Genomic DNA, 69,012 nt, shown 5'->3' with positions numbered 1-69,012 from the left:
AACCAGAAACCATTTTCAAAAAATGCAGAGAATATAATAACTTCAATCGTCCACACCTTTATTGTTATTTTCTATATCAATCTTGTCCAAGGAAAGTGTCGGCAAGGAAAAAGACTTATGTTGTTGTTGCTGTCATAAGCATAGCCATCTGACTCCAATTTGTATAATTAGAATGAAAACAAAAAGAGATATCAACCAACGTGAACGTACATCATCATCATCTGGTCTATTCGTACCGAGCACTATAATCCGTGCTTATTTGAACATAAGATTTTAAAAGATTTGTAAAAAAAAAAAATGATAAAATAATTTATGAGTTGATATTACGGTACTTTTTTAATAAAATTATGATTTATTTTTTAAATTGATATTACATAAAATGAAGACGCAAACATATTAAATCCTTGTTTACATCTTGTCTTCTCTTAAATAAAAAAGCTTGCCATTTATTTGTTTTAAAAAAAAATTCAACATATATGTCCTTTTACGTTAGTTTTAAGGAAAGTATTTTGAGATATTTTTAATAAATAAATAAATTTGGAATTTAAAAAACTATTACATATGGAATATATAGTTGGTTGATTTAAACAGCTAACAACTTTTCCATAATTATTTTTATATTTGTTTTAAATATTATATTAAAATGTATCATGTGCTAAGTACGAAATATAATTTGATATATATATATATATATTGTAATTAAAAGTATTAAATTATTGATTATAATTAATTAGACTAATTAAACGTTTGACGGTTGGGACACCTAGCTACTTGTCATATATATATATGGTAGAAAGCATAAGGAATGGCTAAGCACATCTCATCTTTCCAATGGATTTTGTGTTAGACCAAGCAAAACTGCTACCTTTGGCCATCATCCTGTTTCATCATCTCAACTCCCTGGTGCAATATGAAGCAGCGTCCACTTGGGGTTATAACACCGATCACCATGCTCTGATGGAGTTCAAAAACGGGGTGGCGGCAACTGGAGACCATTTGGCAACCGTACTGAGCTCGTGGAACGACACAATTCACTTCTGTGATTGGCAAGGTATCACATGCAACCAGAACAGTCGGCGTCATCAGCAGCGGGTGACTGCATTGAGCCTACCATCACAGAGGTTGACAGGATCCTTATCGCCTTATTTAGGAAACCTCAGCTACCTCCAAGAACTCAACCTTGGAAACAACTTTTTACAAGGAGAGATCCCGCAGGAACTTGGTAAGCTTAACCTACTGAGAATCTTAAATGTCACCGATAACCATTTTGGTGGTCAGATTCCTTCCAACATATCCAACTGCAAGGCGCTCACGCACCTGGATCTGGGCAACAACGAGCTCCAAGGGGAAATACCAATGGAAATCACTAGTTTGTCAAAGCTAAAAACACTGCACCTCCTTGTCAATAATCTGACTGGTCCAATCCCACAATCCATAGGAAATCTTTCCTCCCTCACCACTCTGACCATGGGAAGAAATACTCTGAGTGGGAGTCTTCCTGCTGGGATAGGTATGATTCCGCAGTTACAATTTCTTCAAATTGCCGAAAACCAACTCCATGGTGTGATCCCTCCATCCATCTACAACCTCTCCTCTCTTACTTTCATAGCCCTTGCAACAAACAAACTACAAGGAAGCCTACCCCCAGACATGGGGCAATTACTTCCAAATCTCAGCACGCTCTACCTAGGAGACAACCAGATTACTGGATCAATCCCGGCATCAATAACAAACTTGTCAAGCCTGGCTAATCTTGACTTGGCCTATAATAACTTTACCGGGCCGGTGCCTACTGACCTGGGCAGGTTGAGCAACCTCGTATGGTTTAACTTGGAAGGTAATCAGCTGGGCTTCAGAGACAGATATGGCTTGGATTTCATCACCTCCTTGAGCAATTGTACCAGCCTAGAAACTCTTGATATATACAATAATAATTTTGAAAGCCAGCTGCCTATTTCAGTGGCCAATCTCTCCACACGGCTATCCATGTTAATCCTTGCCGGAAACAAGATTCATGGTCACATACATGAAGGTATAACAAATCTGGTTAGTCTCACAGTGCTGCGCTTGGAGAATAATGATCTCCAAGGTCCGCTTCCCATCACTATTGGTAGGCTTGAAAATTTGCAGCTTTTGAGTGCCTCCAGCAACAAACTTTCAGGCCAAATTCCATCCTCTATTGGCAACCTGACTCAATTAATTGATCTGCGCCTGGCTGACAACTTATTGCAGGGTGGGATTCCCTCCACCCTTGGTAATTGTAAAATTTTGCAATTATTTGACCTATCAGAAAACATGCTAAACGGCACAATACCTCCACAAGTGATTGGCATTCCTTCTCTTGAAATCTTCTTTGGTGTGTCAGGAAATTCAATTACAGGTTCCTTGCCCGCGGAGGTTGGTAAGTTGCAGCATTTAAGAGAGATTGACCTCTCTGAAAACAGAATTTCAGGTGAAATTCCTGGAGCATTAGGTGATTGCCAAAGCCTGGAATATCTACACATGCAAGGAAACATATTTCAGGGAGTCATTCCTATCTCGCTCAATAACCTGAAAGCTATTCAATACCTTGATCTCTCCAGGAATAAATTATCAGGACGAATTCCAGAATATTTAGGGAAACTCCATTCTCTAGCTTACCTGAACCTATCCTCCAATAATTTGGAAGGTTTAGTGCCACAAAGTGGAGTGTTCGAAATTGCCAGTGCCATATCAATCCAAGGGAACACCAACCTTTGCGGTGGTGCCGGATTCCTGCGACTACCTGCATGTCCCAATGAAATTTCAATAAACAAGAGAAGCAAAAAGGTCAAAAATGGGTAATTGTCCTTGTTGTATGTGTATCATCAGGTGTTACTCTTCTATCTTGCTTGGGTGTAATGTTTTATTGTAGGAAAAGGTCCACAGAAAGGCCTCCCTCTCCCACAGTGGCCAGTTTATTGGTTGAATCCTACATGACAGTTTCATATAAAGAGCTCTTTGATGCAACTGATGGTTTTTCTGTAGCAAATATAGTAGGTGAAGGAAGCTATGGTACAGTTTATAAAGGAATTTTAGGAAACAGAGGAACAATGATTGCTGTGAAGGTGCTCAATCTTCAGCAGCAGCAAGGTGCTGCTATCAGTTTCCTGAGAGAGTGTGAGGCTCTCCGACACATCCGACATCGCAATCTGATAAAGATTTTGACCACTTGCTCAAGTATTGATCTCAATGGTCAAGAATTCCAAGCTTTGATTTATGAGTTTATGAGTAATGGAAGTTTAGAAGAGTGGTTACATCCAGATATCACTAGGTTGCAAGATCGGAAAGTCCTACAAATTATTGACAGACTAAACATAAGCATTGATGTAGCTACAGCCTTGGACTATCTTCATCATCAATGCCAGGCACCTATAGTTCATTGTGATCTCAAGCCAAGCAACATACTTCTTGATGATGACATGACTGCCCATGTAAGTGATTTTGGCTTAGCGAAGATTCTTCTCAGCAATGTACAAGAAGCAACAGAAACAATTGGAGTAAAAGGATCTATTGGATATGTTCCTCCAGGTAATTGGTACACCCCCATCTTAATTAATTTTCAATCAAACTCTCAATTCTCAAGGCAACGTCTATAACCTGATACATATCTTAATTATCAGCTTATATATATATATATATATACAGGTGCGGTTTTATGAATAGTATATCTTGTCAACTATTAACATTCAAGTAATCTCGAAGCTCATTATTACATAAACCTGGTTTGTTTATTAGTCATGCTCCACAAGTAGAAACCATGCAGAGACTACATAATTGTATGTTTGATGGATTAGCCATTACTCGCTCATCCATGATAGAAGATTAGATGTAAAGCTAACTCTTATCGAACTATCTAAGATGGTATATACAAATTGCAGAGTACGGAATGGGCAGTGGAGTATCAATTAAAGGTGATGTCTACAGCTATGGAATACTACTGTTAGAGATTTTTACAGGGAAGCGACCAACTGAAAATATGTTCACTGATGGCTTCACACTCCACAGTATGGCTGAGAAGGCATATCCAGATCAAGTGCTAGAAATCATTGATCCACAACTTCTTACACAGGGTGAGAAACCAAGTAACAGCAGAATGCAGGAATGCTTAGCATCTGTCATTGGGATCAGTCTATCATGCACTAAAGAATCACCAGGGGAACGGATGGAGATAAAATATGTTGCAAGAAATATGCAAGCTATAAGGGAAGGTTTCTTGAAGGGGATGGATTAATTCTGAGTAAATAATATATCCAGACAAGTTTGATATAGAAGCAAGTTGCTGAATCATCTGTCTGTTATTGAAATGTGCTGCAAAATACATATGTAAATCTTGAATTGTCATTTTTGTAATCGGGAATTTCAGCATTATATGTATTGTCAACAATTACTTCATTATGGAATGAATCATGAAGGCAGATAGGTTAATAGAATCATATCATATAGACTCTCATGCATGATTATGGAAAAACATGAAATCCCAAGTTCCCAGAATAAGCCGAGGGAGATAGCCGAGCACACCTGATCTGTTGCATTGAGTGAGGATCTGATTGAGAGGGAATTCGATAGGTTGCCTGCTGTTGTCGTAGTCGAGCACCTCGTCATGGGCGAGAGAAGGGGAGTGATGGACGATGGAGTTGATCCACTCCTCTTTGTCCTAATTATCTGAGCTGGTGATGAAGTCTCCTGCCTTGCCTAGTGGGTGGATACTGGATAGCTCGCAAGCGAACTGGCTGCTGAAAACGTTTTCCTATCCTTTTCACCGATTGGGATTACGCCCCGCGGACCAGAGGTCATGACTTTCAAATCCTTAGTCATGCCGTACTTCAGCACAAACCAGCACCAGAGCCAGAGCCAGAGCCAGAGCCGGAGCCAGCCCCAACTTTTGATGTGCCTGCTCCACTTGTTTGGTAAGCCACACGGACCACGGTCCTTTTGACTCGACCTTTTATAATAATAAATTTATAATAATAACTAGGTGAAAGAAATTCATTGCTTTGCATAGGATTTAATAATTTTTAGGATTTTGAATTGGATATAGAAATAAAAAATTCAATAAAAAATTATGATTAAATAACTCTTTATAATAGAAATGTTAGCATATTTGATTTTGAAAAGTCTCATGGATATTTATGGTATAAATAAATAAGTTAATATTTTTTTTTATAAATAGATGACAAGCGCCCATCATTTAAGGGTAAGTCAGGGACATGCACTTGTGTGGAGCATCGCTCAATGCCACCACGTGCTCTCATCTTACTAGGATATAGGATTCAATTTCAAGTCCTCCCTGAAACGAATGGCCTACGTATGGGACTTGGTACCAATTGACCCAAAGGTCGTTGATTAAATAAGTTAATGTTTATATAGATAAAAGATATACATATATCAAATACCTGTACTAATTCAAATCAAATAAAAAATTTAAGGTTTAATACCCAAGTTAGTCCCTCTAAAATTCGAAATCGGCCCTTTTAGTCCCTCTATTACAATTTCAGCCCTTTTAGTCTTTTTATTTGTTTGATTTTGTAAATATTAGTCTTGAGACCAATGGCAGTTAGTTCTACTGTTTTGTTGTGCTAACTTGGCTTTTTTTATAATAAAAAAATATTAAAAAAATATTAAAAAATTATTAAAAAATTATTTAAAAAAAAAGTTAAAATCATAAACGAATGCGGATCAAAATAACATTTCCTTATCTTCTTTCTTCCGAACACCATCCTCCATCTCCATTGCCAGCGAAACCCTCGACGAGAAGGAAGAGCCCGTTAAAAGCAATCATCAAGAGAGAGAGAGAGAGAGAGAGAGAGAGAGACCCTGGTTGCCGAAGCCCTCGACCAGAAGGAAGATCCCATTAAAAGCAATCATCAAGAGCAAGTTTGTTGTTTTTGTATCTTGTGTTAACTTTTCAATTTCTTATTTAATAAACAACTACCTTGTAGCTCTTTTGAGGAAAAAAACGAGCAAGAGAGAGAGAGAGATACGAGTCTCATTCTTTTATTCTCTCCACCTATGCTATATTTTACCTAGATTTGTTGTATTTTGGTTGTATTTAATACAATAATGTCGAAATCCAATGAAGCTTGGATGTAATTTATATAACATTGCTATATTTTGTTCAGATTTTGTTGTTATTATTTGGTTGTATTTGGTTAAATATCAATGAAATTCATGGATATTTTTTGCTGGATATATTATGTAACAAGAGCAAGTTTTTTTTTAAAATAATTTTTTAATAATTTTTTATTATAAAAAAAAGCCAAGTCAGCACAACAAAACGGTAGAACTAACTGTCATTGGTCTCAGGAATAATATTTACAAAATCAAACAAATAAAAGGACTAAAAAGGCTGAAATTGTAATAGAGGGACTAAAAGGGCTGATTTCAAATTTTAGAGGGACTAACTTGGATATTAAACCAAAATTTAAAATATATTTATTTTAATCACATATAGCCAAATCTATATCGTTAAGATAAACAAACTTCATAATATTTGGATATATTCCCAGAGTGCCTAAGAGTACAGATATCGAGACAATCTAAAAAATTTAAATTTCAAGATCAGCCGAGAGCACAGATCTAGATGATCTAAAATATTAAAATCTCAAAATCAGCCAAGAGCACATATCTTGAGGCGATCTAAAATACACAAATTTCAATATCATCCGAAAACATAGATCTCGAGGCGATCTAAAATATCTAAATCCTAAGATTAGTCAAGAGCACCAATCTCGAGGCGATCTAAAATATTCAATTTCTAAGATCAGCCATGAGAACAAATCTCGAGGTGACCTAAAATATTAAAATACCAGAATTAGCCAAGAGTACAGATCTCGGGGCGATCTAAAATACATAAATCTCAAGATCAGTCAAGAGCACAGATCTCGAGTTTATCTAAAATACATAAATCTCAAGATCAAAAGCACAAATCTCAAACTGATCTAAAATATTTAAATGCGAAGATCAGCCAATAGCACATATCTCAAAATGATATAAAATATTCAAATCCCAAGATCAGCCGAGAGCACAGACAAAGAGGTGATCCAAAATATTCAAATCCCAATATTAGTCGAGAGCACAAATCTCGAGGCAATCTAAAATATTCAAATCCCAAGATTATCCGAGAGCATAGATCTCGAGCCGATTTAAAATATTTAAAGCTCAAGATCAGCTGAGAGCATAAATCTCGAGTCGATCTAAAATATTCAAATCTCAAGATCAACCCAGAGCACAGATCTCAATGCAATCTAAAATATTCAAATTCGAGTACTCCTTAAAGGACGTGAACCCCATCATCCTATAAGCTTTCTAATTATTAATAACAGTAAGTAAAAATTTGAAATATAAATTTATTTAATTGTGTTTAAAAAAATATACAAAGGAATAAACTAAGTGATGTTAAGCGTAGTTTTTATTTATTTTATTTTTTATAATCACTTACATCAAAATCTATTCTAACAAAAGCCAAAGCGATAATTAGTGTGAAATTTGAATCAGATAATACCAACGTCTTACAATTCTAGCTTTCACTACTTGATTCTAATGCTGAAATTTACTTTAGACACATTCTTAATTGACATATAAAGTAGTGCAAAATTTAGTTATTATGCTTTTAAATTTTAAAAAATAAATTTTAAAAATATTTGGGAAAACACTCACTTGATTTTTCACTATTTGTAAATTTATCTAAATAAGAACATATCAAACATTTGTGATATTTGTAACAAAAAGAACACAACCAAATAACAAATGAATGGACAATTAAGGCACAAATAAATAAGTGAAATTAAATTTTTTAATTATTAATAACATTTTAATATAAACAAGAAATTAATCAACAATTTGCCTTTTTCCTGAAAATTTTTATTTTATAATTAACAAATGTAACAAATATTATATTATGTGTTGCATATCATATAATTTTAAAAAAATATTTCATAATTCTAAAATAATATTTAAAAATATTTTTGTTAACCTAACATGTACTCGAAGGACTCAATGACAGAATCATTTACCTAAGACTCAAGCTTAGAAGAGTTTTATATTTGGATTGATTTCAATAATTATTCTTCAAATAATAAACAAACTGTTGGTATATTTTATCCAAAAAAAAATAAAAATATATTTTTAATAATTATAATTAGTTTGAAATATCTAATGAAACATTTAATGCAAACAAATATATGTAATTTAAAAATCTCCCACAATTAATATCACATTTAATACAAACAAAACAAACCCATAAATGCAATATAAAAAATTCTTTAAAAAAGTAAAAAAATCTTCTTTGAAACCCTCTCCAATCAGATTATACAACTACTTTAAATATATGAATAAATAAAACAACTATTATAAGCATTAATTTTGTATAATAACTGTCCTCACCATGGGAAAAAATAAAAACTGTTATTTTGCATAAATATTTTTTCAAGTGAGACAAATAAACACCTTTTCTCCACTTACATCCACCCAAATCATAGATCATGTGTTAGGTTATGAATTTATTGAATATCTATAATATGTTACTATATTTTGTAGGTATCCATTATCGGTAACTTATATTAATATTTATACACTTATCTATTATGATAATAAGGTAACTTATGATCCAAATGAGTCTCATTGAAGGAATAATAAGATAAATTTCAAATTTTGATATAATTGTGATTTTATTATTTATTTAAGTAACAAAAACAGAAGATGTGCAAGAAATGTTTTATTGCAAGTTGAAAATTCTAGACTTGCATTAAAAGAGAGAATTGAAACATTGCAATAATATTCGACAAAATACTAAACTAAAAAAAACCAAAAGTTGCATTTTTTTCTTTTGAACAAATTAAACAAAGAATTACTACAAATTAATTTCCAATCAAAAAACAAAAACAGTTATGAATCCCTCTCCACACATACCTTTCAATATTCTTCTCCTCTGCTTCTAAAACAAAAACCGAAAACCAAGAAACTCTAAGCTTGACTTAAAATTCAAGAAAATATATTTAAATGAAAATAAAAAAAGATAATTGATATTTAAGCTCTTCTTCTCTCTAATCTAATACTTGTCAACAGAAATAGAACAAACAAAATTTAATGGGAAAAAATAAAACAAATAAATCAAAAGAATTGAAAGAAAGTGGTACCTTTCTTGAGCTCTTCTCTCTAATCTCATACCCCTTGTGAAAAAAGCCACAAACTTTTAATCAAAAAATCAAGAAAAATAATACCTTTCTTGATCTCACCTTCTCCCTAATCTTATATCTTTTATGAAATGATTTTTTCATGGTAAATACACACACAAAAAAAAATTAGTTATCTGTGGATGAATTCTGCCGAGGTACTTTGCCCTGGAGAGCCTAAACATGTGGGATCTCCGACCAAGGAGATGATTCTAGCTTCAATGTGTTGACCGAGGAACAATGAAATCTCTTAAGACCTTTGAACCTAGGTATTTTGAAAGCTTTGATCAAAAGCAAGGCCGGGTTCCAGAAGGACGAATGTTGTTTGATGTGGACATTGTACATCTATGCTTGTTTGAGGTGGAAGAGATGCTTGAATGGTTATCATATAATATAACAATATAATGTATGATTACACTACCTAAATAATAAGACAATGATAATCAAAAAGATGTGGAGGCCGCGACATCAAAGCAAAACCCAATTGCAAAGTCACATTTGCCTCCCCTTAATAATATTTAATGATAATTATTATAACAATAGTGACAGTGACAAAAACCTATATATTTTTCTAATGAGAGGGAAAGAGAAGTTATAGAGTTATTGCTTGATAATACAATAATAATAATAATAATAATAATAATAATAATAATAATAATAATAATAATAAGATAAAAATTAAAGAGTGGAAGAGGTGTAAGTGTACATGCTTGATGAATATGTGATTGATGTGGACATATGACTATAAAATATAACTATAGTTCTTTCAACATTACTTTAAATTGATGACGATGATGATGGTGATGGTGATGGTAATGATGATGATGATGATGATGATGATGAACATGACTTTTAACAAACTACGCACTATTTTTGACCAACTCTTCTTTTGTATTTCCTTTTAATATGAACCTCTTATTTTTTTATCAAGTCGGTGGTTTTTATTTTTATTTTTGAATAAAAAAACTTGCTATGTAATCTCGGCATGAGAATCTCATTCATGATTTTTAATGGGATAAGTAGTTTTACCATTTATGTTCTAATTTGTGTTTCAATGTAGGTGGGATGATTATTTCACTTGAAGCATGATGGATCGTTATCAAGATTCTAGGACAACATTGGGCATGAATTTTTCATTTGTTTTTAATCTTACTTTTTCTAAAAAAATTGATTTCAAATTTATGTTGTTAACACAATGATTATGTCAATAAATAAATTTATTTTCCCTTAAGTAAGATGGCATCGATATAAAATGAAGAGTCTTGGATTTCTACCATTGTGCTAAATTAGAATTGAATGAATTTGAAACTTGGTAAAATAACAATTTGTTTGAATTACATTGAATTTATCCACCAATAGCAATGCCTTGATATCATTCACGTATATATATATATATATGTACATTTATATTTTTGTTTATACTTATCTCTTAGGACGGGGTCAGTCTAGATGTCGATCTGGTGGTCAATCGAAATCGTGTCATGATGGCCGTTCCACATCAGGCTGGGGTCAATCCACCCCGAATATTCATCAAAGATCCGGTGACAACTCTGCATGAATACCAAATACTGTGACGGATTTGGGAATACCTTGTATACATCCAAGCATTCAACCAACATCACATGACTCCTCATCATCAATACGCCTTCAGCCAGCTACAGCATGGCGCAGCCTCCCCAATTCCACATGGAGACTTCGCCCATGCATCCGGGGACTCATTGCACACTTCCATTATCGGGAGTAGTCCTCGGATGCATGGGCGTAAGTCTCCATGTGGAATGGGGAGGCCGCGCATCGGTATAGCGTGAAGGTTGCGTTATTGGTGATGAGGGAGTCATTGTTGTTGTTGGTTGAATGCTTGGATGTATACAAGGAGGCATTCCCAAATCCATCACAGTATTTGGTATTCATGCAGAGTTGTCACCGGATCTTTGCACTTAAAACAAGGACACCTAATATTTTCTTCATTCTTATATGAGTCATCTTGATTAATTGCGAACTGGATAAATTCATCCACCCCGGTAATAAATTCATCAATTAATCCTTTTTGGCCAGGTAGATTTTGATTATACATCCACTGTCTTGACAACATTTTTGTCCTACAACCACTATTTTTAATTAAGTATTAGGCACCATTTGTTAATTCCCATACTATGTATATTAATACATATGTTCATAAATAATTTTAAAAGCATGTAAAACAGTAGACAATATATACATGCATGAATAAATATTAAATATAATAAGAGATCATTTTGTTTATTTATTTTTATCATGTAGTAATCTAAAGAGCTTACATGTCAAAATGAATCTCACCATACACATTTACTGTTCATATTTATTCATGCATTTAGTAATCAAAATGACTACATCAACATCTACAATTAACATGCATTAATCAAAAACAAGCAAAAAGGAATAAAGATGTTTTTACAAATCATCTACGTGCATAACATGATCAACTCTAATAATTATATTCCTCGATAGATAACACTAACAATCAACACAAAATGAGAAATAAAACATCAAAAGCATACCAAAAAGTCAACTTGGTGCGTAAGATTTCTCTTTGTTTGTTGAAGTCACGCTGATTAGCAACCTTTATTAGGGATCACCAAGATTAAATGAACAAAGTAATCATAAACCTATTAAAAATAGATGAATGATCCATGTAAGAAAATAATAGCAATAAAATTAAGTGAGCGAAGTTTATTTCTACATAAACAATATAGATTCGGTTATTCTATTTGTCCATTTAATAGCATGCCCATAAACAATCCTAAGCTAAAGAAGACCAAGCGGCATTGTACGTAATTGTGGAACTTTTTAAACGCCATATCTTTTTCGCTTTGCTTTGTCTATCAATTTTTATCCGAGATTCCAAACCAAAACACCCAAAATAAATTTCCTTCTATTTAATAATCACTAATAAACATTCAAAATATTTACCATGGAAAATAAACAACTAAAATTATTGTATATATTAGTTTAGTAATAAAAATTATGATAAATAGTATTACCTAAGCATTAATAAATATTATGATAATAAAAAAATGAAAATAAAAGGACTATTGAATTTCAATCTTAAGATAAAAAAAATTTAAAAACAAAAACAAAAACCAAATCAGCTATACTATTATTTTAATAAACATATTTTTTTTCAAGAACCCTCAACCTTGAGAAGAAAATCAAATTTTTTACTTTTCACTTAAGAAAGAAATAAACTTATGCCCATAAGAGAAAAATAAACTAATGCCTAGTACTGGATGGGTGAAACAAGGACCGATAAAAAACAATTGTCCAAGGTCACAAGTGTAACAATAAATACAGAGCCAAAAGTACCATTTCAAAACAAGCACATATAAATTATTGTTCATCCTTATCCAAAAATACAAGCAAACAACAACAACATGCTTATAAAAGTTACCTTAATATGGAAACCCAATACATAACCAAGCAAACATCCAAGGGGAATTCCGATCAAATAGTAGCAAGTTATATGAACATAAGCAACCACACCCTGCAAGCCCGCACCGACAGCAACACCTATAAATATGCAAAGATTTAGGAGTGAGGTGAACAAGCTCTAAAATTCCATTCCTTTTTTTGTTTTGTAAGTTTATAGATTAAATAAAATTTGCTTGATTCTATCTGAAAAGATTTCTTGATAATGCTAACCTTTCAAAAGGCAAAGAATTGAAGTTTTGCTTTTGAAAGAAACATTGGTGCAAGCTAGGAGGCTAAGAAAGCTCAAGGTAGTAGTTAATAATTGATATAAATTCAATTCATAAGAAACAACAACTATTTAAAAGATCAGAAGAATCTAAGTGAGAGGAGATACAAGCATAACAAACAACAACTCATTAGCTAAAAACTAGAAGCCTTTCTTCCTCATTAGATTATATAAATTATCATTAGATTTACCTTAAATGAATAAAAAAGAAAGACCATCAAGATCTATGAACTTAAAGGGTGGTGAAAAATGGTATAAGAATCTTAAGAAAGAGCTTCACATTTGTCATCTAAAACAATAAGTTTAGTCTTGAAGTATGTTTAAGGAGAAGGAGATAAGGGAAACTATTTAACTAGTTTTAAGATGGCTAAAGTGTACTCATATAAAATAATATACAACTTGAGCTATGATGCAGCCATATAAAGAGTATTCTCTATGTTTTTCTGACAGCTATATTTTAATACTTAATATCCGGCCAGAAATCACTTTAAAGAATTTTAAAAAAACAATAGTGAATAATAACGAACATGTAACTTTAGTATCTATTCTAGGAAAGCAGTAGGTACAAGCATGACAATAAAGACAGCTGAAAAACATTTTAACTTATGTAACAAAAGCACATCATAGAAAATTAATATATTGATTTTAATAACAAGTGTTATGATCTTCTCCACATAATAACAACAGAAATCTTTATCTAACATGAGGAACAATGTGACCCTTCGATGATGCATAGTTTTAATCAGTACCATAGTCATTTTGCTTGCGAGTCTTGCAGGAAATCAGGTATATATATATATAGTTATACGTTTGTTCTAATATATATCTCTTTGGGTTATATGTATATATATATATATATATTCTTATTTTTTATGTTTATAATGTTTTCAGACTCTCATTTGACCTTATTGAGACATGGCTTGAAAGTCATCAAGAAGCAATGACTTTGAAAAAGATCGTGTGCTTATGTTTAAAGAACTAGCTCTATTCCAAGACTACCATGGCTTGCCCTTTTTAAGAATGTAAGTATTATCAATCATCCGGATAATTAATGAGTGTTGTATATTATATATGATTGGTTGCAATATAGAAATGTAGCTTCAAGTTTCAACTCAAGGCAACATTAGAAAAGAAAAAGCGAGCAAAATAACATACTAAATGCGAGAGATCTACGGTCCTCATCGCTGCATGGAGATCGGCCCTCGGCTCCCGAGTCACTCTTCTTCGGTGACCTATCCTCAAAAATACAAGCAAACAACAACCAATGTCATCAAAGAAACTCCCAATCAAACCATATTGCGTAGCATATTATTCCTTAGTTTGTAAATAACTAAGTGTCCTATTAGCATATAAAAGAACAAAGGCTAGCGACCTCATTTTCAGTGAACTTCTGCTACACCTTGACCGTATGCCAAACATACGTGTCTTTTAATTAGGTGTATATTGCTGGTTGCATGTAGCCATCCTTTTTACTGAGTTAAACATTACTAAACCTCATCGAAAATATATAATTCTATTTAGTATTTATAAATATAGGATAAAAGTCTCAGGTTTCCATACCCAGTAATCTATCATGCTACACCTTGATCGTATGCCATCTTTCTTGTCCTGCTTTTTCTTTGAACAAGGGATTTGTGAATGGCTTCTATGCAGGGAAAACAAAACCAATATCAATTCGGGAAAAATTGTCTGATATTAGTTCTACTCCAAAGGTAACCATCAAAATAAGCTAGTTTACATGTACGCATGTCAGTGAAAAAGAAAATATGCAGATTTTGGAAAGAAATTCCATAAACTAGTATTTCAGTTCTTTGTAGCCAGTCAACAGCATAAAAATGAAGATAAATTGGTTATATTTAATCCAACATCTTGCCAGTTTAATAGTGCAGTGCTGACAGCTTCACATTGTCATTGACTGCTTAGATACCATAGCCTAATACATATTCATTAATGTCAAGTGCACATGACTAAACATGATGGATAACAACCTACCATAGATTGTGTATGTCTTCAGTATCACAGTACTTAAGATGAAAAATGGAGATAAGCCCAAGGTTAGCAAAAAGCAGGATACTTGTAACAATTAAAACCTCCTAAACAACTGAATCATGAGATTTGGTATAATCCTTGACAACCCTGCATCCAGAACAAGCAAACAACAGAAGTAAAATGCTCTCACCGGTACAAGCTTCAGGAGTTTTGCATGGAAAACAGAAACATTCTGATCTATTACCTTAGTAATACTTGGAACTTGATGAACCTATTCAACAGATTTCTTCAGAATCATCGTATGAGCATCCTTTACTTAAGCGACCTTCCTACAATGGACTTATCAACTCTTTCAAATAGCTCAAATCAAACGAAAATACTTGAATTAAACAAAAAGAAAATACCTCAAATTTAGGGTTCCAAAAGCGACGAAGAAGAGATGAAACGATCGGGAAAAGGAGAAGTAATCAAAAGGCGAAAAAGCTAAAAGTGAAGACCAAGAAGAGATCGCAAAAAGGATAAGAACGACGATGAAGGAGAAGAAGGAGAAAGAAAGAGAAGAAGACCGAGTGATAGAAAGAGAAGAATGAGAAAGAAGGGAAAAGTAAATTTATTATTAACTTATGTCTATAACATCAGTTATATTTTAGATAATGTTAATAAAGTAGTTTTACTAGAGATAATGCTCTTTTTTAATTAAAACATTGCAAATAGGTATATCAAAATGTGCAAAACATTAACAATATTGATAAAAATAAATAAATAAAAATGTAAATATAATTTATGTTTTAAAAAACAATTTCTAAAAATTATCATTATATATAGAAAATGAGTTAAAAATTAAAAATATATTATACTAGTGCATCTTCAAGAAGATTAATTATTCATATATATATATAATATCATTTTCATTCATCAAAGCACATATGTAAACTAAGTCAACATAGATTATAACAATTAATTAAAAATCATGAGGTAATTTTCTAATTATATATTTTCCTCTTATACCCAAATCAAAAACAAATGAAGGAAAATCATCATCTAATTAATTTAATTTTTCACATTCTCCATGAATTTCTTGTTATATATTTAACTCATTAAAAAAATTTATTAAGCCAAATATTTCACTAAAATTAAAATATATTATAACAATAATAAATATTTCAATGTTTATTAGAAAGATATATAGATATATATAGCAATAATTTCAAATTTTTTATTAATATATTTTTGTTATTTATATTTAGTCAGTATTAAGTTAATCACAATATTTATGCATGTACACCACAAATATAATTTTTTATTAAAAAAATAAAAATTAGTAGCAATGAATTTGATCAAAAGTATATCCAAAAACCGTACTAATAACCATAACAAATATTCTTATTTATCGACGGTTTTAGCACGGATTAGAGCGATTCGCCAAATTCCGTGCCAACTAATCTAATTATTGTTTGACATATAGATGAAAATTGGGATTTTATACCTTTTCAATCCATATTAATTTTATATTTTTATTATTTATATTTAGTTGGTATTGAGTTAACCATAATATTTGTGCATGTATGACGACAAATAAAATTTCTTATGAAAAAATTTAAAAATGTCAAAAATGAGATTTGACAACCTATATCCAAAATCGTCCCGAATAACCGTGACAAAATAAAATTATTTTGTCACGGTTTTATCCGCATCGTGCATGCCAAATACCGTGCCAAATATTATAGCGCAGTATTTGCGTTTTGAGAAAAACCAGCAAATTCCATGCAAAACGAATAAGTTTCCTAATTATTTTATAAAAATTGATTATAATTGGAATTATATCATCAATAATTTGAGATTCTTTGCATGGTGGATAGGTTGTAATATAGATAAGACGAGCGGTGTAAATAGTTATTAGTTTTTAATGTTTTTACTTGATAAAATATTCACTAGTTTATTTGGATTATGTTCACTTTAACTACATTGAGATGTTTTCATATGCATCCATGCTAATTTTATATTTCTGATGTTTATAATTATTTGCTATTGAGTTAATCACAATATTTGTGCATGTACACCACAAATATAATTTTTTATTAAAAAAATAAAAATTGTAGCAATGAATTTCGACTAAAGTATATCAAAAGCCGTGACAAATATTCTTATTTATCACGGGTTTTTTAGCACGGATTAGGGGCGATACCATGCCAAATTCCAGTGCCAACTAAAAATCTAATTATTGTTTGACATATAGATGAAAAATTTGGGATTTTATACCTTTCAATCCATAGTTAATTTTATATTTTTATTATTTATATTTAGTTGGTATTGAGTTAATTATAATATTTGTGCATGTATGAGCGACAAATATAATTTCTTATGAAAAATTTAAAAAAATGTCAAAATGAATTTGACAACCTATATCCAAAACCGTCCCAATAACCAGTGACAAATAAAATTATTTGTCACGGTATCGGGTATGCCGTGACAAATACCGTGCCAAATAATTGGCACGGTTTTGAGAAAACCGCGCTAAATTCCGTGCCAAAGGAATAAGTTTCTAATTATTTTATAAAAAATTGATTATAATTGGAATTATATCATCAATAATTTGAGATTCTTTGCATGGGGGAAGGTTGTAATATAGATAAGACAAGCGGGTGTAAATAGTTATTAGTTTTTAATGTTTTACTTGATAAGATATTCATTAGTTTATTTTGGATTATGTTCACTTTAACTACATTGAGATGTTTTTATATGCATCCATGCTAATTTTATATTTTTGATGTTTATATTTATTTTGCGATTGAGTTAATAACAATATTTGAGCATGTACACCACAAATATAATTTTTTTATTAAAAAAATAAAAATTATAGCAATGTATTTCTCAAAGTATATCCAAAACCGTGCCAATAACCGTGACAAATATTTTTATTTGTCACGGTTTTTGGCACGGATTCGAGCAGGCTGTGCCAAATTCTATGCCAAATAAAAATTCTAATTATTATTTTTTAAATAATTTATTAAGTTTTAATAAAAATATAATCATATTATCAATCATTTGAGATTATCTATATGGTGGAGGGTAGGGATGTCAACGGGCGGGGATCCACTGGGGGACACATTCCCCAGCCCCGGCCCCGATTGTCCACTCCCATCCCCGACCCCTGCCCCGAACCCGAATACCAGGAATACTTTTTCCCCATACCAGTCCCCGCGAGGATATTTCGGTTACGCGGATTCCCCGGCTCCGATTAATAAATTAAAATATCACATTTTTACATTTTTAATCTTTTTTCTAAAAGTTTTACAAATGAACCCAAAGATCTTTAAAATTTCTTTTTTTATTTTTTTATATGCATATATATTTTTTTGTTTAATAATATGATTAGGATATAAATTTATTTGCACTTATTAATTATTTCAAATGAGAAAAATATCCCTTAAATATAATGAGTGCTAAAATTTAATTTCTAAAAATAAAAAATTTATTTAAAAAGTGAATAAATCAAACATATATTAAATATTAAAGATAAACAAAATCACAAATATTCATAAGGGAGAAATGAAAAAAAAGACTATATCTTTCTTTTATTTTGTTTGGTTTATTTGATTTTTATAAAATTTAAATTATTGGTTTTCAAAAAAAATACTTAGTTATTTGGATTGATCACTTATCCGATCCATTGGGTTGGGGAGAGATGGAAAGTGAGTGTATATCTTTTTAGGACAATTTAAAAATGTTATTTGAATATAAAAATATTATTTTTAAATTAGAATTATTATTGTTAATTATTAAAAGCAGGGAATTATTTTTAAATTATTTTTATTAATATTTTTGAATATTATTATTATTAGGAGTGACAATAATTTTTAAATAATACTTTTGTTTTAATGGAAGTAGTAATCCCGGCATCGGGGTTACTAAATCCCGACTATAACCACAATGCCGGGTTATTAACCCCTCCCACTATAGTTTTTATTTCTTATTTAAATTATTATATTAAAATTAATAAAATAATTAAATAATAATGGGAGATAGTAACACCGTCATCGGGGTTACTAAGCCCGATGCCGGGTTATCAACCCCTCCCACTATATTTTTTTATTTCTTATTCTTTAAATTATTATATTAAAGTTAATAAAAATAATTAAATAATACTGAAAAGTGACAATTATTTTTAAATTATTTTTATTAATATTTTTTAGTTGTCATTTTTTTTATTTGACAATCCCTAATTCAATTAAAATTTATAATTAATTAATATAATGAGATCATGGATGGATGGTTGGACTGATCTATTCAATTGCTTAATGTTAATATATCAAATTTATTATTTTCAATTGTATATATATTTAATATAAATAAGTTTTCAACTTAAAAATAATAGATAAAAAGCTTTTTTAAATTAGTGGAACTCACCGTCTCAATTTTAATCTCTAACTTTTATTTAGTTAATAAATTATTTACAAAATTTAGAAAGATTAAAAAAATGCAATATAATTAATATAAGTTTACGACTTTAGTTAATTTTTATACTAATGTCCATTTAATTATTAATAATTTGCTAATTAAATAAATATGTGGCCTTTTACTTTTTGTTCAAGTTTTATTTAGATATTTCATATTTATAACATATAACATATATATTAATATATATATATAATATTTAAATTAAATATTTACTATTTTAGGGTTGGGGCGGAGCGAGGAGGATATTCCCCGACCCAGACTGGGAATTTTTCTCCGGACCAGGCCCCGATCCCCAAAAAAATTCCCCGACCCTGGACCTTGACGGGGCGGGGAATTTGTCACAAACATTGGCATGGAAACAAAGACCATGACAAACTTTGTCACGGTTTTTTTCCCGTGCCAATTATTGTCACAATTTTTTTCCGTGAAAATTTTGTCACGGTTTTTATTTCCGTGCCAATTTCCGTTACAAATTTGGCACAGTTTTAATTCTGTGCCAATTTCCGTGACAAATTTGGCACAGTTTTAATTCCGTGACAAAATTACTGTGCCAAATTCCTGTTTTTCTTATAGTGTCGTAGTGTTGGCTGAACTCGCGTGAAAGGAACTCCCCTCCTCTGTCGAATCTCAAGATCTTGAGTTTTCTCCCAGATTCTTATTCAACCATTGATCTGAAAAACCTAGAATTTTTTTCAAAAACCTCTCCCTTTGACCTAGGGAAAGAAAACCCATGCCATATGTGTATAATCATCCACCAATAAAAGAAAGAACCTATTGCCTCTTATAGATTCGATGTGTATTGGTCTACAAATGTCCATGTGGACACGTTGCAATGGTTCACTAGCTTTTTCGAGATCTTCCAGGCATCATAGGGTGAATGCGCTTCCGGCTTGTTTTACGAAAAACTCATTCATCATGCGAATCTAGTTCTCCAATCACTGGAAGCCTTGTCACCATTTCTTTTGACTTCAACAGCTTCAAGCTTTGGTGGCTCAAATGCCCGAGTCATTGATACCACATCATAGCATCATTGCACTTTCCTGCAGCCACGTTGGCCAGCCATGCATCCATGAGTCTCAAAGGAAATATGTTATTGACTGTTATCTTTACATTGACCACTCGTCCCTCGCCCAGAGCTTCATTCAACTATAGAGCATGCACAACCTTCAAGCACCACATCGTACCCACAAGAAAGTAGTTGAACCACACTATGGAGGTTGTGGGTGAGTCCAAGGACGTCATCGAACATTATGTAAGAGTCCTAACATCACTGACTTTAATGGCAATCATTCCTTGACCCATCACTGAGATCTCTTTGTCATCTCCTAATCTCACACTATGCTTCTAAGACTCATCTAGGGTCTCAAACATCTCTTTCACTCTGGTGATGTGGTTGGAGCAACCACTATCAATTATCCACATCATGTTTACATCATGCTTCTCACTGTCACTGTGTAATATAAATGAGCTTGCACTCATCTCTCCTCCACTATGAGCCAAGAAGATGTTGCTAGTCTCCTTCTCCTTCTCCTCAACCACTAAAAAACACCTTTATCTGCATGTTTCTCCTTGAACCAACAATTGGCTTTGATGTGCCCATATTTTTTGTACAAGTAACACTGAATGCCACTTCTAAACTGCCACTCTCGCCTGTTTAAAGCTTCTATTCTACTCTCCTGCCTCTGCTTCTCCCATGACCAAAGCCTCTAAATGAACCTTTCCCTCAACCTCTCAATGGCGCTCGATCACCCTCCTTAGCTGCAGAAGATTCTCCTTTCACTAGAAGGACTTTCTCCTCAACTCAATCGACTTAGTCGATCAATCTTGCTTTATGAGCTTGAAGGGATCTAGTAAGAACATCCAAGGTTAGCTTAGTAATGTCCTTTTGACTCTTCTATCGCCGTCACTACATAATTAAACTTGGCCATCATGCTCGTAGATAGTGTCTCCAAGCCTCTTCATTTGGTTCACCATCTCTCCAACATGAGTGATGAAGCCTTCGACACTCTTATTGTTCTTGATCTTGAGATTTTCAAACCCTGGATGCAGCAATTATAGCTTTACTGCTGTCAACTTAGGGTTTGCTTGATACTGTCGTTTTAAACGATCCCACGCATCTTTCGTTGTCTCAGCTACCTCTATTCACAATTTGACCAAGTATTCATTTTATAGCTTGAGCTTGACTCGATACATAATTTGAGCTGATCGAACTCGCTCGATTAAGCTCGAAAATGTTGAAAATGATCATAAACATTATGCTCGAGCTCCAATATTTTTTTCCTTGATTTTCATCAAAAATAGAAAATCTATTTTTTTCATCCATTCTAAAATGACCACATTCTAAAATTTTTTAAAGACAACAAACACAATTCATTCTTGACCAAATACATGAACTAAAATAATAACATTCTTTTTAATTTTTCAAAGATAAACAAATACATTCATATTTGACCAAATGCAACATCAACTAAAACAACAACATTTCAAAATATTGTGAAAAAAAAAACAAATAGAACTCATACGTAAACAAAATACAACAAATAGAACAATTATAAAACAAGTAAGTCCATAGTTAATAAGTCCAAGTAAAACAAATTAAAAATAAACAAGTGCTAATACAACTCATTGACAACAAACAAATAAGTCCATAGATAATAAGAAAATAATCAATCCACCATCAACATCCACCATCTCAAGAATATATTTTCTTGAATGTGAGGGTTTGGCCCAATGTTTCCATCAACCCTATACAAAGTTACAAATGAGTAATTAGAAAACAAATCATTTTAACCATTGATGATAAAAAAAATTAAGGATGAACAAACTTAAATGTTACTTACATGCAAACATAATTCTTCATACCATTTTAAACTTGAGCTTCAAGGTATTTCAAGTGAAATCTCAATTGGTTTCTTCTCTTTCTAATATATACAAAGTGAAAAAAGAATAGTCAAAAATTACATTAAAGCAAGAAAAACCATGAAAAATAAAAACTTATATTAAAGCAAGAACAATTATAAACTCACTTTGTTTCTCTTTTTCACTCCATGAAGATTTCGACACCAATCTATTCCACAAAGTAATGCTTGCACTATACCGAGAGTCAATGAAACACGATAAGTGTCAATCACTCTACCTCCTGCACTAAATGTAACGTCTGAAGCCACTGTAGTGATAGGAATAGCAAGTATGTCACGAGCCATTCTAGACAAGATGCGATATTTTAAAGTACTTCCCTTCCACCATTCTAAAGCATTAAATTGATTAGGATCTCCTTCAAAAATAGAACAACCTTCAGCTAAGTATGCATCCAAATCTAACTATTGTGGCGAGGCTTTTTCAATAGATTTCACATAACTCGAAAATTCAAACCAAGCTAATGAGCCTTTGCCATTATTTCCTACATCATCATTATTATGCATTAAAGTTTCACCACTATGCTCATTGCCATGTTGATATTCATGAACATATTCTTCATAAATCTCATGTAGAGCTTCTCGAACTTTTGCAATATTTTCTCTTCCTTCTTTATCGGAATACATCCTTGAAAAAGTGAAATCAACAACCCTCATTTTGCATCTTGGATCCAAGACGGCGGCCACGGACATGAGCAAATTGCATTCCCCTCAATATTTATCAAATTTAGCCTTCATTGAGAAACAAGTTGGAAGTTGGATAATCACTACCGGAAATAATTTTTGTGATGGCATTGAACACTTCTAAAATCTCACATATTTTCAACACCTTTTTCCCAATCTTCAGGGCATGGGCAATATTGATAAAGGATTTCCTGATCTTTGAACATTGGAAAAACATCTTTAAATTTCATTGCAACTGATAGTATTTCAAATGTTGAATTGCAACGTGTCTTGCAATCAAGAATAAGTTTTTCTCTCCGACAATTGTAGTTGATGCACATTATCAGAAAATGACTTCAATCTTGCTTCACATTGATTAATAAACTTCACACTTTCATGAATATCTTCAATTATTCCTTTAATTTCAGAAATGCCATCTTGTACCATGAGATTAAGAATGTGTGCACAACAACGAACATGAAATAACTTTCCTCCACAAAGCAACCTTTTAGCTCTTCAAAATGTGTCTTTAAGAATCCTAATTGCCACATCATTGCTTGAAGCATTATCAACAGAGATAGTAAAAATCTTGTTCTCAATTCCCCACTCTTTCAAACACTTAAAGATATAATCGGCAATCTCAACACCAGGACGAGGAGGTGGAAGACGAACAAAATTGATAATACGCTTTTGCAATCTCTAATTGCGATCAATAAAATGAGGTGTTAAGACCATATACTCAATCTTTTGATTGCTAGACTTCTATAAATCTGTTGTCAAGCTTATCTTGCTAAAATTCTTGAGCAATGTTTTCAATTTTTTTTTTGGCTTCATAAACTTGCATACAATCTTTCTTGATAGTAACCCGTGACATTTTTTCCCATTCAGGCATTCCACATCTTTGCATCATATTAAAACTTTCATCTTCCATTACTGAAAAAGGATGCTCATGCATCAATATCCAATGTGCAGCTGCTTCTCTTATTTTTGCCATGTCAAACTTGCCATTTATGAGAGCTAGTTGCATTTCAACATCGTCATTAGCTCCTTGTACAGGCTGGAAAGAAATCCTTTGCTGTTGATTTTGATAAATTTTTCTCTTCATGCAAGTTGACAAGTGCCTTTTAAATTGAGTTGTACTCTTGCTAGCATTTATAGCCAACTTCCTCTTGCAATGAATGTATTCTCCTTTTTTAGAACCATCAGGAAGATCAATTTCTTTAAACTCCAACCATACACTTGAAATCTTGGCCCTTTTTTCTCATGACCTTCCTCCTCACCAAGATCAACAACATCACAATCATTTTCAGTTTGGATTCGTGCTTTTATTCGCATTCCCGTCATCATCAACATCAAAACGTTTGCTCATTGAAAAATCACCTTCCAAAACAACCCGACTAGTTGATGAATTCGTTCCAGGCTGAAATGGTGTAGATGAGAAATTTGGTGTGCTTGATGACATATTGCCTATCACAATAAAGAACCAAATAAATAAATAAATCAACCTTTTTGTATTAAACATGTAATAGTAAAATAAGCATGGTTAAGATGTACAACCTTTTTGTGCAAATCTCCTATTGTTTTAGGCAAGCTCAACAACCTTTTTGCAAATCTCCACTTGTTTGTGCACATGAAAGCACTACCACAAAGGATGAAAGCACTACCTTAAATTTTTTTTAAAAAAACAAGCAAACGGTTTGAACCAAATAAATGCAAAATAAATAATAAACTAGTGATGACATTAAACAAAAAATACCTTGTTAATTTGTAGCCATTTGTTCATGCACATGAAAGCACCACCAAAAAGAATAAAAGCACTACCTTAAATTTTTTTTTTTTTTTAAAAAAAAGCAAATGGTTTGAATCAAATTAATGCAAAATAAATTAATAAATCATGAACTAGGATGACATAAAACAAATAAATGCAAAATAAATCAATAAATAGAAAGAATAATAAAGTTTGTTAGTTTGATTATTAAGATATATATACATACACACACAAAAGCCATTTATTGAGTTGCACGAAGCATGTTAAAATTGAATCATTGTTTTCAATAATAGGCATACTCTTCATGTTTTCAATCAAACACATGAACTTTATATTTTTCAAGCAACCCATGCAACAAAAACTTTAACTACAAAAATTTTCAGTGGAACATAATTAAGACTTTTTTCTAATAAAATAATTAATAATTAAGACTTTTGGGGTTTATTTTTAGCATAAAAAGACTACTTTGGACACATAAATTGGTATGATTGAGAAACAACTTATATGTTCAAAAAACAAATGAAAAATCAAGTTTTATTAACTATAGTTAAGGTGCACACATTCACATTTAAAATAAACTTCATTGTCATTGGTTTTTGCTTCAAGGAGACAGTATCAAAGTGCAACACTGTAAGCCATATATTGATGAGATTAAATTTCTGCCCCAAATTTAAAAAATAAAAATAGAATGAAAAGATTGAAAGAAGACAGTGAAGCATAGTGGAATCCCACAAATCCATTGGAATGGGATGAGATGAGGGTGTGGCAGCATCCAAGCAGAATGAACTGGTGATGAAGAAAGTGAGATGAAGATCACAAGGGAACAAAAGATCTCACCTTTGATGTCACCGACAAACTCAGAGAGAACTGGAGACAAAGAAAGAGAGACAAAAAGAGAGCGTGAGAGGAAAGAGAAAGGAACTAAAAAGTCATCGTCGCACGCTCCTTACTTGGCACCTCACCGGTGATGGCATTTATCGAGTCATCCACTAGGATCAGAGATTCAGAGAAGGTGACCCAACTGGGTTGATGGATTGGGGATGAATCAGGCGATTAGGGTTAGCTTTTTTGTGAAAGGGGCGGCTCAGTTCTATTTCTCAATAGTGAGAATGAGAGAATTTTTTTGGTTAAAAGATATTAATATTTTAACTTTAAAAAGATATAATGGTAATTATATAATAAATATTAGATTATATTATATATATGTGTGTGTGTGTGTGTGTGTGTGTGTTACTACTCGATTAGGCTCGCGAGCACTCTAGCCAAGTATCTAGATACTTGAACTCGACTCACTAGACTACTCTAGCTACTAGAGCTCGAGCTCTGCTCGATCATGACCTAGCCAAGTTCGAGATTTCACCTAGTTAAGCCCGAGTAGCTTGCGAGTAGAGGTGTATCATTTACACCCCTACTTCGAATCTCTCTTCTTGTGCTCCTTCATCCTTGCCTCATCCTCTCCTTATGGGATTCCCTTCTCAACCAAGTCCCAAAGGTCTTGAGAATGAAACAATGTTCTCATCATGATGATCCAAGGTCCGTAATCTTCACCATCGAACATCGGCAAGAGGGGTTGTCCGTTTCCAGCCATGCCTATAGCTTTAGACTTCAAGACAAGAGGTGCAACACGAACACACGAGAGTGGAACAAGACACAAGCTCTGATACCACTGTTCTAAATATTTATAGTGTGTTCTATATGTGTGAGAGTGGGAGTTGAGTGGGTATGTTAAGCTTTAGAATGAAGAACACGAGTTCTAAAGCTATTTCATCATACTTCACTAACTTAGCATTCATAACAAAAAGCATTACATATGCTCAAACAGTGAAGAACGATGAATATAGACATAACTTTCTAGTATAATACTCCATCATCGTACCCATTACTCTTTTACTTCCAATGTGACTTCAGCCTTTAACTATTAATGCATGGTGGTGATACCATGTACAAAAAAACCCTTCTGTAGATCCGCTAAGAATTCTCTGGATTTGGAGACCATGCTTCACGTGACCACAGTACCCATGCACATAAGTCAGCCTTCAGTCTATTATCCAACACAAACCTCTTTATGGTCAAGCATGGCACAAAAGATGAAAAAAATTCTATATCATTGGTTGACAGTGGATGCTCAAATCATATGACAGGTGCAAGGGACTTGTTCAAGGGGTTGGATGAAACTCACAATCAAATAGTGAAGTTAGGGGACAATAAGGAAATGAAGGTGAAGGCACTGTTGCATTTAAGACCTCGCATGGAGAAGTAAAACTATTGTTCAATGTGCAATATGTCCCAAACTTGGCACATAACTTGCTCAGTGTCGTGGAGTTATTAAGCTATGGTTATGCGAGTTACATTTGATGATAGTGTGTACTCAATTGTTGATAAAAAAACTTAGGCAAAAAGTGTGGTTACAATATAAAAAGACAACCAATAACAAGTTCCCTCTAGGGATGTCAGGTGTAGAAAACCTTGGTTTGATAGTCAAGAGCCAAGAGAACTCATATCTATAGCATTTAAGATTTGGCAATCTTAATGCCCAGAGTTTGAGACATTGAGCCAGATAAGAATGGTTCTGGGACTGCCTAATATACAGAACATAGAGACTTGTGAAAGGTCTGTTTAGGTGAAGCAAACAAGAAAACCATTTCTAACTGACGGGTATGGAAATTTGAAAATATATCTCATAGTGTCAATACTTAACATGTAGCTTCAAATCCTAAGCAAATAGTCCTAATTATATGGAAATTAAGCACTTTATTACAAATGTTGAGTAGATAGTGAAGAAAACTAAATCTGTAGTATCAAATGCTAAACAGATATCAAAACAAAAATTAAGATACTTTAAAAAGAAATAGTACACCTCTATTATTATAGTTTAAAAAAAGCTTCTTGTATTGCCTACATACTTTTTATCCAATTCAAAACCCATTTCACAAATAAAATGCAACCCAGTAATTTTCTGCATCACATAATAGCCGCAATTTTTTAAAAATTCCTCAAAAAAAAAAAGTCCCTTGCAATATTGTGGAGTCCTGTATCTTGATCTTGGGGTCCTTTTCACAAATAGATTTACACTTTTACATAGCATCCCTCTCTAATGATTTATAATTTATTTAAATTCATATTTCTACATCCATCCTCATAGAAAAACTAAAACATAAATTCATACAATCGATGACTCTAAATAATTTTTTAATGTTATTTATCGAAATTATCAAACCCCCAAATATTAAGCTCCATTATTTTTCTGCACAACCCTCTGATAATTTTCTATAAATTATCTCAAAAATTAAAATTCAAAATAATTATAAATTTTTGGAATAATATTCCGTACAGTCTCTCTACTTTTCAAAATATACCTATTTAGTCCCTCTACTTATTTTTTTTTTGCCTTTTTTATCGTCTTTTTTTTCTAAAACGTGCCAATTAGTCTAGGAGCAAACATCCGTCATATTTGTCATCTAATGAACCTGACGGATATGTGGAGGATTTTTCAAAGTGTGGCCATTTAGTCCTCTGCTTTTCTAAAACATGATATTTTGGTCTTTTTACTTTTCTAAAATATGACCATCATTTACTTCTGGACTAATGGAACACATTTTAAATAAATAAAAGAACTAAAAAGTAGTATCCAATCCGTTGTAAATTTAGTAGCTGTTGGGCCTAGTCCCCAACCGGCCCATCTCTTTCTTTTCCTTCAAAAGGCTTCGCATTTGATCTCAGTTCGATCGAGAGAGGAGAGAGAGAGAGAGAGAGAGAGTTTGCGGCCATGGGCGGAGGAGGAGATCACGCGCACCATGGAGAGGATTTCAGGGCCAAGGTGTGGAGCATGACCGGCGGCCCCTACTGTCGCCCTAAGCACTGGAAGCGCAACACCGCCATCGCCATGTTTGGCATCTTTCTCATTTGCATCCCTATCGCCAAGAAATCAGCCGAGCTCGAGGTCTTACCCCCCTAATTTCACTCGTGTTTGCATTTTCTTTTCTTTTCCTTTTGATCCGATCTTGTTTCCATGCATGATTGTAGTTGATTTCTAGGTCAAAGATTGTAGTTTTGTTTTTTATGCATTGGTTTCTTGGAATTTATCATTTTTATGGAAGAGAAACTCAGTCATTTACCGGCTTTTAGTGAGAAAGATTGAGGATTTGGTATGACTGAGCAGTGATTGTGTTATTTTTCATAGTAATCTTCTATGCTGAATCCATTTGGAGTGCATGAGAATTGTGAATCCGGATTAGGGTAACATAAGCATCCTGAGGTCAAAGTTATTTTTGTTTATAATCCCTGGTTTTAGATATTGCTTAAACCTTCAAGTTCATGTATTTAGATTTTTCTAGGTGTTAAGTGTATTTGAATAGTTAGGATTTGCTATTATTTTTTTAAGAATCTTTTTATTTTGTAAGTTATACAGAGCTCTATTGCCTACTGATTTCATCTTTTTAAATTTTCCATGTCTTAAGTGCATATGTATCTTGGTTTCTTGTGGATTCATTCACATTTCATGCGACTACTTCCCTAGTTTTTTGCATCACCACTTTTTGCTTGTTGGATGGAGCTTTTTAGGTTCAAGAGATGCTAATAGATACTAGCTATAATTTGTTTGACCTGACCAATCAAGAAGTATTAGTTGTTCCTGTTTATTGAGTATTCTTATTTATTCAAAGAATAATTTGATTTTGGAGTACATGAGTGCAAAATTTCATATGCTTTCATGTGATCCAATGTATCTCGGATCTTTTCTTACCTTTTTCTCCATTCTTACAAAAAAAGTAGAATAAGTTGCAAAAAGTTTTTATTATGAGATCATCCTATTTGTGCAGATTCCATATTTGTGTTGTCGTGCATTTGCAAAATTTTCTTTGAATATTTTGCACAGCTAGCTTTAAAAGGGCATGAGTTTGAGTGATCAGTATCTTTGTGCTTGATTTTTAGTTAGTTTTACAATTTGTGGTTACAATTTGTGTTTTCATTGGGGTGAAGGAACTGGGAAATTAGTGTCAAATCCCATTTCTGTCAAATGAGGGAAAGTTGGGTTTTGACTGCTCTATTTTTATCAAGATGCCCCATGTATCTAATTACCTGAATACCAATTCAAGCTTGGGTTGGTTCCGTTTAGACCCAAACTTGAGCGGTTGCATAACCATTTTGTTGTGTAAGAGGTTATGAACCACAGATTTAGCTCTCATTGAGCTGGAGGGCTCAAATCAATTGAAATAACTCTATAATTGGTGTTTAACTAATAGTTGAACTCGAACAAACCCATGACTTAACTTTTATGAGAGAGAAACTTGTTACATAAGCTATTTCCTTTTTTTAAGAAAAGAATTTGTATTTAAAAATTATCCTGAAACGAGTGTAAATGTTCCAAGCTCCAACAATTCAGAAACATGTTCAAGCTCAGCATTATGCATTGGAACCTTAGTTAGGGCTTGATCTTAACTTGTTTATTTTTAAATCTGTCTCACATAAGCAAATTATTTTCAAATAGTTCAATAACTTTGCAGCCTATGTCGGCCATTACTTCTATTTGCCAAAAAACTTTCCGGGATTCATTTCAAAGGGGTCTCATGCATGAAAGTGAACATTTTTCGGCCTGATATGAAACTTTGGAAAGCTGGATCTTGTTAACTTGCCAAGTTGAATATGGGAAAAAGGATTGTTTCTCCCAGATTGTAGATCTAGTGTCAGCTGACCAAGAATAAATCTATTTGTTCCACTTTAATAGGAAAGAGTCTTAAGACTCTAAACATGGAGAATCGTTCACTTTTTTATTCTTCATCAATAATTACCCTTATAGGTTTCAATTGGTCTTTCAAGAACCGTGACTATAGTGATATTTTTTCCTAGAGTACCAATGTCTTTTACCTTTCATGATGTCTTTACTGCTGGTTCCATTTATTGTTTGGGAAAAGCCTTGTAATGCATGACAATGACCAGATCTGGTTACAAATTTTAAGACTGAAGTTCATGTGTTTGAGGATGACAGTGTTAATTCCTTTTTATCAGAAAGTTTAGACAAGAAAAAAGTAATAGTTATAAATATAAAGGATATACCTCTTTTTGATTATTCATGAATAGTTCCAATAATTATTTAGCCAATGGAAATCACATGCCAATTATTTTGGTTGTAATAGTTGATTATGGACTGTGGTAACAGTGATACAGTTAGGTCACTCGAAATCCTTCAACTTGTGATAATTGTGCATTTGCAGCTGGAGGTCCCATGTAGTTATGCATGACTAGTGCTATTGAAAACGCTTATTGTTCTCCTGAACTGTCTGTTAGCTTTTCACTTCCCCTCACTAAATCAAAGTTGGTCACTTGTACAGTTTTTCTATTTTGGATTCATGTTACATCACAGAATATGTGGGCTGAAATTTTTAGAAATGAGTACCTAAAACCATGATAACTTTTCTTCTGTTGACATATTTGTTTCAACTTTGATTACTTAAGCTTGAAATAAACTTTTGCCATTGAAGCCTCCTCAATGGTTTTGTTGGAAGCATGTCGTGATATAGTACCTGTTAGTAACTCACATAACACATGCATATTCCATTTTTATGGTGACTGCAAATGAGATCGTACAAACCATTTATAAGATTTTTGCTCGTACCTCTATGATTTCTATATATGTTATTGGATCTTAAATCTACATAGTAATTCAATCTATAATTCCAGAATCTCACTGTTTTTCTTTTTCATTAATTTTTTGCCTTTCAAACAACGGCCTCATTACCCGGTTCACCCTATTCCTTCCCAGCTCTGGTGTGATAACTTTGGTAAAAAGGATTACTGAGTTTTATGGCACCTTGTCATGGTATTAGCTTTTCATGATCCTACATTCTATAAGTTGCCTGCATCTGTTAAACAATAAGTTTGGGATGGATGGATGATGCAATACCTTTGTTTATACATTTTGTACTTGGAAAGACTATTCCCCTGACTTCAAACTGTTTCAAAAATTGATGGCCCCAAGTTTTTTTTTTTTAATTAATCATAATCTTCTTGAATATTCAGCTGTATCTCTATGGCTTTTTGCAGTAGTATTAGAGCTTGTTTAATGGCCACTTTGTTCATCATTGAACCAGTTATTTGCTTCTTGAACACAACACACACACACAGATTATTAAGCTCTCTAAAATTTAATATAATTTTTGCAAATTAGTTTTAAGTTTTGTGCTTAGGGTTGTATTTGTTAAAGTTATTTGTTATGAGAAACTGGTGCCTGATTAATACAGTATTGGTTTTTGAAAAAATTGTGAGCTTGTTTTCACATCCTTTACTCTGTTAGATAGTAGCTTTACATCAGCAATAAATACAAGATGGATAATGTCCATAATATCCAATCAATTACAATCAAATGATTATCACAAATGGAACTCAACCCAGAATTTACTGTCTAATCAACTGTTATTCCATTAAGATTCATGTTCCACCAAAAAGATCTTTTCATCAAGCGCTTCAGGCCATCCTGGACACCTGGGGAAGTTAAAAAAAATGATATAAATATGTATAACAAACACAATGAACCAACAAATGCATGATTTGCTCTATTGCAAAATCCAGTTTGGTATTTATTTAAGAAGAGGCATAGTTAAATCTGATGTCAAACTAATCAAATAAATTAAGTTTAATAGAGGGACATTATCTGTATCTAATAGCAAAAAAGTTAAATATTTCACTTATATAAGTGAGCTCGAGTAAGTAAATGTCAATTAGCACAAAGACCTGTTGCCTTCTAAAATTGGATTTCATTGAGTTTGATGACAACTATAAAATCATATTGGTCCGGATAATTAACAAACTAACCAAAGTCAAATGATTTTTTGGTTTGAACTTACATTCATACCACACCAATTTTATTATGATTTGGTCAAGAATGTAACTAGCCAAGCTTACAACAATAAAGAAGTGCCAAAAGAGGTCATGTGATTGACCAAAGACCAAGTGATTTTTTAGTAACTAATTTCCCCGTTAGAATCCTTCACGAGTGGTGAGAGTTCGAATCACAACAATAAAAAAATAGCAAATGAGGTCATGTGATTTACCAACGACCAAGTGATTTATTAGTAACTGATTTTTCCGTTAGAATCTTTTAAAGTGGTAAGAGTTCAAATCACATGTGAGGGTATAATTTTAGAAGTGTGAGTAGTGATTGTGTATCGGTGGTTCCAGCGTCCATGTGACGGTGTGGAATAGATCAAAAGCTTATATCCCTTATCCTATTTCTAATAGGACCACTACCCTATAGAAAATCTAACAAGTCCTGACATAATGATAATATATTCCATCTTATTATGTCCTCTCTTTCTTGTCATAGTTATGGCCATAACACTTCAACATCAAAAGATACCAATAACAGATACTGAGTATGGCAGCTAACATGGTGATAACAACAAAGAACTTCTAGGATAACATGAAAAGCAATTTTCTATCAAACTTGCCACAAGAAAGCAGGAACACTAAAAGCAAAGCACATTGTACATCTCTTGTGAGCATTTATTGTTTTTCAATTAAACTATCAGGAATAACACTAGGATGTCCAAGATTAAGCCTTACCTGAAAAAATACATAAAGCATCAAAGTGAACTCAAGGTAGCAGTACAGCAAAAAGTTGTTAAGACTCAGCATACTTTCTATAGGAAGTAAGAAGCAAGCAACAAGATTAATGAAATGGAATAAGATTGGTAGTAGTTTTCACCTGTAGAACTTAAGTGCTCTTTATTGGTTCCCTTTTGCTCCATCTCATTGCTACAAAGCTGAACTCAACTTCGGCCTCACCTTGTCATCAGACATCCACAACTGATCTCTTTTGACAATTCGAACACAGGCCTCACCGGCATCACTGGACTAAGCCTTTCATCAATATCATTCTCTATTCTTCCACTCTTATCAGCCCCAAAACCTTCTTCCCCTGAACTATCCAATGCATCACAAACTAGTTCATATGGATGTATGTGCTCCCTCGGAATAGACCTTCCTTACTTTCATAACTTTCCTTGCCTCACAAAGAGCAACAGTTATCAAAGTGTAACAGCTTGATTTATCATTACATCATCCAAACACACAAATAGATCTATTTCGGGCGTTGCATTATAGGCTTCACCCGCATCACTGATCTAAACCTCGCATCGATTCCATCCTCAATTCGTCTCCTCAAATCAGCTCCAAAACCATCCACACCCAATCTACTCAAAGCATCACAAACCAATTTATACGTATACTCCCTCGGAACAGACCCAAACTGAACCATCTCAACGAGAAAATCCCTCGCTTCCTCAACCCTTCCGGCCTCACAAAGCGAATGAATTATCGGCGTGTAAGAGCTGGACATGGGCACACCATGCTTCCGTGCCACCATTGCCCTCATCATCTCAACACCCTTATCAACCTCATTCACAACACTATAATACCTAATGAAAGAATTATAAGTAACTCTATTTGGCACACAACCTCTCTGCAGCATTTCATCAAACACCTCCAGAGCTCTCTCAATCCGATAACTCTTACAGAGACCATTGATCAAACAGTTGTAGGTCACAACATCAGGAACAAAACCCTTGAAAAGCATTCGCCGGAACATGTGATTAGCCTCCCAAATTCTCCTCCTGATCGCTTTCCGGCACCCGGTCTCCATGCTCCTCCGGCAATAGTACCCAATGAGGATCGTATAAGTGTAGGTATCCGGCGAGCACCGAGCTCCAGGAAGCTCCATTTGCTCAAGAAGAGATCTTGCATTCTTGAAATCACCAATCCGGCAGAGCGCCGAGATGAGGGTGTTGTAGGCGATGACATCAGGCTTGCAATGCAGTTGTTTCATCCGATAGAATGCGGCCAAGGCCTCCTTGGCCAAACCCTCATCGCCAAGGACCTTGATGATGGAGGTGATGGTGGTGGTGGTGACTAGGGTTTGGTTGGATCTGAGGAACCGCCATAGAATCCGGAGGTTGTTGGATTTGGCAAGGATTCGGCACATCGCGCGGCAAGTGCTCTCGTTGTGGATGAATCCACAATGGGATTCGACCCAGGAGTAGAAAGCTAGGGCTTGAGAGACGCCGAGATGGATCCTGGAAGGGTCGCGGTGGACGGCGAGGGTGTGGAGACGGAGAGGTCGAGGTTTGAGAGGGGAGCGATGGCGAGTTGTGGGTTGGCGGCCGATGGAGCGGGTGGAGAGGAAGAAGAAGGAGGGGATGGCGGCGAGGATGGAGAGGATGGAGTTGGTTGTCCAGCCAGGGAAGCGTGGGGAGGGGGAAAGGGAAGTGGAGAAGGGGCGGAGTTGAAGCATGGCGGCCATGACCTGGAGAACTAGGGTTTGAGAAGCCATGGATGATGATGCTCTTCTCCTTCTCCTTCTTCTTCTTCTTCTTCTTCTTCTTCTCACCAACATGTTAACAAATTGTTTTTGGGAAATTAAAAAAAAAAACCTTGTGGCTTTTATGAGATTAATAAGATAAAGAGCAAGGTTTCTGAGATTTTAAAAATAAAGAGTGAGTTTTAATACATACGATTTTTTTAGATTTTTTTAAAGTCAAGATATTAAATTTGTCATTTTTAACATGGGTAAAATTGTTCACTCATATAAAAATTCACCAAGTAGCATAAAAAAATCATGATTTTTAATATTTTGTTTAATTTTTAATATTTAAATTTTTTAGTAGAATTTTGAAAAATATTAATAAATTTTAAAAATATACATATATTTATGTCATATAAATTAGGTTTTATATAAAATGATGATTTTGTCAATTTAATGTAATACCGTTAATGAGTTAGTTACGGTTTGTCTTCTTTTTGCAACTCTCAAAACCACATATTATAGAATTGGAAAAAAAAAACCTCACCGCTTAATTTGCAAATCTCGGAACCACAATTTTTTTTTTTACTTTTCCCAACTTTTTATATAGTATAAAAGTTATATAAATTAGGAAAAAGCTTATGTTATATCCAATAAAAGTTTTTAAAAATAAAAATAATTAAAAAAAGATAAGCTTAATTATCCTAATTAGAATCTAAATGAAATAATAAAATAATTTAAAATAAAAACATGCATTGATTATCCGGATGTCATTCGGATGGTTAATTTTTGCTATAAATTCACCTAAAACCTAATGGTCATTGAATCGTCCAGGCATCCCAAACTTTTGCTTGCAGGTAATTTTTTTTTATTTGTTCAAACACAAGATATTATATTATCGTGTAAGTTTTGTGTTCTTTAATTTGTATTGGTAATTAAATCTATGTGATTTTTTATATGTATTATTAATTTTTTATTTTTATTCACAAATTATAATATGCCTATGAGATCAACTATTGATGTATATTAAAAAAAAACTACTGAAAACCAATCATTATTCATTGATAAAGTTGAAACTCTATCTTTTTATAATCTTGAAATCTCTTAGATCATTCATTGATAAAGACAACTTCTTTCTTTTTATAATCTTGAAACCTCATCATCTAAGAGATCAATTACTGATGCAAGTATGCAACTTCAATGAATTTAATTAGTTTGTGTAAAAATTGAATGCTAATTTTTTTTTATTTGGCCCCTTTTAAAAAAATATTTTTGCTCCGCCATTGCCGATCACCATGTTGCTTCAAGGATAATTTTCGGTTTTGGTCCCTAATTATTATGTATATATTATGTTAATCCTATCCCTCAAAAATCTCTCATTCACATCTTAATGAAATTTGGCTTTGTGTTCATTGAATAGTGTTTATTAAGTCCATCTTATGTTATGTTATGAAATTTGGTTTATTTCATTGGATAGTGTTTATTAAGTCTATGTGATGCTATGAAAATGGTGATCTAATGCCAAATCTCTTCATTCATAACTTAATGACATTTGGCTTTCCCCTCTATAACCTACAACAATCACTAAATGACCTCATTTGTAGCATTGATACGTAGGCATATCATGATTTTGACTTTTTACCTTCTTACATCTTGAAAAGAAAATTAAAAAAATATATATGGCATGTCTTATAAAAGGATCGTTGAAGGCATTATAACATAACAAGACGTTGGTTGTTTATTTAGGTTCAAAAGTTTTCTAGCAAAATTAAAAATATCTTAGAATTACCAGATTGAGGATATTGCTCATTTACGGTATCATGTGAATTTTCTGCATACTATTTTTTTTTATAAGCAATTACTTATGACATATTTTCATACATTTCATTGATAGGAATTTTTATTTGTTTTCAATAAATCACAATAGAAAAAAAATGCAAGACGAAGATAATATTGTTGTCACTATTCAATTTAAGGTGATACTTAAGGAGCTTTTTGAAAAATTGAAGTTCTGTAAATTATGAATGCAAAAAACGTGGTCCAGATCATAAACCATTGTTTTTAGCCAAAGTCAAATTTGAAGATAAATTTGGAATTTATGAACAACATGGTAGATTTGAAGCGAATACAAAAAAAGAAGCTAAAAATGAAGCTACTTTAAGTGCTATAAAATATCTTCAAAGTATTTATAATATTAGCATTAAAGATGTGAATGAGAGTGAACTCAATGAAGTTAAACATGAATTAGAGCATTTACAAGATGCTAATGAAATGTTAACAGAAGACCTTGCTATTGTTACTAGGGAGCTGGAAGAGCTGAAGGCCATGATGGAAATGGATGAAACAGAACAATCTGAAATTAATTAAGATTTATGTATGAGGTGACCAAAAAAGAAGATCTCCTCCGTGTGAATAAAGAATCAGCTTTCATATTTATTAAAATAAATTTTAATTTAATTGAAGTGTTATTTGCTTTAATGTTTTAATGGAAGACTAATTATGTTAAATATGTAATTAAAGTGTTTTTTTTATTTTTATTTTTTAAATGCATTTATATGTATGATGTTATTATTATTCTGGGCAATGTTCTTATCTAGATGTAAACTCACGCCATGAGATCCATCTCTCTCTCTCTCTCTCTCTCTCTCTCTCTCTCTCTCTCTCTCTCTATATATATATATATATATATATATATATATATATTATTATTATTTGAGGTTTTTTGTTTTTCATGCAGGGTACAAACTTTTAAGAAAATTGGGCTGATGGAATATTGTATATGGTAGGTACATAAAATATTAATAAAAGTTAAATAATTTAATATTAATATTAGATTTTTAAAATTAACGAGAGTGTATTTATCAATGTTATTTTAAAAAAATATATTAAATATTTTTATTTAGATAATTAAATTTTTTAAACGAAAGTTGAAGGAAGAGTCCATGAAATTATGATGTGTAGTATCTATTTTATTAAAATTTAATTTAACCAGTAACAAGTTAGTTTAAGTGGTAGAAATTTGAGTTGTCAAGTGATATTAAATTTAAATAATTGTATATTGAAATAAATAATGATGGTAATCAAAGGATAAAAAAACTAACAAGTAAATTGATTGAAGAGTCAATACCTTACTAAAAAAACACCAAATTGAACCATAAACATTCCATTAAAGTAGTAAAATGAACAAATTTCAATTAAACAATTCAACACTAAACTTTAGATTTAAAATTCTTTAAAACCTTAACCATTGTATGTTCTGACATGCATGATCTCTTTTATTTTGATGCTGTTGATGTTTCGCTAAACTAGACAAATTACATCACATTACAACACTCATTTCATTTCATTCCTAGATACCTATTTCACAATGAAACAGTGAACCAAACTAATGCTTAGAAATTTACATCTAGCTACCAAAGGTTTTCAAGAAATTTACCATATGATCCCTAAGACTTTGTGTACTATTTTATCTCTTGAGATGAACAGGCATTGCAGCTCTTCCTGCAAAATCCAACTGCAGCATTGGAGCCAACCATGTAATTAGGATTCTTTTCGCACTCTCCGGCCGATGCCCAGAGTGCGCAAAGCTCATTTTCATCGGCACATGTATCACTTGACCTCTCAATCTTTTCAAAGGATCTAACATGGATCCATTTTGTTGCTGACCACTTTTCACCTTCTATGACCGGACAACTTCCGTGCAAACTGCTCGTATCTGTCGTTGCATCAGGGTGCAGGCTGAAAAAGAGTAATGCGTCCCCCTTTGCGGGTTTCACTGCAGGTGCATATCAATTGATACAGTATGATAACAGATCCCCAACAAAACATTCACAAACAAATAAATATATAAATAAACACTTGCAGATAAATACACATGCAAGAAGATAAGGGGTCTGACTCTTCAAGTAAAATGTAGTATAAAGTGATTTGTATAAATTAAAATATTTGTGAAGTATCAGTGTGCAACTGATTAGTAATTTGAGAAAAATCATTAACAAGAGGAACAGGAATTATTAGGTTATGATTTTGAGTAAAATGGAGTGAAAATACCTGCATAGCCATTTTTTGCGCAGTCAGACCAAGTTTCATCTTTTGGTTGAGAAAGTTTTCCCTGCAATTGTTGCAGATGTTGGTACAAGAAAGATGCTATTTTGAGAAGGTCAAGTTTGTGATTTTTACCTCTGAATTTGGAAAAATGGTCTCCCCACCCTTTGAAACATTGGATAGGTACATCAAAACTGTGGCAATTCGATGACCTCCGAGTTCTTGATTGGCTTTGTCGTGAAAATAGTCAAAATGTGGCTCATACTTTTCTCCATTTTCATAGTGTAGTATTTGGATAGATTCTCCATTTTCTGATGAAGAGCAGGGATTATAAGAAAAGCAGAAAAGGAAATATGAGTTAAGATAATATGAAGTCAAGCCAACAAGGTTACCTTCTGGAAGGAGGGTCCAAGCAGCAAGCCGGCTTTCAATTCTTGAAACAATTTCATCCTTTAATAAAAGAAAAGGATCATCAGTTTAATTATCAGCAAAATATGTTGCGTGCATTTGTTTATGTGTAAAATGAAACCCAAATTAACTTATCAGGGCAGTAAGTTCTTGAAGTATGATTTTGAGATTGTGGAGAGAGAAAAAGATACTTGATTGGGAGAGCAAAAAAAATACATGAATGATATCAAATGCAACTAGGACAACCTGTTATAGCACCAAAGGTCCATCTTCCAAGTTTTTGAAGAAAAAAAGAACCAAAAGATATAATCAGCAGAATTGTAGTATGCAAATTCAAACATTCTGATTAAATGTTATCAGGCTCTCACAAGATGATATTTTTAGTCTAGAGAGTTCAGTATGCTTGAAGTTGTCAGTTTTTTTTTATCAATGATCAATATGAAAAGCCCCAAAATGTTTCTGGTTTCTCTATAGGAAATATAGATCAGATCATATTTCAGACAGTTAATCATTGTGTTCATCCATAACAACAAAATGGCATGATCAAAAGAGAGTATTAATATTTTGGAAAAACAAACCTTCACTCTTAAGTGAATTCCTTCAAAATATCAAAATAATTATTTGAAAAGCAATGATAACAGGCAAATAACAAAATAACAAATGTGTATCTCCAACAGAAAAATATATTTATGCATTGAGATATCCGGTCATCAGGGCAAATAATTTGCAAAACAAATACAACAAAAGTTGTTTATTGCTTTTGTGATAAATTTAGCAATCTGCTAACACTGACCATCCAAATGCACACTTAATTCCTATAACAACAAGAAATTCTTCGAATGCTCACTTAAATGCAAGGTAATCATCAGCAGATCAGACTAAAACAATATAATTCCACACACAAATATAAGTCGAAATAAATGGTTTGGTTGGTAAACATGATCAGATGCTTATAAGTGGAGTTTGGGAATTTGAAAGTTTTCACATCATGGAAAGATCATCGCTTTTAAATATAGTGCTAGATATAATTAGATGTCCATACTGCACCAGATAACACACTGTTCAATTTCTCGAAATTGTTTTGAGAAGGTTTAGACAAATGTGTGCACATCAAATTTATGCAAAAGAGATATGTTTCAGTACACTTCACCTTTCCTACATTAAAAGATGCAGGGGCAGAAATCGTTGAATCTTACTTTGGCAAGCATAAAAAAAAAGGTTCAAAAACAATTCTTTTAAGATATAATAAATCAAAACAAAGGAAGTTCAAATGTGATTATTTCTTATTGCATCTTACCTCAGTTCAATGCAACCTTAAGCAAGAATTAAACTGTAGTTATAAGTTAATAACTATTATACTCATGAGTAAGAAATTTCAAATGCCTAGTTATCAGCAAACATATTATGAAAGCAAGAAGCTCATGCAAAGGCATATAAAACAATTGTTTACAAAGCGAATAAACAGTGGTTCTATGAACAAGTGCAACAAATACCCTAAAACAGCTTGAAGAGTAAGGGCAAAAACTTTCATGCCATCTGACAAACAATTCTCCTGTTTAAGATCAGTTTCTGAGTCTAGATATCCATTGTTCTAGAAAATTGTTGTAAAAGAAGGATTTATAAAATCCAATAATCAGACAAAGATACAATGTCCAGTCCTTTTATGCAGTAGAGGTTAAAAAAAAGGAACTCTTAAATCATTAGAAGATACTACAAAGAGCATCAAGTAATGATCTCTCAATAAATCATTCCCTGGTTAACTGATCAATTAGAAGCTATTTTGATGTATACTATCATGCTGATCACAATGCTATAAATGATTGCTTCTTACATTTACATCAATGACAACTTCCAAGTCCTTACAAGGTAAAACAACCCTCCTTTTTTCTCCAACCATTAGAATGCATCATTACAGTAACAAGCAAGTACCAACTTTTAACTAGGAAAATTACTCTTCCACGCATTCTACATTAATTGACTTATACAAATACTAAGTCATCCCTTCTAATCATGACCCCTTTGGATGTACAAATTGCCATCCGCCTACCTGTAAATGTCCCAAATAGCACAAATACAATGAATTTCAAAGTCATTACCTATATACTGTCTAGAAACCTGCCCAACAACCCAACCAACATCCGTACTGTGATTCTGTACTAAATCACACCATTTAGCTTGGATCACGCTGGTAATGGTGAATGTAAAATAAATCATCCCACAATCACACAAACTAAATTATTAAAAAAAAAAAAAAATCCTACCACTTCACCCAAACACTTCACAATAATCAAAAACACATGCTACCCACCAATAGTATAAACGATTTTTTATTTCTCTCTCAACTCAAAAATTAGAAATTTGACCCATCCTTGTCTACATATATTTTTTTATAGAAACACATCAAATCCCCCTTTAGAACACACACAAACACAAAAAATGCCCAATTTAAACTCACAACCACGAGGAAGCCTAAATAAAATACAAACGTATGTCAACTCGTTTTAGCTATATTTTCTCTCTATAGATAATTCCACAAAAGTTTACATATATATATATATATTTCTACTTAAAGAACAAAATATGTTCAAAACTTAAACTATACTTTTAACATGCTCTATTGTCTACTTCCTCAAAAACTCCATCTCAAACAAAAACACAATAAATAAATACATAAACAAAAGAGAAAATTAAATAAACAAATACAGAGAATCAGAAACTACCTGGCGTTTCTCAAGGAACATGCCAGAGCTTGTGCGGACCTCACTCATAATGCTCTTTCCAGAGTCATTGTCCGCAACCATCGACTTCTCCAGCTTATCCTTAGCCTATTTCTCAACACACAAAGCTAAAAATCAAGCCCCAAACCACCCAATCACCCCCAAAAAAGATTCAAGACAAGATTTTGGATTTCTCTCACCAGTGCTATCAAGTGATCACATTCCTCATTGCTAAGAAACCTCTTGTACAAAAACGCCCTGCAAAAACCCCCTCAAATTCTAGCAACAATGAAATCAAACCAAAAGAAAACAAGAAGGAAAGCAGAGATACCTGGGAATCCAAGAGAGCTGGATGACGCGAGTAGGATCGAAGAACTGCGCAGCGTTCGGGGCTGCTCTCCGATCGCTCGGTAGGCGGAGGGTGGATGAATGGGAGGGATTGAGAAGGGATACGATGAGGATGGAGAGGAGAACGAGGAGGAGAGGAAGAGCATTGCTAGGGATCATGATCGGAGAGAAGAACGAAGACGAAGACGAAGACGAAGACGAAGAAGAGAGATCGATCTCGAAGCTTCGCTCGAAGTCGAAGAAGAAGAAGAAGAAAAAGAGGAGGCTTTTTAAAAAGATATAATAAAGAAGGCATTTGATGGATTTCGGTGGGCTAGTTGGGGCCCACAGTTTTTTTAAATTAAAACAAAGTGCTGTTGTGGTGGGGTATTCCAAACTTCAATCAAAGGAATTGATTTAACCGAATTGTTAGGTTTGATTTTATTTGCTTTAAAACTATATATTTCTTTTTATTATTATTATTTCCAGTTATTAGGGAAAATTACTGTTTACCCCTCGTAATTTCAAAACTTCCCAAAAACCCCCTCTCCTACTTTTACACGAGACCCTGACAGATTTAGTGTTTAAGCTTCACTTTTACCTCTAGATTCACTTCAGATAGGGTCAGTATTATGAAATCTCGTTTTATGCTTTGAAAATGGTAGGGAAAATCCAAAATCGCATCGTGTCGACCTTTTCAAAGGACTTTCGCTTGGTTTACGAGACAGATGGCTAGAAGTTGCATTACATCTTGTTCTTCTCCTCGTTTCTCCTCATTTAGTTTGTTCGACTTGATTCTGTCGGTTTCGTGTCTGGGTGAGAATCTCTTCGTTCTTATCGGTTTGACCATTCTGCGGGTGTTTATTATGGCATTTCATTTGTGGTAATGATAGATGTAAACTGCTTTTCGAGGAAAGCGAGTCCAGGGTGAAGTTTATCATACCGAAATATATAAATCGGTTTCTCGACATAAAAATGAAGTTGATTTCCATCGGATTGGTCGAGTGCACTCCATCTTCAAATGAGTTGTGAGTCGATCTTGTTGTCGGGAGCAGAGCGATGTGCCATTGTCAAATCCTCACTGAAAACGAGTTCATTTCGTTGTAAAAAGGATTCTTCTAGTTTATGGTTATCTAGTTGTATATTTTTAAATCTTTGTTTAACTATTTGCTATTATCCTGTTTAAATATATTACAAATATGTTTAATAATTGTTGTCTCGGGTTTAAATTTATCTTTAAGCGTTTAACTATTCATATTAGCGTGTAAATTCTCAAAGTCTCTGCGTAAAATATTGATCTTTTTCGTTTGAGCTGAAGTGTTGGCGGTGGCGGTGGCGGGTGTGCAAGGTTACTTGTCTTGCGATAACATAAATATCCGAACACCCGTTCGTTGATCAGTCAATCTTGGTCCACTGTGTGTTTCACTTTTTTCTCGGATATGAAGCGTCAACCTGCTTGTCGACTTCACACCATAAATGGCAAGGAAGAACCCTTCCCATGGACAACCACTCCTCTTTATCCTCGTCCTCGTCCTCCTACTCCTCATCTGCTTCTTGTGTGATATTCGTTGGAGTCAGACGAAAATTCGAAGATCAACTCTATCTTAAAGGATGTCTCATGATTCTCCTCATCTTGAGAATCAATCAGCCGTAATCACGCTACAAGTTAAACTATGTTTTCTAGCCCAAGTCGAAAATCCCGCATAATTGCCTGAATGCAGAGGATTCTCCGGTGGTGGATGACGAGCCGACAATTAAAAATGCGTTCGACTTGGGTAAGAAAAGAAAGTTTTTCAATTATTGCGTGATTGCGGAGGATCTCTAGAGGAGGAAGACCATGAAACATCCTTTAAAGACGGAGTTGATATTTATCACTGAAATTGTTCTTACCGTTTAAGAACCTTCAGTCGATGTACAAATATTACTTTCGTGTTTAACTCTCGGGATCTTCGCTAAGTCGGACCATGACGCATTGATTAATAGACGTTTTTATGAATGTGTTTGCTTAACCTTTTTTAATGTGTTGCGTTCTATGTTGTGCGGGGTTTAAGTTGATGCGCATTGTTATGCGACCGTAGTGAGCATTCGAATGTCTGAGATACTTGGTGAGTCAAACCGAAATATTAATAGGCGAACGAGGGAGTCGACTCATGAGTGTCCAAGGTCCGAGAAGACGTTGTAAATGTTGTAAATGTTGTGAATGTATTATTTTAAATGAAACAAACTTATTTGAGTGTGAACTTCTGCTATTTAATCAGATTCTCCATTGTAAACGTTTAAATTTTTTAAACAAACAAGCTTATTTGAGTGCTGGTCTATATGCTTTCGCATTGCGTGGGCATCCACGGCTAAAGAATTCGATGATACCGTGAATGAACTGCAGGCCACCTCACCAGAAGCCCATCACTAGTTGATTAATAAATCGGATATGACACATTGGTCGAATTATCTGTTCAGAGGTGATCGTTGGGGTGAGATGTATTCAAATGTCGTGGAGTCGTTCAATGCTTAGATCAAAGAAGCTCGTCATTTACCGGTGACGAAAATGGTCGACTCCATAAGGTCTGCGAATGTTGATTTACACTTAACATTTAGTTATACCCTTTAAACATGTCCATATTTGTTTAATTAAAATTGTCTGACTTTAAATATTGATTTAATCGTTTAAATATTTTAGCCATCTTGTTTAAAACAAGTTTACTCAATTATGTAACCATCATCTGTCTTTGTTTAACCTTATTTGCAGGTTCATATTGATGTCGCATGTTATGTAACGCAGTGAGCAACGAACAAATGGGAGACTTACTTATGCCCAGACATACATTCGAAGGTAGAGATAATTATCGATGATAGTTGAAATCTTCATGTTGGTCGTTGTGTCGATGATCGTTACGAGTGATCGACCGGTCTGCAACAACTCACGTAGATCTTGCCATCGGAACTTGTTCAGTGTCGAAGATGGCAAGTTTATGGTATCCCTTGCAAACACGCTTCTAGCCTGCGATAATCGCGAGATAGACACCAACGTTCATCGATTTATTAGCGGCTACTTCACCGTCAACACTTACAAATTGGCGTATAAGGAAGCTATATTCCCCATACCCAACGATGACAAGCCTTCAGACGGAAATCGTGAGGCTTCGTTTCGTGCACTTTGTGGCGAGAAGGCGACTGGGCGTGAGCGAAAGAGGATCGAGTCGCAGCGTTTGATTTCCATGAGTTACATTACGGTAGCTACCATGGATCCGATCATAAGCGTAGATCTTGCGGTGAAAGCTGTCGACTTACTTGAGAAACAATCGAGTAGCGTGGCAACTTTTTATATTTAAACTCTTATTCTTTACTGATGTTATCATTTATTTAAGCAGAGACGAGTGTCATTTTTAAAGCGAGAAAGCGTAATTTTAAATATTTCAAGCGATATTTAAAGCGGTATATGGTAAATTTAAACAATTAAACTGAAATGTAAATAATGACAGCATAAATTAAACAATGAAATGAAACTGAATGGAATTTAATCTACTTTACAATTGAAAACAAACAAAATTTACATTTACATATACAAGACATGTACTTCGAAAACAAAATTGACATTGACATATACAAGTGTTGTTCTTCGACAACAAAATTTAACCCGCTACGCGACCCACTTTTTCTCATGGGACGCAGTCTGCCTCCCTCCTTAAGTATCACGGGAAACATACTTTAATCTCGGGGTAAGGAGCGTCATGCTGCGGTAGCCGTAGCTTCGACCCCAAAGTAATTGCTCGATAAACCGCATGGCATAGGCCGGCGTGATCGACGCTTCCTTGTTTTTAGCGTGGGGTTTCCTTGTCGTGAACGAGTGGGTACTTTACGGTCGCCGACTCGCCGAACACCATATCGACACAAGTCCAACGCGTCTTTTTCGTACCCCGGGCATTTAAAATACCGATTAAATAACAAACACTATTAATCGGACATAATTAAAGAACTTACCATGTCCAACGCGTCTTTTTTTGTACCGGGCATGAAGAATAATACACGTATTCTTGTTTATCATTATCGAGGACTGACCCGACATGGAAGTGGCCATTCATGATTATCGGGAGGATGACAATTTGAACTTCATGCAAGTTGCGTACAACATCTCCGATCATAGCCATAGTTGTTTCATGTGCGTAGCCCTGCTTTGACATAAAGCAGCCCGATGGTCTTGTGATGAAGGCTCGCTTCTTGTAAGGATATGGCACTTTTGCTGGGCGACTTTTTGTATTATGCATACTGAAAAGCGTCCATCACATCATCGTGACCATCTCCTTCCCCTCGAGAAAGAGTGTATAATTTGTCCAGTGAGGTCTTGGCAAATGTCGTTCTTCCACACTGACAATCTTTTGAGGTTAAAGCGATAACATATATAATTAGACCATATTCGAAATATTTAAAATGATATTATCAATTTTCAAATGATATTATATATAATTAAAGCGTTAAGTAGATAAATTAAATGATAATATATAAATATTTAAACACTATCATAAAAAAACTTTAAACACTATCATAAAAACTTTAAACATGATGATCGTAAAAACTTTAAACACTAGCATAAAAAAACTTTAAACTTACCATCCATACGGCGGGTTGAGGAAGATCCTCATCAACTCCTCGCTCGTATTTGTTAAGACGCGATTAGCGACCCATTTTTTTCTTCTTGAACAAAGACTTTCAGACCCGTCTCATCCCATTTTTGATTGACCTTTATCATCTCTCTCGTTGCTCGATCGGGGTCTTCATGGGGTACTGTTGTTGAGCCTTGACGGTGTTCGACACCGTGAGCATCTTCCTTCGATCTGCGGGGGCGATGGCGGCATGACATCAACCGCAGACATATCCTTACATGGTTGTTGTTGTTGTGGGATTGTGTACGGCCCTCGATCGCGAGGGGACGACGGCGATAGCATCAACCGCGAACATACCCTCACATGCTTCTTCTTGTTGTTGGATTGTGTCTCGCTCGATGCGATCTTGTCGGCCGCGACAGCAGTTCAGCGATCTTCTCAGCCCGTGACCACGGCAACAACATCAACGGGAGACACACCCTTAGCTTGTTCTTGTTCTTCAGGGATTATGTCCATCTTTGATGCCGCACTCTCGACAACCTATTCCACCGGGTCGAGGATTTCGTTAATGAGAGAGTAAACGATATTCTCAACCGCAGCCACGACCACATCATCTATAATGTCCTCCACCGTCATGGCCATGTCATCATGGGCCAGATGATATGACTAACATCGCCCGCCGATGGTGTTGCTATTGTTTCAGTCGTCGACCGGTGAAAGCGAGCGATATTGTTCTCCTCTTTTTTGCAAAGTCTCTTGAATGTGGCCGTCTTGGAATGACCACCCGATGATGTCGTCGTCGTCAAATTCAGCCCGCCTCGTTCGTCCGGTGCTTCATTTTTGGAGGGGACGGCAGCGATCGATCATGAATGTCCTTCCGGTGCCTCAACCACGGCGACAAGCCGAGGGAACTCGATCGTCAAAATCGCACGCTTGCATAAGAGTTGCGGTGACTTTTTAGCCTAATGTCGATCGGTGAGGTACTGCCACGGTCGAAGAGGGCTGCCATGGTCGGGGACATCGTTGTCGTGATAGGGGGTTGTTGCGATTTGGCGGGGGTAGGGGAGGGCTTCTCCGTGTCGAGGAATGCGTGCTGCGTGGTGGGGTCGGAAGTAGGAGGAAGCAGGCGTTGGCAGCGATGATAGAGGTTGCCCTCTCATCACGCCTTCGAGCGAAAGTGGTTCGGGAGCGATAGCATCCATCCAGTCGGTTGACCCCAACAAATATTTCTTCTTGACATTCTCCCGAACCGATTTCAGAAACTAACATATGTAAAACCAAACAATTTCGGTGAAATCATTCGGTTTAAATATTTGATTATATTTTAAGCGAGTTTTTATATATTTAAACATTATAGAATATATTTAAACGGAAAACAAAATATTTAAACCTTTATAAATTAATTTTAAACTTTAAATAATAAAGTTAAACTCTAAATAATAAGTTTATACATTATAGACTTCTATTAAACATTGTCCATGATTTATTACCTCTTTTCCTTCGAGCGATGACAAGTTGGTTTCTACTGGTAAAGCGCTTCCGGTAACTACTTTCACCGTAGCACAGCATCCTTGGGATCTTGCCGAAACGGACTTTCTTCCCAGCGACAAAGCACCCCTTAATATACCCTGTGTTGGTCTTCTTCCCGGCGCATCTATCTTGCACTCGAGCGGCTACTTGTGGAATGTCCTCCATCGACCGCTTGTCGTCAGTCTGCGCCCATGCGTATCGCCTCATGGCGGGTAGATCATCGACATAATCAGCGATCGGGTTCGGAACCGAGCATGATGTATTTGGGAAGAGGGCTGTACCCATGAGATGCGCCATCGAGGAGTTTGACAAAATTTTCTTCTTCCCCTCTCTGTCGAACAAGTTGCACAAGAGTGCTCTTGATGGAGTCTCTGTGTCTCTCGTAGGTTTTTGACAAATACCTCCCTTCGAGCGGCGGGTTTTATTCTTCTTAAACACGACCAGCGTCGCGCATCCTGACGAGACCAAGAGCGAGGGCCATATCTTGGGGCTGAAAGCTTCAGCGAGGCTTTCCCGATCCTCGAATTTATTGAGTGCGGCCGTACATGCCCTTTGCAATAGAGGAATCAAAAAGGGCCCTCTCTTGGTATATAGCTTCCAGCTCGTTGAATCTCTGCTAACGGTGTCCTTCGGATGATCTCCCGGTGTCGAGGGGTCGTGTTATCTTTCGATTCGAGCTAAGGTCTCCACTCTGCGGTGTCAAATAGCATCGCCCGTTAACTAGGGTTGACGCCCATGAGCCACAAGCTGCTGACAATAACAACACATTCAACATGCGGTATTCACGAAATGTTTAAGCGGAAATATAAGATGTTAAGCGGTGACCTTCGGTTCTTAAGCAGAGATATTAATTGTTAAGCAGAGACCCTAGTTTATTAAGCAGAGACAACAATACTTAAGCAGATAAAACAAAATTTAAAAGCTGTAACATCTCATTTCTTAAAGCGTAAAACCTCATTTGTAAAAGCGCAGACCATATCAAATGAAAGGGGAAATGTACATTATAAATATTATACAAATCATAACAATCGAAAAAACTATTTCGATAGTGTATACAAACGAAAATGCAAAACAAAACAAAACCCTAGCCGAGAAATTGCCTGCAAACTAACAAAACCCAGTAGAAACCCCCTGCGAGACTTGATATCTTCCAACAAAAAGCAGGGAGCACAAAAACAAAACCGAAAAAAATCTTTCTTTATGTGAGAATAGTTAACATAAAAACCATACTCAATACCTTAGATTGCAAAGCTGATGAAATGCCAACTACTTTGCGCGGGACTTCTCCTTGAGATCTGGGTGGAAAGGGAAAAAGCTGTAATTCAGGAGGCTGCTGAGGTAGAGACAACTTGAGACGGCTCGAAATGGAAAAAGTGAAGGCGCGAGTTGAGAAAAAAACAAGTAAATGGCTCCGATGAAATTAGTCTCTTGGGGTTACCCTACGGAAAACCCCAATTTCTCTCATACTGCATGAGAAATGGGCTGCATGCTCGACTCCCCATGCAAGGGTATTTTCGTCCATAAAATTTGAAAATCACTCCGTTGACATCCGTTACATGCTTTGGGGGTTTGAAAAACATAGAGTTAAAAAAGAAGGGGTTTTTGGGGATTGCAAAACTAACAGGGTGTTTTTGGCAATATTGCAAACTTAGAGGGTTTTTTTGGTAATTTTCAGTTATTATTATTATTATTATTATTATTATTATTATTATTATTAGGACTCATTAACTACAAACAATTTAGATTTCTAATCTATGGCGATGATGAGATTGTTAATGGCAATGATTTCGGTGAGGATGTTAAATATCTCCATAAATTAGTAATTACCCCGTTCAAAACCAAATGGCACTTCTTGAGGGTAAAGGTGAGAAAGTTGATGGTTTTAAAAGTGACTATTTTGACTTATCAAACTATGGGAGTTGTATTAGAGGTGTCAATTCGGGCCGACGGGGCGGGCCTGCCTGTGACCCGCCAAAACCCATCATTTAGCGGGGCGGGGCAGGCCAGCCAAATGCCAACCCAGCCCGACTCATTTGAGTTGTGGCTTGGGCGGGCCGTCCCGCCAAAAATATAAAAATTAAAAAATAATTATATTTCATAGTTTTCACATATTTATTTTTGACATAATCTTGCTACAATACATAAAAAAATTAACAAAATCCAAAAAACTAATCACAAAATAAAAAATTCAATTACTATTAAAAATCATCAATCCATCAAAATTACCTTAATCCTATTAAATTTGTAAAGTTTAACCAAATTAAAAAAAATCAAAATGTTAAGAAAATCAATATCTTTCGCATGGAAGCCCCTTTATAAACATGTATTTACCTTTTCTAACTTTGTAATTAATTTAATAATTTTTAATTTTTTAAATATATTTTTTAAATTAAGGGCGGCAGGCTAGCCCGCCGCAACCCGCGGCCCGCACGGGCTGGCTTGTTTTGACCCGCCTCCAAACGTGCCTATATAATGCCAACCCAACCCACTTATTTTAGTTGGTGGGGCGGGTCGGCCCGGCGGGCTTAGCCCAAATTGACAGCTCTAAGTTGTATTGACACTAGTAGTAGGTTTGATGTAGATTATGCACAAAAGAAAAAATTAAATAGGAAAAATTAAGACTCCAATTGCAAGAATTTTCTTTTAAATCTTATATTTTTAGATTTGATTCATTTGAAACTGTTTAAAAATGTTTTTGTTAAATATTCCACTAGGAATATATTTGATTTTAAGTACATTAACAATGTTGCAAAAAGGAGTGGGGGGCAAAGTGCTCTATAGAATAGGAATGGAAGTGTGCCGAGGCGGGCGGGGAGGGTAATGGGATCCCCCTAGCGAGAATCCCGGCCCAGTCAAAAATATTGATACAAAAATTATAATCATAAGTCATCAAAAAAAATTTCATTTCGGTTATACTTAAACACTAAACTTAAAAAATACAAAGAAGAATTTCTAGTAAATAACGATAATATTTTTAATGCATTTATGTTACACATATGCTAAAGATGCTATATACAATTGAAAATAAAAATTATAATATATGGTGAAATAAAATAAAAATTCTCAACCAAAGTTTTTTTTACAATATACACATCATATATAAAATAAAAATTCACACAAAATATTTCTCCTAACAAGTCATAATATAATGTATGATGAAACAACAACATTAAGGTACAAATTAAGTAATACAAATAACATAAAGTTTAAAACTAAATTAAAATTACAAATCCATTAATAAAATTTATAATGCAAAACTAGCACAATAATTTCATACTTCCATCAATTTGTTTCTTCTTTCTCCAAATCATTTATATTGAGAATATGATTCCACTACCACTAGCATCTTGGCATGATAACTCCTCCTTCAATAATAAACAAAATTGTAAATATATAATAAGATTATAAATAATATCAAGATTAAAGATAAAATTTTGTAAAAAATCATATTTACCTCATCATTCTCATCCTCTTCTTCATCAAATGCAGAACAAATAGCTTGAATTGTTGACCATAAACATAAATCTTCAAAAAATAAATAAAAAAATAAATAAACAAGCAATTTTTTCATCATACATTAACTTAATAGAAATAAATTCAAGTAATAATATTAATAATACCTTCCAACCAATCTTGTGTGCACATCAACGCTTCTATTGTGTTTGGGTGAAGTCTACTACGATGTGGATTTATGAATCTCCCACTCGTGCTAAAAGCCGATTCCGAAGCCACGGTAGATAGAGGAATTGCCAAAATATCTCTTGCAATTAATTGTAAAGTAGGATACTTCAATGCATTTTTCCACCAACTCAAAATATCAAAATCGGCTTTCATTGGCAATATAGACTCTTCCAAATAATTGTCCAGCTCTAACTTCACATTCTCCATTTGACACCCACGAGAAGCAACAAACAATTGATAATTATTGATAAATTCCACATCATCATCATCATTGACCAATAGTTGTGAAGAATTATCCACAAACCCACTAGATTCATTCAAATTTGCTTTAGAAGAATATTCTCCCACCAAATCATAACAAAGAGTTTGAATTTTTTGAATTTCATCTTTTGCTTTATTCTCACCATAAATAATGGTAAAATACATTTCCAACAACATCAACTTGAATCTGGGGTCCAAAACAATTGCCACACCCATAATACCATGAATTTTGTTCCAATACTTTTCAAATTTTGACTTCATTCTCAATGCCATTAATTCAATATAGTCAATCCTACAACTAACCCATTTTGAAAAAGCAATGCTAACCTAAAAAATCTTAGGAAAATATAGGTTTGTTGTAGGATACTTGGTCCTTAAAAACAACTCGGTCGCACTGTCAAACATCTTCAATCTTGCACAAATCTCCTTAGCATTTTCCCATTCTTCATCTGGTGGACAACATGTATAAAGAGACTCTCGTTGTTTCAAGCGTTTGAAAGCATCCTTATAGCCAATGGCAACATTAAGCATAAAAAAAGTTGAATTCCACCTGGTCTTACAATCTAAAACCAATTTTTAGTGAAATTCATTTTCAATTGACGCACAGTTTCTTCAAACTTCTCAATTCTTTTGGGTGTAGCAACCCAAAATGCAACACTATCACAAATATTTTCAATTGCATCATTAATCACATCTAAGCCATCTTTAACAATCAAATTCAAGATGTGTGTGCAACAACGCATATGCAAGAATTTTTCATCTATTCAAAGATTCCTACTTGATAATTTATTCACAATCAAGCTCAAAACCAAATTATTTGTAGAACAATTATCCAAAGTCAATGTAGATAACTTGTTATCTACATTCCAATCCATCAAACAATTCACAAGTACTTCACACAAAACTGAAGAAGTATGTGGACATGGCAGATAAATGAACCTATTTATGAAAATCATTTAAAGATAATTAAAGAATGCAAATAACAAAGAACATATTATTTTTGAAATTATAAATGACAATGATTATTACCTTATAATTCGGCTTCTCAAAATCCACTCATCATCTATATAATGTGTAGTGACAGCCATGAATCCACGCCTTTGATTGTTGGAAGTCCACATATCTGTAGTTATTACAAATCTACTCTGACTTTTATAAAAAAACTTCATTATTCTTGATTTCTCATGCTAAAAAATCTTCATTATATCACTTCTTAATGTAGTTCTAGAAATGGGCTTGAATAATGGTTGAACAAAACTAAGAAAATCTCAAAATCCAACATGCTCCACCATTTTTAGAGGATACTCATGCATGATGATCATTGTAGCCATCTTCTTCCTCGCAAATTCTTGATCATAAATATAAGTTCCAAGTGACCGTTTGCCACTAACCTCGACATTAGATTTCAACAATGATTGCCTTATATCTTGTCCTTTCCTTCGTGGGCATATAGCGTAGTGATCATGTAAATGTTTTGTCCCACTTTTTGTGTCTCCTCCAAGTTTTTTCCCACAATAATTGCATATCACCTTCCACTTGTCATCAATCTTTTGTCTTTTGTAGTGATTCCATACTTCTGATTTTAACCCTCATTTGCCACTCGAAATTAATTCTTTATTTTGGGCCTTTTGTCATGTAGAAGGTATTGATCCAGCTGTAGTCGAGCCATTTTCTTCTCTTGGTGTAGATTGTGTAGCACTATGCATTAGTGAGTCATTATTTTGCATAGATTGAGTAGCATTGTCGGCCATTTTTTACCTATTAATTCAAGGTTTGCATAATCAAAAGTGTTATAATATTTTTTAGCTAGACAAACAAATGGACATGAATTAATCATTGTCAACCTAATATTTAACTTTCGTTACAATAAAGAAATCCATTACATATATGAATTAGTCATTTATTAAGCTATGTAAACCTTACAATCAATAAATCATGCTCTAAACTGAACTTTATTTGTTTTTGCTGAGGGGTTGTTGCTAAATGGAGTGTCACATAATTACGAAGAGGTGTTGAAGACTAAGTCCAAAGTCCACTAATGGTTATAAATTCTCTTATTAATTCATTCATGGCATCAGAGACAGTGCAAAGAGTACAAACATAAAAACGAAAATAGAGGATTGCAATTCACAAGATATCTTCTAAGACAGAACGAAGAAGAAGAAGATCGAAGGCTCACCTCCGATCGGTGTGCGGCGGAGAGATCTAGTGCGAGTCCTGTGGGAGAGAGGGTTAAGGGGAAAAGCGACAATCTGTGAGGATAAGGAACGGATTATTCTTTAATCTTTATGGGAATTTTCAGACATACCCTGTATATCCTTATAATTCATATAGAACTTTAAAATTTTAAGGAAAAATTGCTAGATCCACCGTAAGTGTGTGAATAAAGATGGTTTTGTTTCTGATCTTAAGGCAAAAAAGATTTATTTTTTATTTGTTTATTACTTGAAATTTTTTTAACTATGGCATTTTAATTTAAATGCTTAATTCTTTTTATCTTTATATTTACTTTAAAAAAATTCAAACATTTAACAAATTTTCTTGTCAAAACATACCATTACTTGAGAAATTCTAATTTCGGTATTTAACTAGATGCCTTAGTGCATTTGGAACACAATTGGTTTAATAATTTAATTAGATAATCAAATTCATACCGTTGATAATTGATAACCAATGTAGATCAATGGTCTGATCTACATTGATTATCAACGGTCTGATCAGCATGACAACATTGGTTTTTCGGATCTTCCCAAGCTCTGAATTTTCCAAGTAATTTTAAACATTTTTCATATTATTTCTTTCCACCAAATATGTAAAAAAATCAAAATTAACCTCAGTGAGTCAGTGACCTCACAAAGTTATTCCCACAATTTTTATTCAAATATTCAAAATTGTTAAAAAAATTTAAAAAGATATTAAAAAAATTAAAGATAAAATTTGCATGGCATTACAAATATGATATTTTAATAAATATTTAAAGATAAATTTTTTAAAGATAAAATCTCACTAGATAAATATTTAAATAAAAGTAATTATGTTATATGAGGTTGTAACCCCAGCATCGGGGTTATTTTAAAGATAAATAATTAATTTTTATGAATACTAGAAATTTGAAAATTAGAAGTTTGAATTTTATTTTTATTTTTATAAATATACTATATAATAATTTTATCAAAATAATTTAATATTTTATTAAATAAATATGTTTTAATGAAATATATAAATATAAATGGTTTAATCCCCTAATTAGTCCCTCTAACAACATAAACATGCCCTTTTGGTCCCCCTATTCTAATTTGGCCCACAGAAGTCCCTCTATTTTTCAGTTTGGAAAATGTTGGTCCTGCCGTTAACGGAGGTTGGTTTCTCCATCCAATATTGCCGACGTGGCATTTTTAAAGATTAAAATAATGCTAAACCGGTTTAAAATATCTAGAAATCAGATGAAACTAACAAAATCTTAAGTTATTGGATCCGGGTCCAAAATTAAACCCGGATCCGAATTCTTTTCACTCCATCATCTACATTTTTACTTTTCCCTTTTCATCATCTTCCACTCTCCACTTCCCCTCTTCATCATCAACCCCCGTCAACAACCGACACTATTTTTCGTTCACGGCCACAACTTCCCCTGCGAAGATCGGAGGACATCCAACTGCATGCGTCAACAACCACTATCTCCAAGAGCTCCATCCAAAGACACAAATCAACTGGATCATTCTTTTTAGTTGGCCAGGAAAGTTGCCAATTTTTTGGTCTTTATGTTGATTCTATTCAATAATAATGTTGTCTTTGCATGGAATGTAGGTTGTTTTAGCTAGAATTTGGAAAGCTATGAATTTGATTATTTGGTCTTTATGATGAAAATGCACATGATCAAGTCATTGTAGTATCTTTGCTATACATAATCCATTTTTTTGTTTTGTTTCCGTATTTACGTCATGCTTTGTTGTGTTATAGAAAGTAAACAAAACAAGATGAGTATAGTTTTATTTGTTTTTGTTTGTGGTTTGTTTGTTTGTTTGTTTTTTAATTTTTTTAATTTTTATTTTTTTACTAAAGATAGAATGGTTGGATTTAATGAGTGCACTATAAGGTATCACAATGGAGGGTCCTTGTCAATGGAAGAAGAGGTCAATTATATTGGTGGGAAATTGGATGAGTTTGTTGTGGATCCCGATAAAAGTATGTCGTTGGGATTTATTGGGAGATCTCAAAGACACGGGATATGATATTAAAAAAACCTATGGAATTATTCTATTTGGATGATGGGGAACACCACGACAATATTAGTGATGATGTAGGAATTGTTGGCTTATCAGAAATGTTAGCAAAACATGGGACAACAGATGTATATGTTGAGACATCATATGCAAATATTGGAAATTCTCGCCGAAGCATTGCTAGGTAATTCTAGCAAAAGGTTGCAATAGAATAGGTGAAATTGAAACTGTTAATCTGGATGCTGACCATGACATTCTCAGTGACAATGACAGTGAGTCAGGAAAAGATAATGATGAGACATTAGTTGATGTCCCATTTATAGAATACAACTCGAGATCTCGATGAGGAGATACAGGAGGCTAGAGATAAGGTGAAAAAGGTATGTTGAGTTCAAAAAGACAATTCGAGAAAAGAAATTAGAGAAAACAGAGTGGTGATTGTGGTGATGAAAACCAAGTTGCAGGAAAAAATGGAGATGACCAAGACAATGTTAAAAAGGGTGTAGACATTGGTAAGGTGCATGGCTATGAAAGTGATCGTTTAGAGTCTTGGATCCTCGGTAGTTATGAAGACACAAGTGAGGGTTCTATAGGAGATGACGCAAGAAGGCATAGATCCGAGTGAGAGGGTGTTTAACCCAAGCATGAAATTGGATGATTTCTTTTCTAGACTTAAGATTCAAGGATTTGAAGCAATTCAAAAATGAGCTGGTTGAACATTCAACAAACAGAGGGTTTGAGTTCAAGTACCTCAAAAATGATTCAAAGAGGGTTAGGGCCACATGTTCGGCTACAAAGTGCAAATGGTTGATCTTATGTTCTTGGTACAGTGGTAAAAAAATGTTTGTTGTCAAACATTATGAATCAGAACACTTATGCTTACTTGGAGCCACAAAAAACAGGAGGGTAACAGCTCCTGTTGTAGCTAAAAGATTTGGTGAGATCATCACTGCCATGCCTTTTATTAGGCCTAGACATCCGAGGGCATTAGTCGGGAAAAGAATTAGGGAGTCTTCATCACCAATAAAGTATGCGTAAATGCCGTGGGATCTAGTGTCTGAAAAATTGAACAACAATTTAAGGAGGATTTTTGGTGTGATAAATAATTATGCAATGGAGTTGAAGGTAACAAATCCTGGATCTAATGTGATTGTTGAGTCTAAAAGGCAGCACCAAAATGAATTACCGCTTTTCCAAAAGAATGTACATATGCTTGGCAGCTATCAAAGAGGGATTCACTAGAGGTTGTAGAAGGATCATAGGTTTTAGATGGGTGTTTCCTAAAAGGTATGATGAAAAGGACAATTATTGGTGGTTTGTAGGAAGGGATGCAAATAATCAAATGTACCCTAATTGCATGGGCAATCGTGCAAAAGGAGACAAGTGAGACATGGGCATGGTTTATTGATTTGTTGAAGTCCGATCTTGGGATTATTGATGGGCTTGGATGGGCATTGGTCGGTGATATGCAAAAGGTATACATGTAACACTTCAATTATCATTTTTTTATATTAAATGACACAACATTTAAAAATTCTGTTTTGTAGGGATTAATACATGCAGTCAATGATCTTCTACCAATGATTGAGCATAGAATGTGTGCAAGACACATTTATGCTAGATGGGGGAAAAGACACCATGGCAAGGACCTCCAAATTAAATTTTGGAATGTTGCAAGGTGTACTAGCCAACCCTGAGATGCGTAAAACAATTGGATCGGATCAGTAAACTTCCGGGAGGAGGAGAGAGTGCTATAGAGGAATTGATGGAGAAATGGCCACTTTCAGGTTGGTGTCAAGCCTTTTTACGATATTGTTAAATGTGAGGTAGTTGATAACAATATGTGTGAAGCATTTAATGGTGTCATTCTTGAATCTAGGAGTAAACCAGCTTATTAGTATGCTAGAGGATATTAGGCAATATGTAATGACCCGGGATAGCTATAAAAAGAGATTATACCAAGAAATGGAGGTGCGATTGTGGTCCTAGCATAGTTAAAAAAATTGAAAAAGAAAAAGAAAGGAGTGCTAAATGGCAAGTCCAATGGAATGGGGGTGCATCTTATGAGGTGTACTCGATAATGTGATACTACACTGAAAGGGAGGGTTTGTTGTTGTCCTAGCAGATCAAGTGTGCTCTTGTGGAAAATGGCAAAAAACAGGAGTTCCTTGCCAACATTCTCTTGCAGCCATTGCTTTTGTAGGAACAGATCCACTTAATTATGTCTCTCGATTGGCTCAAGAAGGACATGTATTTGAAGACATATGGCTATGTAGTTAATCCAGTGAGGGGTAGAACATTCTGGCCAACAAGTGTAGAAGGCCCCTTGTTGCCTCCCATAGCAAGAAGGACGCCTGGCAGGCCTACAACAAAAAGAAGAAGGGAGCCTTTGGAACCCAAAACCAAGAGGAAGACAAAGTTATCCAGGGAAGGAAGAGCATTTAAGTGCGTGATATGCCATACGTGAAGGGCATAACAGGCTTAGCTATCCAAGAAGAACTTCATTGGTGAGTAATTTTACTACATGTAAGGTTAAAAATTTGCTTGTATAAAACTTAAATTTCTTCATTGTGATTATGCAGTTTTAATAATGATGTTATCCATCATGAACCAACTTCAACAACAAAACATGGTAATATTACTTCAGATGTGGAGGTAAACTGACTTATACAAAATGCAGGAAAATCAAAAGATAAAGATAAGGTTGCCGCATCTAGAGGAAAAAGGAAAACACCACGATCTAGTCAAAGTTCATTCCAAATTTTCAGAGTATGAATTAATTTAATTGTTTTGGTCTTGAATTGTTTTATTATAGGTCACTAATGCTGAAATTTATTTCTCTTAAATTGTAGGGTGCCCATAATGGTGGAGTTGTCATTGGAAGGGAAGCTCCCGATTCTAGTACATTTGTCACCGGGCAATGAACTATTTGTAAGATTTTTTCCATTGTTTGAAACCATATTAAACTAATTTTAAAGGTATACTTTTTTTTTTATGCTAACAGTAATACTTCTTCCTTGACTTGATTAGAGGATGAGAAATAGAAGACTTGCAGAAGTTGGTGTTTCAGAAGTTGGTGTTTCAGAATTATCAACTCAACATAGTATTTCAGATGTTAGCACTAAAAAAAATCATTGAATTGTTACTAGGATCAATGACTGAATGTAATTTTTTGTTGGGATTTTGTTTTGTGCAACAATGGTAACTTGCTTTATTTGCTATGTGTAAACCTTGAATGAATGACTCAATGAATCAAAAGCTTGATGATGTTCTACTCAGAATTTCTTTGCTATGTATCAGAATGTATGTTTAAATAGAAAATGATGTTCTTTTTCATTTTCTTCAATTTTTGGACACATTAACCTAAACACAATTCAGTTATTAAAAATGAATGAATGAATCAATCAAATTTTGTAATTTAAAAATTTATGCAGCTATTAGGCTATAATATATATGACTTTTTGGTGCTTCTTTAGTTTATCTATTTTATATGTATGGACTTATATATATATATATATATATATATATATATATATATATATATATATGTTATAGATATTGGGTGATGCAGAGAAATGGTTGCTTTTGATTAATGATAATGATTAAAGTCGATGATGCTAAGCAACTCAATTCTTTTTTGTATCATGAAGTGCAGAGATTATGTTTACTTTTAGTGTTGGTGGTTGGTATTGTTATCAATAAGATTTATTAATGTTAATATGACATGATTTTGTCCTGATCATGTTTGGCTCAATGCTTAGTGGCCCCGAAACTTTATACTAAAGAACTTTTAATTTTTGTTCTTTCTTCTCATCTTTTTCATCTTGCATGTCTGGGTTGTTGACGTGTACAGTTGGATGTCCTCCGATCTTCGCAGGGGAAGTCGTGGCCGTGAACGAAAAAATAGTGTCGGTTGTTGACAGGGTTGATGATGAAAAGGGGAAGTGGAGAGTGGAAGATGATGAACAGGGAAAGTAAAATGTAGATGATGGAGTGAAAAGAATTCAGATCCGGGTTTAATTTTGGACCCGGATCCAATAACTTAAGATTTTGTTAGTTTCATCTGATTTCTAGATATTTTAAACCGGTTTAGCATTATTTTAATCTTTAAAAATGCCACGTCGGCAATATTGGATGGAGAAACCAACCTCCGTTAACGGCAGGACCAACATTTTCCAAACTGAAAAATAGAGGGACTTCTGTGGGCCAAATTAGAATAGGGGGACCAAAAGGGCATGTTTATGTTGTTAGAGGGACTAATTAGGGGATTAAACCAAATATAAATAGTTAATAAGTTGTATGAAATAATTGTGAGTCCCATTTTATAATATAAAAATAATTTAATGAGCAAGAGTTTAAATGTTTAATGGATTGAAAAAATAACATTTATCACTAAATAAATAATATATATAACGTTATTTCAAATTTATTGTTACAATTATATTTAAACTCAGTTATTTTAAATTAAGTTTCTATTAAATATGAAAGTTATATTTACTAAAACTTATTAATAACTAAAAAATATTAACAAATAAATATTTATTGATTATATATGATATTATATTAATGTTGAAATAATATTTAATAAATACACTAAAGATATATAATTTTTTATTTTTGTTAGGGAATCCCGCGGGGCACGGGGAATCCCCAAGCCCGACGGGGAGCGGGGCGGGGATCCCCATGGGGCGGGGAGAGCATTCCCCACCCCCGCCCCGCCCCGCCCTATCCTGCTAGGCGGGGAGGAATTTTTCCCCGCTCTCACCCTGCGGGGAACATTGATTCTCTGCCCCACTTGCATCTCTATTATAGAAGGTTGCACTTGGATGATTCCATGTTCATGATACAATGATAAGAAGTTATATGTGGTCAAGCACCATATGCTAAGAAATACATGTCTTCTTGGGGCTACAAGGAATAGAAAAGTGTTAGCACATATATTTATGGAAAAAAATATGGGCCCCAGCCAGCTATTAAAACTTGGATTAGTATGCTAAGCTAGTTTATAGTTGCACTTAAACTTCACCTCGTTGTCTCCTTATTGTGGATGTTAGCCAGGATGATGGATTCCTGGAGGAAACTCTGACTTCATCCCATCCTTGCCTAACACTTGGCTAAACTTTTACCCCTCCCATGACTATCATCCTCCATAATTCTTCCATCTCCATTCTTTTCTATCCATTCTCCCACTCCATCTAGCTCTCTTTTGGAAGGTTGAGGAAGAGTGTTGTCCATTGCCTGAGTTCAGGTTTCTACCGGAATTTTGACGTATGGAGGCAAGGTGAAGAGGAGCAATGTCAGTGCTTCCACGAAGTCTAGGTAGGTTCTCTCACTCACTTGGTGATGGTAGTAGAGCTTGATGCTTGAGTAAGGGGAGAAGTTTGTTGAATCTAAAATCTTAAGGGGACGTTTGGTTCACAATAATGATATATTACGATGATAATAAGATTACCGTGGTAATGTAATCGGGAATGTTACTGTAACAGCCAATTCATTGTACAAGCCTGTAGCCCAATACTGTTTTTTTCGGCTTGTTACTGTAATAATCTGTTACTGTATCGGCCCATTACTGTTTTCAGTCTGTACTATAGCACCCTATACTGTAGTTGTAGCAGCTTGACACTATAGCAGCCCGAAACTATCTTTTAAATCCATTCTTTTCCCTTATTTCCTTCTCCTCCTTTGCTTCTTCATGTCAGTCGAGCATCTAAACCCGAGAAAATTTCCCGACGAGCTTTTCCTTCGAATTAAAGCTTCTACTCTCTTCCTCTCATCCTCTTGAGCTTGGTAAGGTTTCGATCCAAGGTTTTTCTTTCATATTTTCCTCGTATTTTATTGTTTTTTAAATTTTTGAAAACCTACAAATAAACCTTGGTATGAGTTGTTTTTAAGCTTAAATCGAAGCCCTTGATCTTGTGATTCTTTTGTGTGGATGCTTGTCCAAAAATTTTGTGATTTGGTGTTGTAAATCAGCAAGAAACCATCGTTTTAGGGTCAGCTTCACTGTAGTAATTTCTTGGTACTATAGCAATCTTGATATATTATAGCAATACTATAGCACTGAAAATGTTTGGTCTTTTCTTGTATTTCTTTGGTCCAAATTATAGCCCTTCTTACTTGGAATTCATGGGAATTAGGTTTACTCCAGTTTGAGGTTATTTTGGTCCAAAATGACGTCGTTTTTCCCTAAAACCCTAGAGTTACATGTTCGACATGTAACCTTCCATTCGCATGCATTTCAGTTTCGATTCTTGTGTTCATTGGTTCTTGGATTCCCTTCTTGTTTCCAGGTGGTGAAGCATCTTTTAAGGGGAAGGAAATTGCTGACCAGTAAGCGCGTCTTGAGGCGAGATGACTAGTTTGTGAGTGGGATTAATTATGCACAATTCTACAAGGAGAATGCCTATAATTATTCTATATTGCTTAAGTAAAGTTTTATTGGGTATTATATTTGCATTGAGATTTTAATGGAATTGAAATGAGTTTTCACGGCCAACATGTTGAGGTGGTGTAAAAGACCGACAGACATATTAGTCATGTTCATGTGGGAGTGTAGAGCCCTGACTGGATGTTCATCGGGAAGCCAGGCTCACCACACGGTGGACCGATGGGTCAACGTTAAGGACATGAGTTCCTTGACGGCTCTGAAACTAGCCACAGCCACGGAGAAGGTTTAGAGAGGTTTCTAGACCATGTTGCGTTCCTTTTCTAGTGTTATATTAAATTTGTGGTTCTGACGGTGAGTATCTGCTTATGGATTTGAGACTCGTATCATATAGTTGTTATATATATATATATATATATATATATATATATATATATATATATATATATATATATATATATATATATATATATGTATATATAAGTGGAACTGTTTGTTTATGTAAAAAAATTGCATGTCCTGATTCAAATCGAATAAAATTTTTTTTTTAAAAAAAAATTACATATAGTCAAATAATAATCGAATTAGGACAACATGTGGCTAAAATAAATAAATTTCATTATATTTGAATATATTCAAGATAAGTCTAGAAGATATTTTCGATATAATCTAAATATTTGGAATTTGAAGATCGACCGAGAGAGAGATCTCGGACGATCTAAAAATATCCAAATCATAAGATTAGCCTAGAGCACAGATCTTGGGGTGATCTAAAGTATTTAAATCACAAGATCAGCCGAGAGCACAGATCTCGAGGCGATCTAAATATTTAAATCACAAGATCAGCCGAGAGCACAGATCTCGAGTTGATCTGAAATATTTAAATCGCAAGATTATCCGAGAGCACAGATCTCGAGACGATCTGAAACATTTAAATCATAAGATCAGCTGAGAACACATATCTCGAGGCGATCTAAAATATTCAAATCATAAGATCAGCTGAGAGCACAGATCTCGAGGTGATCTAAAATATTCAAATCATAAGATCAGCTGAGAGCACAGATCTCGAGGTGATCTAAAATGTTCAAATCATAAGATTAGCCTAGAGTACAGATCTCGAGGCGATCTAAAATATTCAAATCATAAGATCAGTTGAGAGCATAGATCTCGAGGCGATCTAAAATATTCAAATCATAAGATCAGCTGAGAGCATAGATCTCGAGGCGATCTAAAATATTCAAATCATAAGATCAGCTGAGAGCATAGATCTCGAGGTGATCTAAAATGTTCAAATCATAAGATCAGCTGAGAGCACATATCTCGAGGTGATCTAAAATATCCAAATCATAAGTTCAGCCTAGAGCACAGATCTCGAGGCGATCTAAAATATTCAAATCATAAGATCAGCCTAGAGCACGATCTCAAGGCGATCTAAAATATTCAAATCATAATATCAGCCTAGAGCACAGATCTCGAGGCGATCTAAAATATTCAAATCATAAGATTAGCCTAGAGCACAGATCTCAAGGCGATCTAAAATATTCAAATCATAATTCAGCCTAAAGCACAGATCTCGAGGCGATCTAAAATATCAAAAATCACAAGATCAGCGGGAGCACATATCTCGAGGCAAAATATAAATTACAAAAAAATTACCCTTGAGAACATATCTTGAGGCAAATACAAAAGGAAAAAATTTACAAAAATAGCCCTTGAGAACATATCCCGAGGCATAAATGCAAAATTACAAAATTACCCTTGAGAACATATCTCGAGGTATGAATGCAAAATTTACAAGATTGCCCCTGAGAACGGATCTTGAGGCGATTTGAGAGAGTACAAATCTTGAAGCGCTTGAACACACATCCCAAGGCAAATTGAGTTATGAATAATAATATAAAATTAAATTAAAAACAATAATAAATAAAATAAATCAATATATAATTAAATAATAATAATAATAATAAATTGAATAATAAATAAATTATTAAAATTTGAAATTTGAAATTATTTAAAAAAAAAGTAATAAATAAATATATAATAAATAAAATAAATAAATAAATAAAAATTAAATAAAAAAAATTAATTAGAAAAAAAATCACAATCAGAAGTTGGGATTAAGTAAATTTAAAAATATATATATATATATAAATATGGATAAAAATAATAATAAAAAAAATAATAATAAAAATAATAAAAGAAATAAAAAAAATAAATAATGAATAAATAATATAAATAAAATATAAATAAAAAAATATATAAATAAATAAATAAGTAAATAAAATAATAAAACAATGAAATAATAAAATAAATTTTCAATTAAAATAAAAATAATAATAATAAAAGAAAAATCAAATCAATCAATCAAAAATTTGAAATATTAAATTAAAAAAATAATAATAATAAAGAGATTTAGATTTGGTTGATTTGACGGGAGGGTTGGTTCGGGAGGATAAGATCCCATATTAAAAATTTTTAAATTTTTGTTTGCGTTCTAGTTGCAAGATAAGTTTCATGCTTTGTCTAAAAGGAAAAAGTCAGAGAAAAAGGAGGATTTTTTAAGAAAGAAATTGGGGAAAAAAGAAGATTGAAAGAAAAAAAAACTCCGAGAGTAAAGGGAGAAAAAAATTCGTGAGGAAAAAGTGAGAAGAATTAGAAAGAAGCTCGAAGGTATACATCTCTTCCTCTCCCCGTATTCATAGAGAGGTGACATTAAAAACAACGCTGCCGCCATGCTGCTATCGCCATCGCCGCGGCATGCTTGGATGGTCGAGATAATGCCGCCAGCATGCCATCGCCGCAGATCGCCGCCGGCCGCTCCACCATCGCGCGATGCTTGATGGTCGAGATAATGCCGCCAAGTATGCCGCCGCTGCCTTCGCCACCGCTGTCGCCGCTGCTACTATTGATGCCGCCGCCGTCGCCATCGCTCGCCGCCATTGATCTTTTCTCATCGCCTGCTCTCTTTGTGCGACCGACCGGTCATGAGCCCAAAGACATGTAAGCGTGACCAAGATGGAAACCACCCCTTTTCCTTGCAAACCGTGTTTGTCGACATACGTAACGCAAGTGTGGCGACTGATGATGCCATTATGATGTTTGGTTTAATGCCCAGCAGCTGCTAAAACCGCTCAAGTTTGGAATTCAATGCCTCATGAATCATTATTGCACAGTCGGAAATCAATGCCTTGTAGATGTTTGATGAAATGCAATGGCGTTATGGTGCAACCAAATAGTGTCACCTTTATCACACTTCTCGCGGTCGCACACACTCTAAGTTAGTCGAGGAAAGGAAGATGCACTTTGGGTTGATGCGAAGCAAGTACGAATTGAACCTCGAGTCAAGCACTTTCGCCAGTATGATGAATTTGCTCACCGCAAGGTTGATTGACGAGGCATTTGATATGGTTGCTAGCATGCCAGCCCTGGCCAACCATGTCATATGGGGAGCTTTGTTCAATGCTTGTAGGATGGCAGAGATTGAGCTTGATAGAATTGTCATAGAAGAGCAAACAATGAGTGGAAGGATCGTATTGTGAGTATAAACTAGATGTCGAATTATTTTTGTCGACACTACGTCGGATGGGTTGCGACTCGTCACCGCTAATCATATTATCAAAGAAAAGTACCTTTCATGCACCACAAATTCAATGTAAAGACCGGAGTTGTATGCTCATAGTGATAATAATAATGTGGGCATGCTTGTGAAGATGATGATCACTGAAGGTTGATAGGGAATCTTTCTAGAGGTTACTTCAAAAAGTTCTCATATGGAAAACATTGTAGTGGATCAAGTCGGAAGACCCGCTCGCTGATGTTTATTGCTCAAGGATTTGGAAAAAAATCGAAAAGAAAAAGCAATGTTCGAAGTTTATTGTGAATTACCGAGTGAAGCTGATGAAAGAGACTCGAGCTAAGAAGTTTGCCAACTATCGGGGTGTAATACGATGTTGGCCAAGGTTGTAAGCATCCTGATATGCTTGATAAAAGCATTACAAGACAAAGTGATGATTATATATGATTTAAATTTATATACTCCAAATCAACATGTGCCAACCGATAAGCACAAATGGAAGTATCTCATCTTAGTTTGATGATGATGGGACAATAATAATAATAATAATAATAAATAAATAAAATAAAAATCCTTTGGGAATAAAAATAATAAATAAACAAACAAACTCAATGTAAGCACCATGGTGGCCGATAAAGCATGCATGCCCTGAGCAACCTTCAAAAGATAAAAAAATAAAAAAATAAAAATAAAAATAAAATAAAAATAATGCACACGTGCATGAGAATGAAGATTACATATATAAATAAAAAAAAATGAAAAGCATGCTATAGTCTTGAGACATGCATTAAAAAAAATAATAAATAAATAAATAAAATCAAAAGATGTGGACCCACCATGAAAAAGTTATAAAAAAAGAAAAATTGATGACTTAATGATGAAGAGTATGCATGTAAATTCACGAGGAAGCATGCAAATATATAAATATTATATATATATATATATATGTATATATATAATAATAAAAATGAAAAAATGAGAAAGCATGCATACATGTGTGGCAGAATTCATCACCATGCATATGAGAATACATCCCGTAGAGCGTGCATATCATAAGAGAAAGAATACAAGCACGGATATATATAAGGTTTGGTATTGTTCAAGACTTGAACAACATTTCCTTATATCCAAAGTAGCATCAAGGGTTAGTCAATGATTAAAATTTTTAACCCAAAGGCAATTAAAATTTTCAACCCAAAGGCAGTAATAAATTTCAAAGCGATAACGAGATGCCTATCGCATGCAACAAAGAAAGCATGTAATGCGATGATAAGGCATAGATAGTAGTGACTTATTCATTTCGAGATCGGCAATAAGCCACGCAACGCAGCGGCAAGGCATAGGCGGTGGTCAACAAAAAAATTTCAAAACAGTAATGAGGCATGCAACGCAAAATGGACAAAGCACAAGCAACAGAGTAGCAACGCAGTTGACAAGGCACGTGCAACAAGCGATGATAATATATATATATATATATACATATAAGTGATGTAATAAATATGTTTATACAATAAAATAACAAGATTTATAATTCGCAAATCTTCTTGCTCTTACTTGTACTTTTTGCCCTTAATCGGAGGTTCCTAAGATTTCTAACTGGTAATTAATAATAGAGGCTTGCCTCTATTAGGGATGAAAGAACCCTACACAAAACAAATATGATATTTGTGCTTTCGATATATCGTCTGATGTCTTTTTCATGATGCCGGACGCTGATTTTTCGATCCCCACAAACCTGCATCGCCCTGGGGGGACCCATTCCTCCTCCCATCTTTGAGGCAAAAAGTACAAGTAAAGGCATTGTTCCCTACATCCTCATGAAAGAAATCTAATAATGTTTCTTTTTATTTTGCAGGAAACGAAGAACAAATGGCACTCAAAAACTCAACCACATCTGGAAGTCCAAAACTCACAATTTTCCTTGGCGGCGAACTCGAGGTGCAACCGCCTCAACCGCACATTCAACACCGGAGCCGCAGGAGCCGAGTCGACCTTTTGGCACCATATCTCGAGTCGGTGCAGCTCATCAGGAGACCCACACCTTCGAGGAGAACTCTGATAGCCCCTGCCCGGCTTCCATCCAAAGGTCGCCGCCTCAATGTGATTGTTCCCTCGCAATCGGGCGAGGATGCCGATGTTAAGGGACGCACCAAGACTATCTCAGATTTGAGAGGCTATCCCACCCTAAGAGGGTAGTTCACATGAATGATGATGAGGGATGATGAACCCGCCTTTCACCATTACAAAGAAAGGGGC

The 69,012-nt window shown here is 34.2% G+C and overlaps 3 protein-coding genes and 1 long non-coding RNA gene across 4 annotated transcripts; 1 reads left to right on the top strand and 3 right to left on the bottom strand.

Annotated features, from left to right (window-relative positions):
* Window positions 1-830: 830 nt before the first annotated feature.
* On the top strand, window positions 831-4,358 carry LOC120276158 (putative receptor-like protein kinase At3g47110). Its single transcript, XM_039282887.1, has 3 exons — window positions 831-2,800; window positions 2,851-3,549; window positions 3,900-4,358. The coding sequence occupies exons 1-3, from the start codon at window positions 832-834 to the stop codon at window positions 4,250-4,252; spliced, it is 3,021 nt and encodes a 1,006-aa protein (XP_039138821.1). The 5' UTR covers window position 831; the 3' UTR covers window positions 4,253-4,358.
* A 9,774-nt stretch (window positions 4,359-14,132) lies between these two features.
* LOC120275222 lies at window positions 14,133-15,238 on the bottom strand. Its single transcript, XR_005541083.1, has 3 exons — window positions 15,158-15,238; window positions 14,485-14,569; window positions 14,133-14,156 (listed from the first exon to the last, which is right to left on the bottom strand). It is a non-coding gene; the product is annotated as an uncharacterized LOC120275222 (long non-coding RNA).
* Window positions 15,239-31,978: 16,740 nt separating this feature from the next.
* LOC120275054 (pentatricopeptide repeat-containing protein At1g77405-like) lies at window positions 31,979-35,102 on the bottom strand. The gene is made up of 2 exons (XM_039281537.1): window positions 33,416-35,102; window positions 31,979-32,193 (listed from the first exon to the last, which is right to left on the bottom strand). The coding sequence occupies exon 1, from the start codon at window positions 35,099-35,101 to the stop codon at window positions 33,791-33,793; it is 1,311 nt and encodes a 436-aa protein (XP_039137471.1). The 5' UTR covers window position 35,102; the 3' UTR covers window positions 31,979-32,193; window positions 33,416-33,790.
* A 3,158-nt stretch (window positions 35,103-38,260) lies between these two features.
* Window positions 38,261-42,775, bottom strand: LOC120276466 (probable prolyl 4-hydroxylase 6). The gene is made up of 7 exons (XM_039283218.1): window positions 42,509-42,775; window positions 42,378-42,435; window positions 42,181-42,285; window positions 39,445-39,502; window positions 39,188-39,363; window positions 39,059-39,119; window positions 38,261-38,783 (listed from the first exon to the last, which is right to left on the bottom strand). The coding sequence occupies exons 1-7, from the start codon at window positions 42,682-42,684 to the stop codon at window positions 38,470-38,472; spliced, it is 948 nt and encodes a 315-aa protein (XP_039139152.1). The 5' UTR covers window positions 42,685-42,775; the 3' UTR covers window positions 38,261-38,469.
* Window positions 42,776-69,012: the final 26,237 nt, after the last annotated feature.

This window comes from Dioscorea cayenensis, chromosome 14 (assembly GCF_009730915.1).
Source record: "Dioscorea cayenensis subsp. rotundata cultivar TDr96_F1 chromosome 14, TDr96_F1_v2_PseudoChromosome.rev07_lg8_w22 25.fasta, whole genome shotgun sequence".
In the NCBI taxonomy this organism is placed as follows: domain Eukaryota; kingdom Viridiplantae; phylum Streptophyta; class Magnoliopsida; order Dioscoreales; family Dioscoreaceae; genus Dioscorea; species Dioscorea cayenensis.
The sequence above is the reverse complement of the archived record's forward strand: the minus strand, read 5'-3'. Positions and strand labels throughout refer to the sequence as shown.

Bases quoted from the DNA above. Each gene is read 5' to 3' on its own strand.
- LOC120276158 (XM_039282887.1), top strand. From the start codon at position 832: ATGGATTTTGTGTTAGACCAAGCAAAACTGCTACCTTTGGCCATCATC. The intron at 2,801-2,850 runs GCAAAAAGGTCA...GTGTATCATCAG, and splicing joins AATTTCAATAAACAAGAGAA to GTGTTACTCTTCTATCTTGC. The intron at 3,550-3,899 runs GTAATTGGTACA...TACAAATTGCAG, and splicing joins TATTGGATATGTTCCTCCAG to AGTACGGAATGGGCAGTGGA.
- LOC120275054 (XM_039281537.1), bottom strand. From the start codon at position 35,101: ATGTTGGTGAGAAGAAGAAGAAGAAGAAGAAGAAGAAGGAGAAGGAGA.
- LOC120276466 (XM_039283218.1), bottom strand. From the start codon at position 42,684: ATGATCCCTAGCAATGCTCTTCCTCTCCTCCTCGTTCTCCTCTCCATC. The intron at 42,436-42,508 runs GTATCTCTGCTT...GGGTTTTTGCAG, and splicing joins CAGCTCTCTTGGATTCCCAG to GGCGTTTTTGTACAAGAGGT. The intron at 39,503-42,180 runs GTAGTTTCTGAT...CTTTTATTAAAG, and splicing joins TGTTCCTTGAGAAACGCCAG to GATGAAATTGTTTCAAGAAT.